This window comes from Lissotriton vulgaris, chromosome 3_1 (assembly GCF_964263255.1).
Source record: "Lissotriton vulgaris chromosome 3_1, aLisVul1.2, whole genome shotgun sequence".
Lineage (NCBI taxonomy): Eukaryota > Metazoa > Chordata > Amphibia > Caudata > Salamandridae > Lissotriton > Lissotriton vulgaris.
In genome coordinates this window covers 245,018,524-245,090,612 of record NC_141689.1, presented here as the reverse complement: position 1 = coordinate 245,090,612, position 72,089 = coordinate 245,018,524, and positions in this window count along the sequence as shown.

Sequence of the window (72,089 nt, the reverse complement as noted above, 5' to 3'; positions counted from 1 at the left end):
CATGGGGATAATGCCCAGCCTTAAATAGGCCAGCATGAATTCCCCATGTGCCTCAATTCTTTTTAGTTTCTTTTTTAATTCTAGTAGCTTTTTTGTATCGTCATTGTGTAGGTTGGAACTGGAGGTAGTAGCGCCAAAGGAAGATGATGTTCCGACAAGTGTCTCAAATTCTTCGTCTGTGAAGCCAAAAGTTTTTTGTAGGGCCATTATCGTATAGGATCACAAATAGGAAGTATATAGATAGGTATTGATATCAGAAGCTTGCATGGAAATGACAAAGGGGATTTGATACAGTCGTGTATATATACGGAACAGCCCTGCACAGACAAGCTGTGGGAAAAACTTATGTGTATTCAACAAGGACCCCCTGAGTAAATGAATTAAAAAATTCCTAGGTCAGGGAGATAGTACAATTGAAAAATAACAACCTAGGCAATTTTAAATGTGAGAAACCCTAATGGTCGGCATTAATGAAGGTATGACTACAGCTGGCTAAAAAAACACATGATTTTATTTATCAATTGTCACAGTAAAAAGGAAATTCATTCATATAACATACAATTTGAGTAAAAAATTCCACAGAAAACAATTACATAAACATCAATGCACAAGAGTAAAACACAAAGAGAGAGGGTAAGTGGCATTAAAATAGGGTCTCTACGCGCGTTTCGGCGGCCAGCGCCTTCTTCCTGGATTTGCCACGTAATATCTATAAAGTAAAAGATGCATTTAGGGTATAAAATTATATCGTTTCACAATTGCATTAATAAAAAACAATTTTAACAATAGAAGTAGAGATCTAAAAAAATTTTTTAGCAGCTGTAGTACAACAAAAACAATTGTATTTTCTTTTATTTGCTTTTTGTCACTTCCTTGTAGTATTCTGTCCAAAGAGTAGAAGGTTATTAAATGATGAAGAGAGGGCGGGAGGGGAGGTTATTCGCAATGGGGGCGAAATGCCATAAATGGGCATGTATTCGAAATTCTCAAAGGCAAAATATTTATGAGAAAAGGTTCTTTTGGCTTCCAGTTGTTTGTACAGGGGACGCTCTATTCTATTTTATTATATAAATAGGCGTCTAGTAGCTATATGGCTGATAAACAATCATCGTGATTCATATAATCTTTTGCTGTAGATAATACAGAATATGTCTAGCAAGTGGGTAGAGAATGCCATGGAAAGGCATATATGCCAGGGTCTTTTGTGGCTAGATATATTTTAGCAACGCTCTGTTCATTTCAGGATAACTATATGAGGGTGATGGCCTCTTCTAAGGTTCAGGGATCTGCGTAAATGATGCGTTAACAATAGCAATTAATCAAAATAATCTGTTTGTGATTAATACATTATCAGTTTGTGGGGTTTTCACCGTGTTACTGTTACTGTGAGTGTTGGTACAAATACTTTACACATTGCCTTTGAAAAGCCTTGACTCTCATGCCAAGCTAACAAGGGGGCGAGCAGGGGTTATCTCAGAGGGTTTTCCTCCTTACCCTGACCAGAAACAAGGGTCCCTATTTGCCAACTAGAGACCCCCAGTTCTAACATTGTTGGTCAGCGGTGGGAGTTGAACTTGTATTTACCAGACCCACAGTGATTAGTGTAAATCACTAGTGAGTGCAGACTACTATGCCACAGCATACTATTGTTTTTTTTGGTTGGTTCTATTTTTGATTAACTCTTCAAAGCATCATGTCCCTGAATGGGAAGGCACCAAGTGTGGAGGCAGAATTAGAGTTTTGCATTGAGGACTTGTATTCCTACAAAGTTACAGAGCTTAGACAATTCTGCAACAAGTTTGAGTGCCCCATAAAGAGCAGCTTCAGGAAGGAAGAGCTGCAGAGCACCTTGAAGGCCCACTGGGAGGCCCAAGAAGGAAATGATGCAAGTGGAGGGAATGGTTTTCAACGCCAATATCTGCCTGTGGGCAGACCATGCTCAAGGCCTGGTAGCAACCATTCCAGAAGGGGTTTCACTCCAGAAGAATTAGAAGAAAATCAAAAAGTGAGAGACCATGACATTGAACTCATGAGAATAAAAATGAAGCAATTGGAGGTAGAAAAAGAAAGGGCGGTGGAGGAGAGCAAAAATGCCCGTGCCCTGGAGGAGAAGAAATTGCTTTTGGCTCATGAAGTGAGCATGAGAGAACTGGATATCAAAGCTAAGCAGGTGGATTCCAGTTCAAATGGTGGCAGCGCACAGCCAGTGCAGGGGGGTAAAGTATTTATTCCCAAGGATCCGGTACAGATTTACACTAGGAGTGAGGATATCTATGCCTGGTTTACTTCTTATGAAATTGCATTAAGAATGAATGGTTGAATGGTTTGCCTGAACAGCATTGGGGGGCGGGCTGTGGAAACATTTTGAGACTTCTGGGAGGAGTGCTCTAGAGCCCTTAGAGTTAGCAGGTACCATGACCTATCCCAATATGAAGGAGGCCCTATGTCTCAGGTATGGACTTACTCCAGAGCAGTACAGAATGCAGTTTAGGAACTCTAAGAAGAGAGAGTCTGAGACTTGGATGGAATGTGTGAATTTGTACTCACGTGCACTGGAAGGTTGGATGAAGGGCAGCAAAGTAACTGATTATAAGGGGTTGTTGCATTTAATTAGTTGGGAGCACTTGAGTAGTGTTTGTGGTCCAGAGCTGCGTCAGCATCTTTTAGACTGCAAGCTGACAGACCCCATTGAGCTTGCTAAGGAGTCGGACCGCTGGACCAGTACCAGGGTCCAGAGAGGAATTACGGGTACCACAGCCAAAGGTGGGCAGGGTCCCCAGCAAAAGTGTGGGGGGGACAAGCGTAACCAAAAGGAGTTCTCTCAAGGGCCCCAAAATAGTTCCCAGGGAAAGGAATCCCAACCCCCATACCTAGACAGCCATGGCCCTCTAGGGGTAGGCAGGACAACAGAGACAACAGGGACAACAGGGCTCTCCCTACCTGCTATCACTGCAAGGAGGTGGGCCACTTTGCTCCTAGATGTCCCAAGAAACCTCCAGTACCCACTGGTGCTTCAGCCCCAGGGTTAACAAGTGTAGCTTTGGGAGTGGATTTGATTTCTAGTGGGGAGGAGGGACTAGCAGTTATGACCCTTGTCTCTTTAGGAGACCAAGAGATGGTCCAGGGAACCTTACTGCCCCCTAACACTAAGAAATACGGGCATAAGGTGATCATCAATGGGAGAGAGATAGAGGCTCTGAGAGACACGGGAGCTAGTGTGACATGCGTGAGGTGTCAGTGGGTGTCTGAAGAGCAGGTCATTCCCAATGTACTCCGCCCTGTAGTGGCAGCTGACAGCTCAGTGCGGCTCTGCAAAGTGGTACGTGTTCCCTTTGAATGGGGAGGGGTCTCTGGTCTCTTGGAAGTTGTTGTCAGTGATGCCATGCCTGTAGACTGTCCGCTAGGTAATGACCTGGAGAGTTCTCCATGGAAGGATGTGGAGCACCAAACTCATCTGGAGATGTTGGATTTGCCTGCGTGGATCTGTGTGACCAGGCGTGCAATGGCAGCCAGTAAAGGTGATTCAGCAGAACTGTAGCCTGAAACAGTGGCCCAGAGACCTGCCAGGAGAGGAAGAGGCAGGGGCACGGGAAACCAGCCCCAGCCATTCCCACGGTCCAGGATGGAGCAGAACCTGAGGGGAATGCCCTGGAATCTACAGGGGAACAGGTGGCCGAACTGGGCGACCTGCCTGAGCTGACCCATTGGCAGCAAGAAGATGGGCCCTCCAGGAAGGGGTTCTGCAAGGCACAGAAAGAGTGCCCTTCCCTCATTGGTGTGCGGAAACAGGCTGCAGACCAGGCAGCAGGTGGAGCGTCCAAACATCATCTCATTTACTGGTAACATAAGTTATTGTATAGTGAGTCTAAGTTTGCTGAGCCCGGTGCAGCCCGTGTGCAGGTGGTACCCGAGCGCTTCAGGAACTTCCTAATGGGTCTGGCTCATGACGTGCCTCTCACAGGACATCTGGGGCAAGACAAGACCTTCCAAAGGCTTGTCACTCACTTCTACTGGCCCCAGATGAAGAAGCACGTCGGGGCCTTTTGTAGAACTTGCCAAACAGGCCAGGCCAGTGGCAAGAGAGGAGGGAAGTGCAAGGCACCCCTCGAACCCTTTCCTGTGGTGAGCACCCCTTTCGAGCGGGTGGGCATCGTCACCGGGAGGCCCCTGGACCCCAAGACAGCCTTAGGCAACAGGTTCATCCTGGTCTTGGTAGACCATGCCACCCGATACCCAGAAGTAGTCCCTCTCAGGACAATCACAGCACCCGTGGTGGGCCAGGCATTGAGGGGGTTCTTTTCCAGTGTGGGGGTCCCCAGAGAGGTGGTCTCCGACCGGAGTACCAACTTCACCTCCCGGTACATGAAGTCTCTGTGGGAGGAGTGTGGGGTAATTTATAAGTTCACCACTCCTTACCACCCTCAATAAAATGGTTTGGTTGAAAGGTTCAATGCACCCTGAAAGATATGATTATGGACCTAGCGGAGCACATGAGACAGAAGTGGGATGTCTTTCTACCATGCCTGTTGTTTGCCTACAGGGAAGTGCCTCAGAAGTCCTTAGGGTTCAGTCCCTTTGAACTCCTATATGGCCACCCTGTTAGAGGACCTCTCACACTGGTGAAGGAGGGGTGGGAGAAATCCCGTGGGAAGACAGCCCAGGATGTGTTAAGCTATGCGCTGGCCTTCCACAACCAGACACAGCGCTTCAGGAAGCTCGCTCAGGAGGACCTGGAAGCTAGACAGGAAGAAATAAAAAGATGGTACGACCAGAATACTACTCTGGTCGAATTTCAACCTGGGCAGAAAGTGAGGGTGATGGCGCCGGTGGAGCCTTGTGCGCTCCAAGACAAGTGGACTGGGCCATATGAGGTGCTGGAGCGCAAGAGCGAAGTAACCTACCTGGTTAACTTGAAGACTCCCAGGCAGCCCCTGAGAGTCTTGCATGTGAACCGCTTCAAACCCCACTTTGAGAGGTCTGAAGTGACAATGCTCATGGCAACGGATGCTGGAAGGGAGAAGGATAGTGATCCTCTCCCTGACCTCCTGGCAGCCAAGGAGCACGACGGGTCAGTGGATGGTGTGGTCCTCTCGCCCACCCTGACCCCAGAACAGCAGAGGGACTGTCGCCAGGTGTTGGGTCAGTTTGCCTCCCTGTTCTCCCTGACCCCAGGTGTCACCAACTGGTGCGTCCATGATGTGGACACTTGAGATAGTCTGCCTGTGAAACAGAAGTTTTACAGGGTAGCTGACAATGTCAGGGCCGATTCAGAAAAGGGGGTGGTGATGAACAGAGTGTCTGAATTAAGCAGACCACTCTTACCCAGTCCAAAGATCAGGGCTTGATCCATCACCGTTATTTATCTCACTACACCATCCCAGCTCAGAACCTGGCTATATGCAAATCAGTATGTCCCTGGCCCAGTGCATCATGGGAACAGGGCAGACTAAACTACCAAGCCAATTCTTCACCAGAAAGGAGACAAGCTACCGGGGACCGGTTTCTGGCATTTCAGCCTTCTTCGGCCCGGCTTGCTTCAATCCTGATGGTGCAGTGAGAAAGGGACTCATGTCTGAGTATACCCTGCCACACCTATAGTGGCCAAAAACGATTCAGAAAAGGGGGTGGTGATAACAGAATGTCTGAATTAAGCAGACCACTCTTACCCAGTCCAAAGATCAGGGCTTGATCCATCACCGTTATTTATCTCACTGCACCATCCCAGCTCAGAACCTGGCTATATGCAAATCAGTCTGTCCCTGGGCCAGTGCATCATGGGAACAGGGCAGGCTAAACTACCAAGCCAATTCTTCACCAGAAAGGAGACAAGCTACCGGGGACCGGTTTCTGACATTTCAGCCTTCTTCGGCCCGGCTTGCTTGAATCCTGATGGTGCAGTGAGAAAGGGACTCATGTCTGAGTATACCCTGCCACACCTATAGTGGACAAAAACGATTCAGAAAAGGGGGTGGTGATGAACAGAGTGTCTGAATTAAGCAGACCACTCTTACCCAGTCCAAAGCTCAGGGCTTGATCCATCACCGTTATTTATCTCACTGCACCATCCCAGCTCAGAACCTGGCTATATGCAAATCAGTCTGTCCCTGGCCCAGTGCATCATGGGAACAGGGCAGACTAAACTACCAAGCCAATTCTTCACCAGAAAGGAGACAAGCTACCGGGGACCGGTTTCTGGCATTTCAGCCTTCTTCGGCCCGGCTTGCTTGCATCCTGATGGTGCAGTGAGAAAGGGACTCATGTCTGAGTATACCCTGCCACACCTATAGTGGCCAAAAACGATTCAGAAAAGGGGGTGGTGATGAACAGAGTGTCTGAATTAAGCAGACCACTCTTACCCAGTCCAAAGATCAGGGCTTGATCCATCACCGTTATTTATCTCACTGCACCATCCCAGCTCAGAACCTGGCTATATGCAAATCAGTCTGTCCCTGGCCCAGTGCATCATGGGAACAGGGCAGACTAAACTACCAAGCCAATTCTTCACCAGAAAGGAGACAAGCTACAGGGGACCGGTTTCTGGCATTTCAGCCTTCTTCGGCCCGGCTTGCTTGAATCCTGATGGTGCAGTGAGAAAGGGACTCATGTCTGAGTATACCCTGCCACACCTATAGTGGCCAAAAACGATTCAGAAAAGGGGGTGGTGATGAACAGAGTGTCTGAATTAAGCAGACCACTCTTACCCAGTCCAAAGATCAGGGCTTGATCCATCACCGTTATTTATCTCACTGCACCATCCCAGCTCGGAACCTGGCTATATGCAAATCAGTCTGTCCCTGGCCCAGTGCATCATGGGAACAGGGCAGACTAAACTACCAAGCCAATTCTTCACCAGAAAGGAGACAAGCTACCGGGGACCGTTTTCTGGCATTTCAGCCTTCTTCGGCCCGGCTTGCTTGAATCCTGATGGTGCAGTGAGAAAGGGACTCATGTCTGAGTATTCCCTGCCACACCTATAGTGGCCAAAAACGATTCAGAAAAGGGGGTGGTGATGAACAGAGTGTCTGAATTAAGCAGACCACTCTTACCCAGTCCAAAGATCAGGGCTTGATCCATCACCGTTATTTATCTCACTGCACCATCCCAGCTCAGAACCTGGCTATATGCAAATCAGTCTGTCCCTGGGCCAGTGCATCATGGGAACAGGGCAGACTAAACTACCAAGCCAATTCTTCACCAGAAAGGAGACAAGCTACCGGGGACCGGTTTCTGGCATTTCAGCCTTCTTCGGCCCGGCTTGCTTGAATCCTGATGGTGCAGTGAGAAAGGGACTCATGTCTGAGTATACCCTGCCACACCTATAGTGGCCAAAAACGATTCAGAAAAGGGGGTGGTGATGAACAGAGTGTCTGAATTAAGCAGACCACTCTTACCCAGTCCAAAGATCAGGGCTTGATCCATCACCGTTATTTATCTCACTGCACCATCCCAGCTCAGAACCTGGCTATATGCAAATCAGTCTGTTCCTGGCCCAGTGCATCATGGGAACAGGGCAGACTAAACTACCAAGCCAATTCTTCACCAGAAAGGAGACAAGCTACCGGGGACCGGTTTCTGGCATTTCAGCCTTCTTCGGCCCAGCTTGCTTGAATCCTGATGGTGCAGTGAGAAAGGGACTCATGTCTGAGTATACCCTGCCACACCTATAGTGGCCAAAAACGATTCAGAAAAGGGGGTGGTGATGAACAGAGTGTCTGAATTAAGCAGACCACTCTTACCCAGTCCAAAGATCAGGGCTTGATCCATCACCGTTATTTATCTCACTGCACCATCCCAGCTCAGAACCTGGCTATATGCAAATCAGTCTGTCCCTGGGCCAGTGCAGCATGGGAACAGGGCAGACTAAACTACCAAGCCAATTCTTCACCAGAAAGGAGACAAGCTACCGGGGACCGGTTTCTGGCATTTCAGCCTTCTTCGGCCCGGCTTGCTTGAATCCTGATGGTGCAGTGAGGAAGGGACTCATGTCTGAGTATACCCTGCCACACCTATAGTGGCCAAAAACGATTCAGAAAAGGGGGTGGTGATGAACAGAGTGTCTGAATTAAGCAGACCACTCTTACCCAGTCCAAAGATCAGGGCTTGATCCATCACCGTTATTTATCTCACTGCACCATCCCAGCTCAGAACCTGGCTATATGCAAATCAGTCTGTCCCTGGCCCAGTGCATCATGGGAACAGGGCAGACTAAACTACCAAGCCAATTCTTCACCAGAAAGGAGACAAGCTACCGGGGACCGGTTTCTGGCATTTCAGCCTTCTTCGGCCCGGCTTGCTTGAATCCTGATGGTGCAGTGAGAAAGGGACTCATGTCTGAGGATACCCTGCCACACCTATAGTGGCCAAAAACGATTCAGAAAAGGGGGTGGTGATGAACAGAGTGTCTGAATTAAGCAGACCACTCTTACCCAGTCCAAAGATCAGTGCTTGATCCATCACCGTTATTTATCTCACTGCACCATCCCAGCTCAGAACCTGGCTATATGCAAATCAGTCTGTCCCTGGCCCAGTGCATCATGGGAACAGGGCAGACTAAACTACCAAGCCAATTCTTCACCAGAAAGGAGACAAGCTACCGGGGACCGGTTTCTGGCATTTCAGCCTTCTTCGGCCCGGCTTGCTTGTATCCTGATGGTGCAGTGAGAAAGGGACTCATGTCTGAGTATACCCTGCCACACCTATAGTGGCCAAAAACGATTCAGAAAAGGGGGTGGTGATGAACAGAGTGTCTGAATTAAGTAGACCACTCTTACCCAGTCCAAAGATCAGGGCTTGATCCATCACCGTTATTTATCTCACTGCACCATCCCAGCTCAGAACCTGGCTATATGCAAATCAGTCTGTCCCTGGCCCAGTGCATCATGGGAACAGGGCAGACTAAACTACCAAGCCAATTCTTCACCAGAAAGGAGACAAGCTACCGGGGACCGGTTTCTGGCATTTCAGCCTTCTTCGGCCCGGCTTGCTTGAATCCTGATGGTGCAGTGAGAAAGGGACTCATGTCTGAGTATACCCTGCCACACCTATAGTGGCCAAAAACAATTCAGAAAAGGGGGTGGTGATGAACAGAGTGTCTGAATTAAGCAGACCACTCTTACCCAGTCCAAAGATCAGGGCTTGATCCATCACCGTTATTTATCTCACTGCACCATCCCAGCTCAGAACCTGGCTATATGCAAATCAATCTGTCCCTGGCCCAGTGCATCATGGGAACAGGGCAGACTAAACTACCAAGCCAATTCTTCACCAGAAAGGAGACAAGCTACCGGGGACCGGTTTCTGGCATTTCAGCCTTCTTCGGCCCGGCTTGCTTGAATTCTGATGGTGCAGTGAGAAAGGGACTCATGTCTGAGTATACCCTGCCACACCTATAGTGGCCAAAAACGATTCAGAAAAGGGGGTGGTGATGAACAGAGTGTCTGAATTAAGCAGACCACTCTTACCCAGTCCAAAGATCAGGGCTTGATCCATCACCGTTATTTATCTCACTGCACCATCCCAGCTCAGAACCTGGCTATATGCAAATCAGTCTGTTCCTGGCCCAGTGCATCATGGGAACAGGGCAGACTAAACTACCAAGCCAATTCTTCACCAGAAAGGAGACAAGCTACCGGGGACCGGTTTCTGGCATTTCAGCCTTCTTCGGCCCGGCTTGCTTGAATCCTGATGGTGCAGTGAGAAAGGGACTCATGTCTGAGTATACCCTGCCACACCTATAGTGGCCAAAAACGATTCAGAAAAGGGGGTGGTGATGAACAGAGTGTCTGAATTAAGCAGACCACTCTTACCCAGTCCAAAGATCAGGGCTTGATCCATCACCGTTATTTATCTCACTGCACCATCCCAGCTCAGAACCTGGCTATATGCAAATCAATCTGTCCCTGGCCCAGTGCATCATGGGAACAGGGCAGACTAAACTACCAAGCCAATTCTTCACCAGAAAGGAGACAAGCTACCGGGGACCGGTTTCTGGCATTTCAGCCTTCTTCGGCCCGGCTTGCTTGAATCCTGATGGTGCAGTGAGAAAGGGACTCATGTCTGAGTATACCCTACCACACCTATAGTGGCCAAAAACGATTCAGAAAAGGGGGTGGTGATGAACAGAGTGTCTGAATTAAGCAGACCACTCTTACCCAGTCCAAAGATCAGGGCTTGATCCATCACCGTTATTTATCTCACTGCACCATCCCAGCTCAGAACCTGGCTATATGCAAATCAGTCTGTCCTTGGCCCAGTGCATCATGGGAACAGGGCAGACTAAACTACCAAGCCAATTCTTCACCAGAAAGGAGACAAGCTACCGGGGACCGGTTTCTGGCATTTCAGCCTTCTTCGGCCCGGCTTGCTTGAATCCTGATGGTGCAGTGAGAAAGGGACTCATGTCTGAGTATACCCTGCCACACCTATAGTGGCCAAAAACGATTCAGAAAAGGGGGTAGTGATGAACAGAGTGTCTGAATTAAGCAGACCACTCTTACTCAGTCCAAAGATCAGGGCTTGATCCATCACCGTTATTTATCTCACTGCACCATCCCAGCTCAGAACCTGGCTATATGCAAATCAGTCTGTCCCTGGCCCAGTGCATCATGGGAACAGGGCAGACTAAACTACCAAGCCAATTCTTCACCAGAAAGGAGACAAGCTACCGGGGACAGGTTTCTGGTTTCAGCCTTCTTCGGCCCGGCTTGCTTGAATCCTGATGGTGCAGTGAGAAAGGGACTCATGTCTGAGTATACCCTGCCACACCTATAGTGGCCAAAAACGATTCAGAAAAGGGGGTGGTGATGAACAGAGTGTCTGAATTAAGCAGACCACTCTTACCCAGTCCAAAGATCAGGGCTTGATCCATCACCGTTATTTATCTCACTGCACCATCCCAGCTCAGAACCTGGCTATATGCAAATCAGTCTGTCCCTGGCCCAGTGCATCATGGGAACAGGGCAGACTAAACTACCAAGCCAATTCTTCACCAGAAATGAGACAAGCTACCGGGGACCGGTTTCTGGCATTTCAGCCTTCTTCGGCCCGGCTTGCTTGAATCCTGATGGTGCAGTGAGAAAGGGACTCATGTCTGAGTATACCCTGCCACACCTATAGTGGCCAAAAACGATTCAGAAAAGGGGGTGGTGATGAACAGAGTGTCTGAATTAAGCAGACCACTCTTACCCAGTCCAAAGATCAGGGCTTGATCCATCACCGTTATTTATCTCACTGCACCATCCCAGCTCAGAACCTGGCTATATGCAAATCAGTCTGTCCCTGGCCCAGTGCATCATGGGAACAGGGCAGACTAAACTACCAAGCCAATTCTTCACCAGAAACGAGACAAGCTACCGGGGACCGGTTTCTGGTTTCAGCCTTCTTCGGCCCGGCTTGCTTGAATCCTGATGGTGCAGTGAGAAAGGGACTCATGTCTGAGTATACCCTGCCACACCTATAGTGGCCAAAAACAATTCAGAAAAGGGGGTGGTGATGAACAGAGTGTCTGAATTAAGCAGACCACTCTTACCCAGTCCAAAGATCAGGGCTTGATCCATCACCGTTATTTATCTCACTGCACCATCCCAGCTCAGAACCTGGCTATATGCAAATCAGTCTGTCCCTGGCCCAGTGCACCATGGGAACAGGGCAGACTAAACTACCAAGCCAATTCTTCACCAGAAAGGAGACAAGCTACCGGGGACCGGTTTCTGGCATTTCAGCCTTCTTCGGCCCGGCTTGCTTGAATCCTGATGGTGCAGTGAGAAAGGGACTCATGTCTGAGTATACCCTGCCACACCTATTGTGGCCAAAAACGATTCAGAAAAGGGGGTGGTGATGAACAGAGTGTCTGAATTAAGCAGACCACTCTTACCCAGTCCAAAGATCAGGGCTTGATCCATCACCGTTATTTATCTCACTGCACCATCCCAGCTCAGAACCTGGCTATATGCAAATCAGTCTGTCCCTGGCCCAGTGCATCATGGGAACAGGGCAGACTAAGCATCAAGGAAGAAGTTTCCAAGATGTTGGTGTTAGGGGTAATTGAGCTCTCCAGCATTCCCTCTGCTAGCCCAGTGGTCTTAGTGCCAAAAGCTGCTACGCCGGTACCACTCCAGAATTCCTGTTTTGTGTGGACTACTGTGGGCTCAATGCGGTCACCAAGACTGATGCACACCCCATCCCCAGAGCTGATGAGCTGGTGGATCGGTTGGGAGCTGCCCAGTACCTCATTACGTTTGATTTAACTTCTGGGTAATGGCAGATAACCTTAACTGAAGGGGCCAAAGAGAGGTCTGCATTCTCAACGCCAGAGGGGCACTTCCAGTTCCGAGTCATGCCCTTTGGGTTGAAGAATGCCCCTGCCACATTCCAGAGACTGGTTAACCAGGTACTGACCGGGCTGGAGGAATTCAGCGTTGCATAACTGGATGGCATTGCTGTGTTCAGCTCCACGTGGGAAGAACACTTGCAACACCTCTGTGAAGTGTTGAAGGCTCAGCAAGTGCCAGATTGGGAAGGGATCTGTGGTGTACTTGGGACACCAGGGAGGGCGCGGCCAGGTGGTGCCCCTACAGGCGAAGATTGATACCATTCTGGCTTGGGAGCCCCCCAAGAGCCAGACAGAGGTGAGAGCCTTTTTAGGTTTCACCGATATTACAGACGGTTTGTCAAGGGATATGGCACCGTCGTTGCCCCCTTGACAGAGCTGACTTCCAAGAAGCAGCCCAGGAAAGTGAATTGGACCAAAGCCTGCCAAACTGCTTCTGATGCCCTGAAGACTGCCATGTGCACAGCACCAATGCTCAAGGCAACTTACTTCTCCAGTGAGTTAATAGTGCAGACAGATGCTTCAGAGCATGGTGTGGGAGCACTACTCTCACAGATCAATGACAAGGGCTGGGACCAACCTGTAGCTTTCATTAGTAGGAGGCTACTCCCCAGGGAACAGAGGTGGAGTGCAATTGAAAGGGAAGCTTTTGCTGTGGTTTGGGCTCTGAAGAAGCTGAGGCCCTACCTGTTTGGAACTCATTTCTGTGTTCAGAAAGACCACAGGCCCCTCAGATGGTTAATGCAGATGAGAGGTGAGAACCCAAAACTGTTGAGGTGGTCCATCTCCCTACAGGGAATGGACTTTACGCTGGAACACCGCCCTGGCACAGAACACGCCAATGCTGATGGTCTGTCCAGGTTTCTCCGCCTTAGTGAAGAGAACTCCCAAGAGGGTGGGTAGTTCTCTCCACTTTCAGCTGGAGGGGACACGTGTTAGACCTGGCATCCTTGGCGTGGTTTGCCCCTATCTTTTTGTCTCTACCTCCTGTATTTTTGATGCTGTGCTGGCTTTCGTTTTCACTGGTTTAGATGCTTTTGGCACTTTGCCACTGCTGTTCAGTGTCAAAGTGCAAGTGTTCCCTGTGTAAATTGTTACCTTGCCCCATAAGCTATCATGGGGAATACTGGCTACAGTGGCTACCAGCATATCTTCCCATAGGAGCAAGATAGGACATAAAAGTCTGGTATCCCTGAACTCAGAATTTAATAACACATCTTTTTGGAAAGGTTGTTTTTAAATCCTGTTTTTGAGAACAGCACTTTTAGAAAGTTGCTGTTCTCTTGTCTGACCTTTCTGAGTGCCTTTGCCTGTTTCGGAATTAACTGTCTGGTTTGAGAGTGACAGTGGCTGGGAGCACCCAGGAGGCTGGCTGAGTCAGCCCTAGGCTGAATGACTGCATCTGCATCTTGAGTGGTGGGAGGGGATAGCACCTGGGCCTGAATAGGGCTGTGCCTGCCTCCCACAATGCTGGCTCCACCTCCTGCTGGGCGGCTGATTACCCTGCCCCTCTCCCTGAAAGGAAATGAGAGGCCAGGAAAACAAAGTGCTCAAGGAACACCCATAACTGGTTCAGACCGGGCTCAGAGCCCTCCTGCACAAAGGAATCAAAGACTTTTAGGGGTATAAGTACAGGACCCCTGACTACAGAAAATTAGATCATCCTGGAATCAAGAAGCAACCTCTGCCAAGGAGAAAGCTGAAACTGAAGAAGGAAGACTGTCCTGCTGTTGCTCTGCTGGACTGACCTGCTGTTGCTTTGCTGCCAAGGAGAGGGGAAGGACTTTGCTTTGTGCTGTGTCCCCTTGCTTGAAGGAATCTCCAAGGGCCTGAGAAGAGCTGGCTCCCTGTTAAGAAGTCCCAGGAACAAAAGGACTTCATCCCAGCTTCCCTGAACTCTGCTGAGAGAGTTCTGTCCTTCCTAGAGTGCTTGGGCCAGTTGTGGTGCCTCTGGAAGTTGTACCTGTGTTGGGAAGCTGGAAACCAAGCTTTTATGGGACTTTTCTGCAAGTGCTCTCGCATCCTCGGCATAGACGAGAAAATTCCCGCCGCTACGAAGACCGTGATTGTCGCAGCGCCTGTCGTCGCTGCCTGAACACGTTGCATCCTTCATTTGTGGGAAGATTTCCATCATTGCGAGAATCGTCGCAGAGCCATTGCATCCAGGAACTGCAAGTGAAAGATCGCTGTTGAGCCGCGCATCGTCGCCCCGGAGATCGTCGCAGTCCTTCAAGATCGTCACATCGTGCCTTTGCGAGCATTTTCCTACGGAACCTCCGCACCGGAATCCATACAAGGTATCGCCTCCCTCCCCATACAGACCGGATTTGTTGTAACACGCCCGCTAAGTCCAGCAGGGTAGTCGCATCGCCTCCCCAAGGTTTCAGGAGTGACGCATCGCTTGTTTTCCACCGCACCAGCTTCTGTTTTGGAACTTTGTTGCATTTAAAGGTACTGTTGGCTAAACTTGACTCAACTGTGAACTTTTCACGCAACTGTGGATTATTTTATCGCAACCTTAAGAACTCTTTTGTAACCATAATCTTGTGTATGTTGGATTTTTGTCATTTTGGTCTTGTGTAGTTTAAATTAAATACCTGTATTTTTTTTCTAAACTGTTGTGGAGTCAGTTTGTGGTGTTTTCACTGTGTTACTGTGAGTGTTGGTACAAATACTCTACACAATGCCTTTGATAAGTCTTGACTGCTCGTGCCAAGCTACCAAGGGGGGTGAGCAGGGGTTATCTCAGAGGGCTTCCTCCTTACCCTGACAAGAAGCAAGGGTCCCTATTTGGACAGTGGTATTTGGACCTACCTCTGCCAACTAGAGACCCCCGGTTCTAACATCGCCTTAATCCACTTTAAAAAGTATGTGTGCTGTTTCCAGCATGTGTGGGGTAAGGGCATGTTCTATTTAAAGAGCAATACATAAAGATTAAGGACTAAATACAAGCTCATTTCTTAGTGAAGGTAAAAAAATGAGATGCAAAAAATGAAAAAAATATTTAATGGTATTGGTAAAATTAACCATAATCTTGTTTCAGCCATCTAAGTAAAAGTAGTTCTGAAAACATTCAGCTGTAGCGCATGATCTTATTCACACGAGTCGCTAATAAATGTTAAAAAGTAAGGTCTATACATTTCTCTGTCAGCCTGAATATCCATCTGTCCTTCCACTGATCCATCCACCCACCCATCCAGCCATCCATCCATCCAGCCACTCACAAACTCTTCCATAAAACCACTCACTTGTTCATGTATCCATCCATCTATACACCCATTCGCGCACCCTTCCACAGAACCACCCATTTGTCAGTCCGTCCATAACCCACCCATCCATCCACTCATGCACCGTTCCATAAAACCACCCACTTGTTCATGTATCTATCCCTCCATGCGGCCATTCATCCATCCATCTATATACTCACTCTCGCACCCTTCAACAAAACCACCTCTCGTCCGTCCATCCATCCATCCATCCATCCATCCATCCACTCACGCACCCTTCCATAAAACCATCCACTCGTTCATGTATCTGTTCGTCCGTCCATCCATCCATCCGTCCGTCCATCCATCCATCCATCCATCCATCACCACCCACTCATCCATTGATCTGTCACCCATCCATTCATGCGTGCATTCTTTTACCCATCAATCCATCCATCAATCCATCCATCCGTCCGTCCATCCACCAACACACACCCTCAAATGAAAGGAGTGTGGAGTTTCTATTCAGCATGCCGACTGCAGCCATAGCTGGACAGAGTGACCGAGACCAGAGTGATCCCAGCCAGCTGTGAACAGGCGTGGGCCACATCACTTCCTCAGAGAGTGACGTATTCCCTGCCCCTTAAGGGTTAGGGTGACAGTGGATTTAAAAGGCACAAAGAGCCACAACAATTTAAAGCTGTAAAAAGATTCGGCGATGTTTATTTTAATGGACATTTGACAGCAACATCTCGCAGCTATAAAAAGATTCAGTGAATCACTTTTTCCAAATCAAGGTCTGCAGAAAAATGTATTCAAAATGAAGACTGTTCTCTGCATCCTGCCGACTGCCGGCGAAGAGCCCAGCGATGCTAACCAAAGGGGTTCACGAGGACGGCTACAGCGGCGTATCAGATGCAATCAAAACTCATGACGAAATGAGCTGGTGTGAATTGTGCTGAGTGAGGTAAAAGCACCTACAACAAGAATATTTAACTAGTCTATTCAGCTTCTTTACGGTAATTATTGTATTGTATAAATTGACTTACTTTTCTCAGGTAGTTGGAGGGCTATTCTGTTGAATAGTGATGTTTGGGAACAAAGTGTTGATAGAATATTAAGTTTGAAAGATTTACGTGCATGGCGCTGGTAACATTCATGGCAAACATTTTCATATTTACGTTAGAAAGCTTTGGGTCAGCTTCCTTCAGTTATTGACTTCTTTTGTGTGGAACCTCCAGCCAAGGACTTGGATCATCCCACTGGAGTAGTTTGGTGTCACCAGTTTCCTATTGGCTGTGCAGGTGTGTATTTCAATCCTGCACTGGCCTACATGATATATTATTTTACATTCTGCACTGTGGAGCCAGCACTGACAAATCCTTGAGAAAATGTGGAGGCTACAGAAAGAACCGCAGACTTTTTTCCAGTAGGGTCCATTTTCGGATGCATTTGTCTGCGGTCACTCCCCAGTGCACAAACAAGCCCTGGCAAAACCAGTAGCACGCAGTACAAACTTTCAAAAAAGCTTTGCCAAGGCTTGTGTGCAAGTTGCATTTTATGTTACTTCTTAATTAAACCTTTCAAAGTTTTTGTTTCCACTGACTCCTCTGTTGCAGTCCACCAATGCCTACTTTATTTTTACAAACAATTAACTTGTGTTTCTGAACAATCTTCTAGAGTTTTTCTTGTCTTAGGTTTGACTTGAAGTCATTGCATGGGGTTCATGTATTTCTAGCACTTTTAAAGAGCAGAGCAGGCCTTCTTTCCTTCACTGGCTGATTTAGTTCACATGGGCCACATATTGTCTAAGATGACAAATAGACATGTCAAAGGTCCAATCGGTCACGATGTATGGTCAAGAAGTAACCAATCATACATGGATACATGTTAATAGCCAAAATGTAGTACAGCCCATGAAGAAGGTATAGATACCTCCAAGAAATACAGACAAAGGCAACGCAAGTACCCTTGAGTACGTCACAAAGAAACCCTTCAATCATACCTTAAAATTGTGCACACTCCTTCACACACAGTCAAATTCAGGATGATTGTGAGCAATACACAAAAGGAACGGGGTCGCACATGAGGCCCCACCATTAAAGACTACAAGAGAAGAGTTAGCAATGGCATCCATGCGAAATACAAGAGGCCACAAGTGACAAACCAAACAGGCCAGCGCCAGGGTCGGATTGGGATCACAATTCGGCCCGGGCACTGACGAAAAAAGTGGCCCACATTCAAGAGGCGTGGCCCATATTTAAGGGGCGTGGCCCACATTCAAGGGGCGTGCCCTTTCATGAAACACCATTTGCACAGACAAGGAATGAAAGTGGGAGGATACTGTTCTTGCACAGGACACAGGGCCATGGTGACAATGGCCTACCTGCTGAGCAACTAAAAAACAATAGCAAGGCCCCTTTCTGTCACAAAATTATTCCAGCCCTCCAGCACAGGAGCACCTGAAAAGCAGCAAAGCCCCTGCTATTACTAACCTACTTAGCCCTCCCCAGACCTTCAGCTCAGGAGCACATGAACAGAGGTAAGGCCCCTGCAATTAGTAAATTAATCAACCCCCCAGGCCTTGGGAAAATGTCCTGGCAGGAGTGCACAAAACACAGCTTTCTGGGTCATCCAAGGTAGCCAGGTAGCCTGGGGGGAGGCTGAGGTGAAGCTGGTGCATGGGAAGTGCCTTCCCAGTGTGTTCTGGCAGTTTGAGTATTTACCATTTACTGTAGTATTACCCTTGTACCTGTCTATGGTACCCTTTTGTAACTTGCACACGTCACTTTTCTCTTGTATCACACTGTTTGCTACCTCTCACTTTTGTTTACTTTAGATACTTGCACAAGTGCCACCATTGCCTACGTAACGTTTGTTCTTGTGCTGGAGTGTCTGCCATTAATTGCAGTATTATACCTCTTGTTAGAACCGGCTGTCTCTAGTTGGCAGAGGTATACACTTCTGACAAATAGGGACACTCCTTTTCTAGTCAGGGCAAGGTGGAGTTCTGGAGTTTTTGGTTCCGTCCAGAGGTGTCAGGGAACAACACCCAAAGACCCCGGAGTTCCACCTGTCTTGGTGCACAAATAAACAGAAACACGGGCTTCTCGATGGTGGCGTCAAAGACCAAAGGTTTATTACTGCAGGGACACAGAAGTCACAGAAACTACGCATGGGCAGAATCTAGGAGCCTGTTCGATTTCTACAAAGAGGGTTGCTCCTTATATACTAAATTTTAAGCTGGGGGCAAATTCTTTACATGCAATACATTCTCAAAACCTTTGTGTCTAAAACAATAAATATTTGGCGTTACACAGGAACCGTCGATAATATCTGATGCCAAACATCCACGAAGAGGGGTTCCCACTAGTTCATCACAATCCCTTGTCAATATTGCATTCAAGAGTCGGACCGCCTCATCGTAAATTTCGTTGCCTCCCCCTAATAAAGATTCAGAAAGAAAAGAACGGAGCCAGGTGTGGAAGATAGAAAAGTGGGATAAGGGATGTTTGTGGGTTGTAAATGGGCAAGGCTACCGGCTTCGGCCACCTAATCATGATCGGGACAATGGACACGAGAACCAGTTCAGTAGGGCTGGCCTCGGGCAGAGGAGGCAGCCTTTGTCGAGTCATGCAGCTACAGCGTGTTCTGGTTTTAAGGTGCATGTGTCATGAAAGAGGTGAAACTCCGGCTAAGGCTACGTGTCCTTAATTGAAATGAAGTGATCAGAGGTTATTGCGTATGTGAGGGCAAGAAACACAAAATGGCCGCCATGATCTAAGATGGATGCCATGGGTAAATCAGAAATGTGTTTGTTACAGGAGTACTCTTGCTCGTAGCATAGCGAAAACACCAGGATATGCTAAATGGATCATTTGCGGTTCGCTGATACCAATATTATGTATTTCCGACAATATTGAAAAACACGGGTTCAAATCGTCACGGAACCTCAGACCCTCCTTTTGCCCTACATAGGCAATTACTCAGTCTATGTCAGAATCTAGTTCTATGCTTATCAGGTCAGTGACATGTTGTTGTATCATCATCCTTTCTCGTGCCTTTTCTCCAAACGCAGGTGGTTTTTCTAAGACAAGTTGCAGCACAAAGACTACACAGAGCAGGACCACACTGCATAATCAGGCAGCATGAGAATAGGAATACTAAGATGACACCAATGACCATCAGAACCTTCCATCCCCACGCGGATATCAGAGTCCAAAACCACTCCATGAAGGACCAGTTTCCCTTGTCTACATGAATAGAGTCTGAAATCTTGTGTAGCTTCGAGATCGCCTCATAGACTGTTGGAGCATTATTAGGGATAAAGACACAGCAGCTCGATTGGATCATTCTGCATACCCCACCTCGATCTGCAAGTATTACGTCTAGAACCATACGGTTCTGCAACGTCATGAGTCTATCCGCCTGAAGCTCAGCTGTCAAATTGCTAAGGGCACCAGCAGTTTCGGTGATAGTAGATTCAACTACCCGTGTTAGCTGACGTATGTTTCTACTATTGGTCATAGGCCCCCAGAACGGAAGGAAGCCTTTGAAGAAGTCTCCAGCTTCCTGACCAGCGGTATCTTCCTTGCTGAAAACACCTCTTGCTACTCTGGTCTTGTGGTAGTCAGATGAAGCAGTGTATGTTGGAGGTAATAATCGAGCAATATAACATGAACCTGAAAAGTCAGCAGGTAACCATGTATACGCTCTGTCTAGACAGATGAAGTAAGTACCCCTAGCAGTAAGAAAGGCAGGGGAAGAGTTAGCCGGAAACACGTAAGTCTCTACGCACTCACTCCTCCCTAGCCGAGCTCTCGGATTTCTCCCATTACCTTGCAAACAGACCTGACCTCGGTGAGGTACGACCCAGATTGGAGTTTAGCTTTTACGCTTGCTTTCTCCCAAACTAAGGCGATACTCTGAAGAGTTCCAACTCAAATATACCCGCAATTCGTCTCTAGGGTAAGATGGAGTATTATTGACGTCCTTGATCATGTCAATAATTCCCTGGACTAAAGCTTTGTTGGCAGAGTTATATTTAGTGGAACGTGGTGGGCGTGGAGGATAGGTTTCAAGGGCATAAGCAAAGATGGTTTGAAGGGCCTGAAATGATCCATTATAGCTGAAAGGCAAAACCAGATAGGGAATACCTTTATCCATAGTGTGGGGTATCAAGCCACACACCCAGCAGTCTGTAGTGTTAACTACCAGTTGGTGTTGGTGCAAGAGCTGTACAAAAGTGTTATTAATGAATTCTGAGCGTCAAGCTTGCTCATGTTCAGGAAACGAGTGAAAAGAGTGTATAGAAGAAACAGTAGAAGTAGCAGGATCAAGGGGAGGTACTGTAGTTACTAGCACAAAGATCAAATTTATACTAAAGACGATTCCACCCACCAACGTTATCAAAACAATTAGAAATGTAATAGCACATTGTATCAGGAAACATTTACTATGGAGAATTCTGTAAAGTCTGTTTCTGCGAACATAAATCACATTTTCTCGTTGCAGCACAGGAAGCTCCATCTTCTACAATCCGCTCGCGACCACTGATGATGTGTACGTAGATGAAAATGCCTCTATCAGCCCTGGGAGTTCCCAGAACCAACAGAAAGATCGACCTTGTGTCAGACCTCCGCAAATTCAACTAGGCACACAGCCACGACCCTACGGCTACCCAGACGGCAAGGCAATTTTAAAAACAATAAAACAATAGCAAACTTCCTGGCTGAAGGCAAAAGTTCAACATTTCAAAATATCACAATAGGCAGTTGCCTGCTTTATTTGTCCATATTACGAGGTCGTAAATTGTATCTTTGCTTTGCAGGTACTGTTTGATCGGCAAATAGCATATCACGAGTAGTTGTTGCAGTGTTCAAGTTCGCAGATGACAGAGTTTTTTCTGATGCAGAGGACGAATGTTCAGAGTTCAGAGGAGTCTTTTCAGGAGGAGAGTCAGAGTTCAGAGTGTCGGTAATCAATTCGGCATCGCTGAAAGGGTTGAACTTTGGCGTTTGTTCAAATTCGGAGGCACCAATTCCCTTCTTCACCCAGTCGTCGTAAGGAAGTGGCAAAGGCACACGTTTGACATGAGATGCATGAATCCAGTGCTTGCGACCAGCTACACGAACTGCGGTTCTTGTCGCAAGCAGCACCTGGAAGGGGCCAACAAACTTCGGTTGAAGGTTCTTCGTCCTCGTAAAATTTCTGACCACCACGTGGTCGCCGGGTTTCAGCTGATGCCCTGGACTCTCCGGAGGCTTTGGCAATGCATCGAAAACCTGTTGGTGAATAAGACTCAATTTAGCAGTCAAGTCGTAAAGGTAATCAATCAACATAGGATATTCTAGAGAACAAAACTCCTTTGGCCTAGGCACACCCCACACATTTGCCGGGCGGCCAAAGACAATCTCATAGGGACTAAGCCCTACTCTAGAATGTACAGTTGCTCTCGTTGATAACAAAGCCAAGGGAAGTGAGTCTGGCCAGGATAAACCTGTGGATGCCTGTATTTTAGCTAGTTTTAGTTTGAGTGTGCCATTGTAACCCTCAACTAAACCAGCAGACTGGGGATGGTTTGCACTGTGAAACTTCTGTTTGATGCCCAGACCGGCACACACACTCTGCATAACTTTCCCTATGAACTCACTTCCGTTATCTGACCATACAATCCGTGGCATTCCGAACCTAGGGAAATATTCTTTGAGAAGAATTTTGGCAGTTGATGGGGCAGTATTGTCCTTTAATGGATATGCTTCAATCCATCTGGAAAAAGCACAGACTACCACCAGGACGTATTTCAAATTATTACACCGATCCATGTGAATGAAGTCTAACTGAATCACTTCAAAGGGGCAGGAAGGAGGAGCAAAGTGACCAGCAGGAGTTGGAGTTCCCTTGCCAGGATTATGCATCAGGCATACCATACAATTTTTCACCACTCTCTCTGCACATTTACTGATCCCATCATTCTTCCAGACTGGAGCCAACATCTTACAGATTCCTTTAGAACTTATATGCGCTACTCCATGCGCCATTGTCACCACTGCAAGCACATACGCATCAGGCAACATCCAACGCTGCTGTTCTGACAAATCAATCCAACGCCCACTCGAATCCAACTTGCCCGTACTTTCTCTCCATGCCCGTTTTTCCTCCTCAGTTGCCTCTTTCTGAATCTCTTTCACACTTTCCACTGTATCCTCACACATTCCAGATTCAGAAACCCATCTTGCAGACGTAGCAACATACATTCTACTCATCATGTCTCTAGCTGTCTGTTTAGCAGTTTCATCAGCAAAAGCATTCCCACGACCAACATCATCCGTGATTGCTTTATGAGCACTGCACTTCACAATCGCAACTTCAGTCGGCAAGGTTAGAGATTCCAACAGATCGTTAACTAGTTGACCATGTTGAATCTTAGTCCCATGGGACGTAATGAAACCTCTTTCTTTCCACAAACGGCCAAAACTATGGGCCACGCCAAATGCGTACTGACTATCTGTGAACACATTCACTCTCTTTCCCTTAGCTAAAACACACGCTCTTGTTAGAGCTATTAATTCTGCAGCTTGGGCAGAATTCTGATTCACTCTTGCAGTCTCCACAATCGTTCTTAGAGTCGTTACCGCATAGGCAGCAGTCACATCACCATTCTCCAATTTAAAACATGACCCATCCACATACAACGTGCCATCTGGATCTAACAATGGGGTGTCTTTTAAATCAATTCGGCCTTTTGTCTCTTCTTCCGTTCTAAAACAGCAATCATGAGGCTCGGAATCACTCGACTCTTGATTTGCCGGCAACAACGTTGCTGGATTCAATACATTACATCTTTTGATCTGAATATGACTCGCTAGCAATGTCAGCTCATAACCAGATAGTCTCGCACTGGTAAGGTGTTGTGTCTTGGTTCGATTCATGAGTGTATCAACAGCATGAGGAACCATAACCACCAGCATGTTGTTCATCACCAAACCAGCAGATTGTCGAATGGAAACCGCAGCTGCCGCTGTGGCTCTCAAACAACTAGGTAACGCTCTAGCTACCGGATCCAATGTTGATGAGAAATACGCACAGGGGCGTTGTTTATCACCAAATTTCTGTGTCAGAACACTCAACGCGCAACCTTCTCTCTCGTGAACATAGAGCGTGAATGGCTTGCTGTAATCGGGTGTACCCAATACAGGAGCTGAACACAATGCTTTTCGCAACTCAGAAAAGCTCTCCTGACATTCATCAGACCATGGCACCGGACTCAGAACATTTTTCCCAGTCAAGGCTACCAATGGTTTCGCTAAAAGAGAAAAATTTGGGATCCACTGCCTACAGTTTGGGAGTCTCCTGAGGCGGAAGCCGGGAGTGAATCTTATCTTTTTAAAACATTTGTTGTGTGATACTCTGCCTCACTTCACTCTCCTGTGCACTTCAAACAGCGCTCCTAGCGCTGCAACGATCGCCATCCATCGCCATTACTGAGGGCGAGGCGCCACGGCGGACTCGCCCACCTCAGCTGGCCACGCCCCCTCCCCTGTCACTATAAAGTGCGCGCGGCTGGAAAGCGCGTCACTTTAATTTGGGAGTCTCCTGAGGCGGAAGCCGGGAGTGAATCTTATCTTTTTAAAACATTTGTTGTGTGATACTCTGCCTCACTTCACTCTCCTGTGCACTTCAAACAGCGCTCCTAGCGCTGCAACGATCGCCATCCATCGCCATTACTGAGGGCGAGGCGCCACGGCGGACACGCCCACCTCAGCTGGCCACGCCCCCTCCCCTGTCACTATAAAGTGCGCGCGGCTGGAAAGCGCGTCACTTTAATTTGGGAGTCTCCTGAGGCGGAAGCCGGGAGTGAATCTTATCTTTTTAAAACATTTGTTGTGTGATACTCTGCCTCACTTCACTCTCCTGTGCACTTCAAACAGCGCTCCTAGCGCTGCAACGATCGCCATCCATCGCCATTACTGAGGGCGAGGCGCCACGGCGGACACGCCCACCTCAGCTGGACACACCCCCATGTTCCCTCTTGCACGGACATAAAAGATGTGCCTCGCCAGGAAGCGCAGCGGACGGGCGCAGCGGGCGCGCCGTCAGCGCGCCGAAGGCGCGCCAAAGGCAAGCCCGTCTGGGCCCGTCCGGGCCTGGACCGGGCCCAGGGCCAGTCCCCCTGCCTCTCCCACCAGCCCCTCCCGCATCTGCTGGACTTCTGCCCAACTACATCTGCTGAATTCGCATCTTTGCCCGACCGGCTCCCGCTGCAGCCCGATTCATCTGGAAACCGCTCACTATCTCTGCCCACAATGCAGCTTTACGCTTCCACCCTGCCAACCCCGTATCCCCCCTTGCTCACTATCGCATTCTTCTTCCTCCAATCAGCTCACTTTACGTGCAGGTTTGATTAATTGTCGATCTCTGCCCCGTCACGCAAACGATATCTGGATGTCCATCTCATCTGAGGAATGGGATATTCTGTTCCTTACTGAGTCTTGGATTACAGACTCTTCCTCACCAGATATTTATCTGGCCATCCCCCCAGGCTATGACATCAAATGCCTGAATCGAACCGGAGGCAAGCCTGGTGGCGGTCTTGCCGTCATTCTCAAATCCTCCTTCCAACTTACTTTCACTAGACTTAGTGAAATAGGCACCATCGAAGCCATGTACTTTTCCATCTCTGATAATGCGTCTACAATTCTAGCTGGCTCACTCGTTTACTGTCCCCCCCCTGTCTCCACGCCCTCCCTTAACGCCCTTGTCCACTTATTAGCCGATCTCTCTATTAAACATCAAAAATTCCTCGTTCTGGGCGATTTTAACCTCCACATCGACAACCCGCTTTGTGCTAAAGCTACTAACCTAGTTGACACCATGGAAAGCCTTAATCTTAAGCAACTGGTTGTAGGTCCCACGCATGTGGCAGGCCACACCCTGGACCTCATCTTTGCAAACTTTCCGCTCATCACTGCCCTCCAGCCTCTCCCTCTAACCTGGACCGATCACTTCCTCGTACCATTTTCGCTTACTCTAGGACGCAAATCTGCCCAACCGGTTCATAGGAAGGAATTAGGACGAAAGTGGCATAAGGTTACCTGCGCTTCCCTGGACCCCATATTTCACTACCAATCAGAGCACCTCTCCCCGAACATTGACGAAAATGTCGTTAGGCTAAATTCTACTCTCCTTAAGGCAATTGACTCCATCTCCCCCCAGATAACCATCTCTTCCACCAGGTCACGGCCCTCGGCTCCCTGGTTCTCCACCTCCCTTCGGGAGGAGAAAAGCAAGTGTAAGGCTCTGGAACGCAAATGGAGGCTCCACTACGACGCTGATGCCAAACAACTCTACAGAATGGCCCTTAAACAATTTCTTAAACTGAAAAAAGGCGCTATGAAAGACCACTTCGCCACCCAAATTAACAGAGCAAAAAACTCTTCAAAAACGCTCTTTAACGTTGTTAAAGACTTTATTAACCCCCCGGCTAGAGCCCCCCAGAATACCGCTAGTCAGGCCCTCTGTGAGGGACTCTCAGATTTTTTTCTAGAAAAAATAAACAAACTATGTGTCTCCTTCCCCACTGAGACAACCACCTCACCTCCTGCTCTCAACCCCCCGGAGACTCCATCTCTCCTTGCATTTAACAAACTTAGCACGGACGAGGCCATTAGATTGCTCATCGCCTGCAAATCTGGCGCCCCCTCCGATCCTGTTCCCGCCAAAATCATGGGAGAACTGGCACCCTCACTGGCCTGCCCTTTCCTCTCCGTCTGGAATGCCTCCCTTCACCATGGCTTCTTCCCCACCACCTGGAAGGAGGCACTGGTGATCCCTATTTTGAAAAAAACAGACGCGGACCCCTCGATCTTTTCCAACTACCGCCCCATCTCCCTCCTTCCTAAACCTGCCAAAGTCCTGGAAAAAGCAGTTCAGCTCCAACTTACTGATTACCTAGAAAGCCACTCTCTGCTTCACGGATCCCAATCTGGTTTCCGAGCAGGATTTAGCACCGAGACGGCCCTGCTGGAGGTGTCGGAGACCATTCGGGAGTGCGTGGACAGGGGCGAGGAGGCCATGCTGGTTCTCCTCGACCTGTCCGCAGCTTTCGATACGGTCTCTCACCCCATCCTCCTGGACCGTCTCAGGCAGATAGGCATCGGTGGTACTGCTCTCGGCTGGATAGAGTCCTTTCTCTCATCTAGAAGTCAGAAAGTACTACTGCGCCCCTACAAATCACAGAAAAAACCTCTGTCTTGTGGGGTGCCACAGGGCTCCGCCCTCAGCCCTCTATTCTTCAATGTCTATCTGGCCCCCCTGGCTGACGTTGTGGAGTCCTACGGAGTCAGGGTGGTATCCTACGCCGACGACACTCAGTTGGTGTTTTCCTTTCGGGACCACTCAGACTCCGCATTCCTCAACTTTCGTCAATGTCTGAATAACATCAGCAGCTGGATGACTACGAACCATTTAAAACTGAATGCAGATAAAACAGAGGTTCTGTTTTTTAATCAGAAAACCTCTATTCCCTCGCCTTGGTGGTGGCCGACAGCTCTCAACCCCGCCCCAACCCCGGTTCGCTCGGCGCGGAATCTGGGTTTCCAATTTGATGACTCCCTGTCATGTAAAACCCAGATTAATAAGGTTACCTCTGCCTGCTTCATGAAATTACGGATGATAAAAAAGATCCTCCCGTACCTTCCCACGGACTCCCGCCGCACAGTCACCCAGGCCCTTATCACGTCCCACCTGGACTATGCGAATAGCCTCTATGCAGGAGCCCCGCAGTACCTGGTCGGCAGGCTGCAGATTGTCCAGAATGCTGCGGCCAGGCTGATCGGTAACATCCCCTACCGTCAATCTGTTTCTGCATATCGAAGGCAACTCCACTGGCTCCCTGTGGCCAGCCGCATTCAGTTTAAGGTCCTCACCCTCACCTATCGAGCCGTCAACAACTTTGGTCCTACTTACCTGAAAAATCGGGTCTCGATATCCTGCTCCACCAGATCATTGAGATCCAATGACCTCCGCTTCCTCATCTCGCCCCGCTTCAGACTTTCCAGAACCGGTGGCAGAGGTTTCGGTGTCATTGCTGCCAGACTTTGGAACTCCCTTCCTCTTGAGCTGAGGTTTTGCCCCTCTGAAACTATCTTCCGAGCCAAGCTCAAAACCTGGCTCTTCTCCGGACTCTAACTTCCCTGCACCTTCCTTTTTTTTCCCGCCTCCACTCAGTAACTCCTGGATTTCAGCGCCGGGACACCCCTTCGGGGGTAGCTGCGCGCTTTACAAACTCCATAAAATAAAATAAATAAATAAACAGTAAGAGGTAATACCTAGAAAGGCACGCACTTCTCTCTGTGTGCGGGGAACACTCATCTGTATAATTGCTTTTATTCTCTCTGGGGTCAACTTCCTTCCCTCCTTTGACAAGAGATGACCTAGGTAGGTCACTTCTTGGCAGCAGTATTGCATTTTCGAAGGTGATACCTTGTGGTTCAAATTGGACAAATGATGCAATAACGAAATCGTAACTGCTTTGCAAGTTTCCTTATCATCGGCAGCCACTAGAAGATCGTCTACATACTGCACTAGTGCAGAGCCTGGAGGAAGGACAAAGGAATCCAACTGACTTTTTAACGCTTGACTATAAATAGATGGGCTCTCACAATAGCCTTGTGGAGCGCGTTTAAATCTGAAGCTTCGACCTCCTAGACAGAAGCCGAAAATATCTCTGCTTTCTTCGGCTATCGGAATGCTGAAAAAGGCATTCTTCAAGTCGATGACTGAAAACCATGTGGCTGTAGCAGGAATCAATGTTAACAAGGCAGTGATGTCTGGAACTACAGGAAACTGCGGGACCATAATCTTATTAACTTCCCTGAGGTCGATGACAAACCTATATACTGGAGGTTTCGTAGGATCAGTTCTTTTCAAAATCGGTAATACAGGACTGTTACAGACATTTCCTCTAGTTTCTTCAACCACACCTTTCTTCTTTCAAAGTGACTACATATGGTGGTATCTCTAAGAGGCCTACATCGTTAGGACCAGTCGCCCAAAGAGTATCAGGGAGCGAACGCAGCTCTGGCGGGAGTGCATCCATTGACAAGTACATCGGAGAGGTGATTCTTTTGCCCAATGTAAGCTGTACTCCTTCCGGAGAACAGTACAATGTCGCATATAGGCGTTTTAACAAGTCTAAACCAAGCAGATTTTCATTACAACCCGTCGTCAAAATCAAGGGTGCTTTCAATTGACACGGTCCAACAGAGATAGACAAAGGACCAGATATGGGGTTGTAAACAGGGGCGCCTGAAAAACCTACAGAAACATTCGTTAAGCCGGACAAAGGTGCGCCAGGGAGTTTCGCATGAATGATAGAACTTTTTGCGGAACCAGTATCCAACAGAAACGGTTCGACTACACCTGATGTTGCTACTGCGACATAAGGCCCACTCTGATCCACTGGAACTGATACTACTCCCTCTCTCTGTCCATGGCTGTCCTAGTACCCATTTTGCTGAAATCCCTCATCCACTTCACAATAGTCTTCAACAAGATATTGTTGAGATCTATTTTGCTGGGCAGACTGTCCATTACGTTGATCAAAGTGATTGGAAGGGCGATCATTCGTCTGTGGAGGCATAGCACCTCGCCCTCTACCTCTAGAATTTTGCACAAAACCACCACGACCTCTCTGAGCTGCTGCTGCATTATTTTGCGCTAAAACTGGACACTCATTCTTATAGTGACCCTCTTTCTTACAGTAAGCACACTGATTCCATTGATATTGTGGCCTCGGTGAGCTATAATCTGTCCTCTGATATGAACCTTGCTGCGTATTAGTCTGATTCGTGCGAGGCGGATACGCCTGCTGCAAAAGAACTTTAGTCTTTAAGTCTTTCGTTTTCTTCTCTGATTTCTCTTTCTCCTCTTTATCCCTATTTTCATAATACTGTGCAGTTGCAAGTATTTGCGCAGTTGTAGAGACAGCCCACACACTCTCTGAATCCTTTAATTTATTGCATAACTCAGGTAACAAATTATGCACGAATTTATCGACAAACAGTCTCTGTCCTCCTTCTGTACTCATATCCTGACCGCTATGATCTACAAAAGTCTCTTCGAACCTCGTGAAAAAGTCGGAGACACTTTCGTCTTTCTTCTGCCTGCATGCGGACAACTTGTCCCAGTTAACGCGCAATGCTGGCATCAGAGTCTTCATCAAGTCGATTATTCTACCTGGAAGATCAGCAATTAGAGGTTCGGGTTTGGAACCACCTATTTGCTGACCATCTGCGGCAATGATAGCTGCCCAATCACCACCTAGGGCAACTGGATGATTCTCTTTACGAATTTTAGCCCAAATTGGTTGCGGAACTACATTGCCAAATAACATATCAATGTCCGCTAAGTTCATTATACAAGCCTCAACTGTTTGCGTTAATTCCTTATAGTATCCAGCAGGATTTTTACGCGGGTCTGGCAAAGCCTGTTTCACTGCTAGCACTTCGGCTCGTTTCCATGGAATGTGTATCCACACTCTTTGGAATTGCGCCGGAGCAGCTACAATACCATTGGCATTATCAGCTTCCACAGCTTCGCGCCAAATTGGAGGAACCTCCCTCATTGGATATTGGCGACTTAGCTTCATCTTACCTTTCTCTAAATCTCTTGGTGAACGAAGAGATGGATCATTTCTAAAACTTAAGATTAGTTCCATCGCTTCTTTTATATCTTGACCTACTATCATTCCTGCAGCAAACTCTTTCTGAACCTTAATTAAGTCTTCTAAATTCGATTCTACATCATCTTCTTCTATTTCCTCACGTAAAAGCGAGCACATCTCATCAAAGACATACCGTTGCGTTGGCTCCTTCCATTGCATAAATGTATCTAGCACATCTCTCGTACTATATCTCCTACTTTTCGAAATCCATCTAAGAGCCGTGGAATCCAAGATTCCCCGTTCCTCAGTACTTGGGAGCTGACTGCGTCTTTGAACAGAGTCAGAAGTAGGAGTCTTAATTAAAGTCTTATAGAAAGGAGACAGAATATTAGAGACGGAATCAGTGATTCTTCGACGAACAGAGAGCGGGGTCAACATACTGGCAGATGCAGAGAACACAGTAGAAGTAGGAACAGATAGCGGGACAGTAGGAGTATCGAGGAAGATAGTTTGTGGAACAGTAGGTGTAAGCGAGACAGGTATAGGTAGAGAAGTCGGCAACCCGGGAAGAGGAGGTGCCGTAGGAACATTCACATTGACCACAGGAGGTACAGGAACTTGATTCTGAGGGGCAGGAGCAGGAATACCAGGTTGTCCAGCAACCGGCAACTGAACATTCGGTACAGGTGGAGCCACAATACCCTGTGCATACGGTGGAGGTGACTGTAACAAGTAAGACAACAGAGGATCATTTTCGGGATCCTCTAGTATCTTAGTTGTACTCGATGGCAAGGCAGGATAGCACTTGTCGATCTTCAAATTATGCTCTCTAATGGCCACCTCTACCGCCTTCTCAGATTCGTTGACTTGCAGCTGCTTAACCGCTTGCTCTAGAGTCAACTCTTCTTGCTCTTTCTGTTCCTTCTTCAATCTCTTAATCTCTCTCTGTTTGGATTCTTTTCGCCAGTAACGGAAAGAATCAAACATTGCCGGCCGGGCTTTCTTCCTAAACAATTTCGCTTCTAAATTATCAAGGATTTCGGGTTCAAAACTACCGTGTAGTGGCCAACTAAGGACACCATCTTTCTCAGTGTATCGGACCCACACCTCATTATAAGATATAGGACCCACACCATGTTTACAGTACAAGTCATATAAGGGAGTCCCAATCGGAGGAACCAGACATGAGTCCTCCAATCGTGAATCACTGTTGCAACCAAAGCACGACAACATACAATTTCTCCGACTACCATTTTGCAATCCGGAACACAGAACGAACAAACACAAACAAAAATGTGCACTTGAACCAAGAATTTAGGCCTACCAAAAGCGAACCAATGTATCGATACCCAAACTAAACCAAATAGATTATCGTAACCAGAACAACCAGTGATAATCTTACGAAACCAAACCAAACCAAGGACCAAAAAGGATTTTAACAACCCTCACAAAGTAACCAACGAGCAACCACTAAATACTTAACTGAGGCACTGAAGACGTCACCAAGGAGAAACCCGTCGCGTTTCGCTGTACTAAGGACTGCACCTCGGGTCCAAGACAGGGCGACGGTCAAGGCAACGGCCCACTGCAGCCGTCCTGAACGGGAACCCTCGTGGAAGAGAACGTCGGGCCACTTTTGCGATATGCCGGGATCGATGAAGTGGGGCGCCTCCCTCAGGAATCTTCACACAAAGCTTCTCGAACTCTTCAGGCTTTTGGACCGGTACCGAATGACGTCGCCCCACGTTGGGCGCCAATTGGAGTTCTGGACTTTTTGGTTCCGTCCAGAGGTGTCAGGGAACAACACCCAAAGACCCCGGAGTTCCACCTGTCTTGGTGCACAAATAAACAGAAACACGGGCTTCTCCATGGTGGCGTCAAAGACCAAAGGTTTATTACTGCAGGGACACAGAAGTCACAGAAACTACGCATGGGCAGAATCTAGGAGCCTGTTCGATTTCTACAAAGAGGGTTGCTCCTTATATACTAAATTTTAAGCTGGGGGCAAATTCTTTACATGCAATACATTCTCAAAACCTTTGTGTCTAAAACAATAAATATTTGGCGTTACACAGGAACCGTCGATAATATCTGATGCCAAACATCCACGAAGAGGGGTTCCCACTAGTTCATCACAATCCCTTGTCAATATTGCATTCAAGAGTCGGACCGCCTCATCGTAAATTTCGTTGCCTCCCCCTAATAAAGATTCAGAAAGAAAAGAACGGAGCCAGGTGTGGAAGATAGAAAAGTGGGATAAGGGATGTTTGTGGGTTGTAAATGGGCAAGGCTACCGGCTTCGGCCACCTAATCATGATCGGGACAATGGACACGAGAACCAGTTCAGTAGGGCTGGCCTCGGGCAGAGGAGGCAGCCTTTGTCGAGTCATGCAGCTACAGCGTGTTCTGGTTTTAAGGTGCATGTGTCATGAAAGAGGTGAAACTCCGGCTGAGGCTACGTGTCCTTAATTGAAATGAAGTGATCAGAGGTTATTGCGTATGTGAGGGCAAGAAACACAAAATGGCCGCCATGATCTAAGATGGATGCCATGGGTAAATCAGAAATGTGTTTGTTACAGGAGTACTCTTGCTCGTAGCATAGCGAAAACACCAGGATATGCTAAATGGATCATTTGCGGTTCGCTGATACCAATATTATGTATTTCCGACAATATTGAAAAACACGGGTTCAAATCGTCACGGAACCTCAAAGGGGATCACACCCTTCGATAACCCCTGCTCACCCCCTTGGTAGCTTGGCAGAGCAGAACAGGCTTATCTCAGAGGCTGTGTGTTAAGCAATTATGACCACATACAGTAATAAAGTGAATACACTACAAATGGACACGACACAGTAGTATTATAAAAATAAGTATTTTTTATATAAGACTTAGCACAAGACCAAATAACGGCAAAACTGTACACAATCGGAATAAATACGTTCGGGAAGGAAAAAGGATAGTTCAAAGGTAGTTTCTTCTTTAGCACAAAAAAGTCTTTTAGTAACAAGCAAATCTTCTTCTTGGAAACACAGCTCTTAGCAACAGGGTAACCCACACGGGAGTTACACAACGTCGAGGCAAAGTTAATCCACAGGTTCGGCGGCGACCGCGAGGAGCGCTACGTCGGGCCTGGAGTCACACGGACCCCCAACAACACAGTACCGTAGGAAAATGAAGCACACGATGATCAGCGGCGTCGAGCAATCCGGCGTCGCGTCTTCGGTGTCGATCAGGCCTCAGCAGGCGTCGTCGATGATGCAGTTGCACAGAGTGAGCAGCGCTCACGGCGTCGAAGGGCACACGGTTGATGCGATCAGCAGCGGGGCAGACACGAGGTCCTCTGGAGTTAGAGCCGTACTCCTACTCACTGGCGTTGCTGCTGGCGTCGGTTGGGCCCAGCGTCCGGTCGTCGTGATTGCTGTTCCTTTCAGAGGTGCTGGATTCACACTTCCAGCAAATAGCACTTTTAGCAGATGAAGTCCTTTAGCCCTGTGACTTCAACAGGAGACTGGCACTCTTCCAGTCCTTGGAGATTTTCTTAGCAAGCGTGAGAGTACACACACAGTTCCTCTCTCCTGGTTCCTTGGCAAAAATAAAGAAGCACTGCAGGATTCCCCCAACAACAGCACACGGGCAGAAGGGGTAGGCAATCCTTTAGATCAGCGGCTTCTTGTCCTTGGTTACAGGGTTCCTTGTCAGAAGTGATCTGATTTCCTAGTTCAGGGGTCCTTCTCTTATACCCCTTTTCGTCTTTGATCCCTTTGTCTATGCCGGGGGTTTCCCAACATCCTGGGTCTGCGGTGGGTGGAGCTAGGTAGTCACACCTGGTCTATTCATTGAGCCGGGCAGAGTCCTCAGACACCCCGCAGGAGGTGGAGCCAGCATTGATACTGGCAGGAGCAGAGCTATCGCCCTCCTGGCAGGAGGTGGGGCTAGGATCGTCCATGGCAGGCACAGAGCCATCAGTCGCTTGGCAGGAGGTGGGGCCAGCATTGTATCAGGCAAGGCAGGCTATCAACAGCTACTCTCCCCCTACTCTCAACGTGAATGTCCCACTCATCCCACACTGACTCATCCAGACTTCTGGAGCCACCCAGCTCCTGTCACACACACGCAAGACCAGCAGAAACCAGATATGGTTAGGCAAGAAAATAGACACTTTCTAAAAGTGCTATTTTCGAACCCAGAGTCCAAAAACCATCCACACCAACGGATGCGTAATTAAACCCCGAGTTCAGGGATACCAAACTCGACATTGCACCGTGCTCTCCGAGCCAGCTAGGATCATAGCGTTAATAATCCCGGCGGCCCATTCTATCCAACGGAGAGCAGGCTACCTCGCAATAGTGAAGCACTAAGATGGCGGCACTTCACTATCAGGACATGCCAACTTGGTCAGGCTTGTCCTACCTTACACTTACAATGCACCCTGCCCACGGGCCTACCATAGGGGTGACTAACATGAAGTTTAAGGGAAGGTTGAAGGGGCTGGCAAGTAGGTATACCTGCGCAGCCAGCGTGACAGTACAAGACTGCACGTGGGTCTCGCAATGACCGACCCGTAGACATTCTTTTACGAAGCCGCTCCTGTGGGTGGCACAACACGTGCTGCAGGCCCACGAGCGGCATTTGTATTTACAAGCCCCGGCACTCCTGGTGCACTAGACTAGGGACTGACAGTAAACCAAATAAGCTAAACATGGATACAATAGATACATCATTTTAACATCGGGAGCACTTGCGCTATGGCACTGATCAGCAGTGACACGGCGCCCAAAGCATATACCAGCAAAACATCGTAAAACAGTAGAGGCAAACAGAAAAATGGAGGAGAGACTCAAGCCAATGATGTCAGGTCTAACACGTGTCCCCTCCAGCTGAAATGTGGGGAGAACTACCCTTAACCTAGGGAGTCCTCATCACTAAGGCGGAAAAATCTGGACAGACCATCAGCATTGGCGTGATCTGTGCCAGGGCGGTGTTCCACCGTAAAGTCCATCCCCTGTAGAGCAATGGACCACCTCAACAGTTTTGGATTCTCACCCCTCATTTGCATCAACCATCTGAGGGGCCTGTGGTCTGTCTGAACCCGGAAGTGAGTCCCAAACAGGTAGGGTCTTAGCTTCTTCAGCGCCCAGACCACAGCAAATGCTTCTCTCTCTATCGCACTCCACCTCGTTTCCCTGGGAAGTAACCTCCTACTGATGAAGGCTACAGGCAAGTCTCGGCCCTCTTCATTCACCTGAGCTAGAACAGCCCCCACGCCATGCTCTGAAGCGTCCGTCTGAACAATGAATTCTTTCGAAAAGTCGGGTGCCTGGAGTATAGGTGCTGTGCACATTGCAGTTTTCAGGGTGTCGAAGGCCGTTTGACAGGCATCAGTCCAGATCACGTTTCGTGGCTGCTTCCTGGAAGTCAGCGAAGTCAAGGGGTGCACAATGTTACCGTAATCCTTGACAAACCTCCTGTAGTAACCCGTGAGTCCTAAGAAGGCTCTCACCTGAGTTTGGGTTTTGGGCGGCGCCCAAGCCAGGATGGTATCAATCTTGGGTTGCAGGGGGGCAACCTTGCCGCTCCCTACTTGGTGCCCCAAGTACACCACAGAACCCTGCCCAATCTGGCACTTACTGGCTTTGATTGTGAGGCCTGCTCCGCGCAGGGCCAACAACACTTCCTGGAGGTGGCGCAAGTGTTCCTCCCAGCTGGCGCTGAACACTGCGATGTCGTCCAGGTAGGCGGCGCTGAATTCCTCCAGTCCAGCCAAGACCTGGTTGACCAACCTCTGGAAGGTGGCAGGGGCATTCTTCATCCCAAAGGGCATCACCCGGAACTGGTATAGCCCATCTGGTGTGGAGAATGCTGACCTCTCCTTTGCCCCATCAGTCAAGGCGATCTGCCAGTACTCAGACGTTAAATCGAACGTACTAAGGTACCGGGCAGCCCCCAACCGATCGATGAGCTCATCAGCTCTGGGGATGGGGTGCGCGTCAGTCTTCGTGACCGAATTGAGCCCTCGGTAGTCCACGCAGAACCGGAGTTCTGGTGAAGCACCAGGCGCTGCAGCCTTCGGGACCAAGACCACTGGGCTGGCCCAAGGACTGCTAGAGGACTCAATCACCCCTAACGCGAACATTTTGGAGACCTCCTCCTTAATGCACGCTCGGACCTTGTCAGTCACCCTGTAAGCCTTGTGCTTCACAGGAGGGCTGTCTCCGGTGTCAACGTCATGGACACACCAATGCGTGACACCCGGAACCAAGGAAAACAGATCCGGGAATTGCCCCAACAGTTGGTGACAATCCTGTCTCTGTTCAAGGGTCAGTGTGTCAGAGAGGACCACACCATCCACTGACCCGTCTTGCTCTTTAGCATACAGGAGGTCAGGAAGAGGCTCACTCTCCTCCTCCGTTCCATCATCTGTAGCTAGGAGCATGCCCACTTCGGACCTTTCTAAGTGGGGCTTCAAACGGTTGACATGCAGGACCCGCAAGGGGTTCCTGGGAGATTTCAAGTCCACCAGGTAGGTGACATCGCTCTTTTTCTCCACAACCTTAAACGGTCCAGTCCACCTGTCCTTGAGCGCACAAGGTTCCACAGGGGACATGACCCACACTTCCTGACCAGGCTGAAGCTCTACCAGAGTGGCATTCCGGTCGTACCAACGCTTCATCTCCTCCTGGCTGGCCTCCAGATTTGCCTGAGCAAGTTCTCTGAAGCGCCGAGTCTGGTTCCGAAAGGCCAGCATGTAACTGTATACATCCTGGGGAGGTTTCCTGGGAGATTGCTCCCAGCCTTCCTTGACCAGGCTCAAAGGTCCTCTTACCGGGTGACCGTACAAGAGCTCAAAGGGGCTGAACCCTAGAGCCTTCTGCGGTACCTCACGGTAAGCAAACAACAGGCATGGCAAGAGGACGTCCCATTTCCGCCTCATTGGTTCTTCAAGACCCATAATCATGCCTTTCAGGGTCCGGTTGAATCTCTCAACCAGCCCATTTCCTTGAGGGTGGTAAGGAGTGGTGAACTTGTAGGTTACCCCACACTCCTTCCACAGAGACTTCATATAGTTCGAAATGAAGTTGGTGCCTCGGTCGGTCACCACCTCTCTGGGGAACCCCATCCGGGAGAAAACACCCATCAGTGCCCGTCCCACCACGGGGGCCGTCACTGTCCTGAGAGGGATGGCTTCCGGGTACCTTGTGGCATGGTCCACCAAGACCAGGATGAACCTGTTGCCCAGGGCTGTCTTGTGGTCCAGGGGCCCAACAATGTCAATACCCACCCGGTCAAAGGGGGTGCTGACCACTGGAAAAGGTTGGAGGGGAGCCTTCTGCTTCCTTCCGCTTTTCCCACTTGCCTGGCAAGTGCGACAAGTCTTGCAATGGATGTCTACATCCCTACGCATCTGAGGCCAATAGAAATGGGTGACAAGCCTGTCATAGGTCTTGTCCTGCCCCAGATGTCCAGCTAACGGTACATCATGAGCCAAACCCAGTAGGAAGGCTCTGAAGCACTGGGGTACCACCAGCACACGGGCTGACCCAGGCTCAGCAGCCTTAGGCTCGCTATACAGGAGGTCGTTCTCCCAGGACACAAAATGTGACCCTGACTGATCACCTGAGGATTGGGCTGAGGCCTGCTGCCTCATGCCCACAAGAGAAGGGCACACCTTCTGTTCCGCACAGAATTCCTCCCTGGAGGGACCACCATCCTGCTGCCAGTGGGTCAGCTCGGGCAGATCTCCCAGTTCGGCAATTTGTTCCCCTGTGGGCTCCAGGGCATCCCCCTCAGGGTCTACCTCCTTCTGGACCACGGGAACGACGGGGGCCGGTTTCCCGCGCCTCCTGCCTCTTCTCTTCACAGCTGGGTCCTGGGCCGTACTTTCAGGCTCCGGGACCCCATCAACACCCTTACTCGCTGTCATGGATCGAGTGGTTGCACACACCCACTCTGGCACACCCAACATTTTCAAGTGCGCCGCTCTCTCCACCTTAGCCCAAGGGGAGTCTTCCAAATCATTGCCCAGGAGACAGTCGACAGGCATGGCGGGCCTCACAGCAACCTGAAGAGTACCTGAAACTCCCCCCCATTCAAAGGAAACCTGAGCCACCTCACACTCTTTCTGGGAGTTATCGGCAGCTATCACGGGGTAGAATGCGTGGGGAACCACCTGCTCTCTGGACACCAAGTGACACTTGACAGCTGTCACACTCGCTCCGGTGTCTCTGAGAGCTTCCACTCTATGGCCATTAATGGTCACCCACTGCCTATATTTACTAGTGTTACTAGGCAGAGGGGGTGGAGGGACCATTTGCATGTCTCCTAGCGAGACCAGGGACATTTCTGCGGGACCCCTCCCACCATGGACAACCATCTCCTCCCCTCCCAAGGCTACACTTGCCAACTGACGAGGGGGCGCACGCGGCGGTGCATTCGAATCCTTCTTGGGACACTGGGGGTCATAAAACCGGTGTCCCACCTGCCCACAACCGTAGCAGGTTAGGGGGCCCCTATGAACAGGTTTACCCGTCGGGGCCCCTGGCTTCTTCTCAGGGGGAGGCTGGGAACCTTTCCCTTGGTTCCCTTGGGGATTACTTTGGGGCCCTTTCTGAGACTCCTTCTGTTTTCCCTTGTCCCCCCCACTCTTCTGCTGGGGACCCTGCCCACCTTTGGCTGAGTCTCCCACTGGACCCTTGTGGACCCTGGTACTGACCCAGCGGTCCGCCTCCTCAGCAAGTTTTCTAGGGTTAGATATCTTGCTATCAATCAGGTGCTGGCGCAGCTCTGGAAAAAAGTTATTAGACAAGTGCTCCCACGCAAACAGATCATAGAGAGCTTCATAACTTTCCACTTTGCTGCCCTTTACCCAACCATCCATGGCTCTGCAAAAATAAGACACATATTCAACCCACGTCGTACCAGGCAACTTCTTGCATTCTCTAAAAGCTTGTCTGTACTGCTCGGGGGTTAAACCATATCGCAACATTAAAGCATCTTTCATATGAGCATACGACATCCTATCCGCAACAGGCATGTCTAACAGGGTATCTCTTCCCTCATTCACAAAGCGACCCCACAACCCCGCTCCCCAATTCTTCTCAGGGACCTGGTGGGCCAACAATGCTAACTCATATGTTTTAAACCACTGACCAATATCTTCATTCTTATTGTAATCTTTGATCACATCTTTCGGGAAGTAAAACTTACTTTCTGCAGGCTCGGATGGAACGCTGCCACCAGAGGGATTCAACTCTAACTTTTTAGCTTGGATATCCAGTTCCCTCAACCTGGCTTCACGCTCCAAAGCTAACTTCTCTCGTTCAAACTCCAACTTTTTGATCTCTAAATCAGCTTCCCTTCTACCTCTTGCATTTTCTAACTCCAACTGCCCATTTATTTTTAGCCTTGCCATCTCCATGTTGTAAGCTCGCTCTTTCGCCCTTTCTTCTCTTTCTTCAGGGGAAAGACCTTTGGAGGAAACACTGCTTCCGGGAGAGGGCACATGTCCATTCACTGGCACCTCCTCTTCCCCTTCCTCTGTGGGTACCACCACCACATCAGAGGGATTTCTGGATTCCCACCAGGCCTGTAATGCTTTGTAAAAATCATCTTTTCTCGAGAGGCCGGTGGTAGGAACTTCAAATTGGTTGCAAAAGTGTTTCAGCTCATCTTTCTTGTATCTTTTTAGCTTACTCCTCTCGAACTCTTCAACAACAACGATAGCAGGGACAGTGACTCCGTTGTCACTCATGGTTACAACTGGCAGTGTTCAGAAAATCAAGTTTCAGAAAAGCGGAGAACAAAAATAGGATCCTTCCGAATCAGATTGTGACTGCGCTATGGTCTGCTTTCACTACGTAGCGCACACTAATCACTGTACATGGGTCATAAATGCAAGGTCCAAATCCTCACCGCTGCATCCAATGTTAGAACCGGCTGTCTCTAGTTGGCAGAGGTATACACTTCTGACAAATAGGGACACTCCTTTTCTAGTCAGGGCAAGGGGATCACACCCTTCGATAACCCCTGCTCACCCCCTTGGTAGCTTGGCAGGGCAGAACAGGCTTATCTCAGAGGCTGTGTGTTAAGCAATTATGACCACATACAGTAATAAAGTGAATACACTACAAATGGACACGACACAGTAGTATTATAAAAATAAGTATTTTTTATATAAGACTTAGCACAAGACCAAATAACGGCAAAACTGTACACAATCGGAATAAATACGTTCGGGAAGGAAAAAGGATAGTTCAAAGGTAGTTTCTTCTTTAGCACAAAAAAGTCTTTTAGTAACAAGCAAATCTTCTTCTTGGAAACACAGTTCTTAGCAACAGGGTAACCCACACGGGAGTTACACAACGTGGAGGCAAAGTTAATCCACAGGTTTGGCGGCGACCGCGAGGAGCGCTACGTCGGGCCTGGAGTCACACGGACCCCCAACAACACAGTACCTTAGGAAAATGAAGCACACGATGATCAGCGGCGTCGAGCAATCCGGCGTCGCGTCTTCGGTGTCGATCAGGCCTCAGCAGGCGTCGTCGGTGATGCAGTTGCACAGAGTGAGCAGCGCTCACGGCGTCGAAGGGCACACGGTTGATGCGATCAGCAGCGGGGCAGACACGAGGTCCTCTGGAGTTAGAGCCGTACTCCTACTCACTGGCGTGGCTGCTGGCGTCGGTTGGGCCCAGCGTCCGGTCGTCGTGATTGCTGTTCCTTTCAGAGGTGCTGGATTCACACTTCCAGCAAATAGCACTTTTAGCAGATGAAGTCCTTTAGCCCTGTGACTTCAACAGGAGACTGGCACTCTTCCAGTCCTTGGAGATTTTCTTAGCAAGCGTGAGAGTACACACACAGTTCCTCTCTCCTGGTTCCTTGGCAAAAATAAAGAAGCACTGCAGGATTCCCCCAACAACAGCACACGGGCAGAAGGGGTAGGCAGTCCTTTAGATCAGCGGCTTCTTGTCCTTGGTTACAGGGTGCCTTGTCAGAAGTGATCTGATTTCCTAGTTCAGGGGTCCTTCTCTTATACCCCTTTTCGTCTTTGATCCCTTTGTCTATGCCGGGGGTTTCCCAACATCCTGGGTCTGCGGTGGGTGGAGCTAGGTAGTCACACCTGGTCTATTCATTGAGCCGGGCAGAGTCCTCAGACGCCCCGCAGGAGGTGGAGCCAGCATTGATACTGGCAGGAGCAGAGCTATCGCCCTCCTGGCAGGAGGTGGGGCTAGGATCGTCCATGGCAGGCACAGAGCCATCAGTCGCTTGGCAGGAGGTGGGGCCAGCATTGTATCAGGCAAGGCAGGCTATCAACAGCTACTCTCCCCCTACTCTCAACGTGAATGTCCCACTCATCCCACACTGACTCATCCAGACTTCTGGAGCCACCCAGCTCCTGTCACACACACGCAAGACCAGCAGAAACCAGATATGGTTAGGCAAGAAAATAGACACTTTCTAAAAGTGCTATTTTCGAACCCAGAGTCCAAAAACCATCCACACCAACGGATGCGTAATGAAACCCCGAGTTCAGGGATACCAAACTCGACATTGCACCTTGCTCTCCGAGCCAGCTAGGATCATAGCGTTAATAATCCCGGCGGCCCATTCTATCCAACGGAGAGCAGGCTACCTCGCAATAGTGAAGCACTAAGATGGCGGCACTTCACTATCAGGACATGCCAACTTGGTCAGGCTTGTCCTACCTTACACTTACAATGCACCCTGCCCACGGGCCTACCATAGGGGTGACTAACATGAAGTTTAAGGGAAGGTTGAAGGGGCTGGCAAGTAGGTATACCTGCGCAGCCAGCGTGATAGTACAAGACTGCACGTGGGTCTCGCAATGACCGACCCGTAGACATTCTTTTACGAAGCCGCTCCTGTGGGTGGCACAACACGTGCTGCAGGCCCACGAGCGGCATTTGTATTTACAAGCCCCGGCACTCCTGGTGCACTAGACTAGGGACTGACAGTAAACCAAATAAGCCAAACATGGATACAATAGATACATCATTTTAACATCGGGAGCACTTGCACTATGGCACTGATCAGCAGTGACACGGCGCCCAAAGCATATACCAGCAAAACATCGTAAAACAGTAGAGGCAAACAGAAAAATGGAGGAGAGACTCAAGCCAATGATGTCAGGTCTAACACCTCTATTTGTATTTTGTACGCTTTTGTAACCTGCACACATATCACTTTTTCCTCCTGTAATGTATCGTTTGCTCCTCTTGTATTTTGGTTGCTCACTATTGTCACTTTTGATTCATGTAACTTAACGTTTGCTTTTGTAATTTGTCCAATTATAATTTTCTCCTCATGTATTATTGCTGTTCCTAGTGTGAAGCGCTCTGACACCTTCGGGTAAAGTCCGCGCTATATAAAATCGCATAAATAAATAAATAAAACAAAAAAATTCCAAACATCACCAGGCCCCCACAGCAAGACCCATTCTTCCTCGCCCACTATGCCCTGAATGTGAAGGGCTGTGGGCGAGGTGTTAAGACTAACACCGTTTCTGGGCTGCATGGGCGCCAGGGGGCCGAGGTGCAAATGGCTCAAAGGCCTGAGAAACACCTGGCCCCCAGGGAGGCTGATTATTGCAAACAATCACCCCTGCCCAGCCTCAGCTTGATTGCTTGGCAGGGTAGGGGTGAAGGAGAGGCCACAGCTGACAATCGCTGTCTGGCCGCACAGCGAGGCTGCTTTCATTTTCTGTGTCTCTGTCTCCGTGCACTCTGTGGGCCGTTTCTTTTTCTCCCTTTTCCTAGTCCACTCTCAGCAATGCCTCGACTGATGAACCCTGAAAGATAACTGAAGCCTTGTTACACCCTGCCCGCCTGAGGTGACATCAGATTACTGCAGGAGATCAGAAGCAACACATGGGGGCACCTGAAAGAACCCCCATACAAAGGGTGGATAGGATGATACAAAGTGTGAGCAAATCAGTCTCACAAAAGCTCATGAGAGGTGAGGGAAGCACACACAAAAAACAGAAACAACTAAGAAGAAAATATATTTCCCCCAATGGCAAGTGAATGCTCCACAGTGAATGCTGCTACAGGGGGCAGCTGCAACAGTTTTTGCCATTGGGGTTCTGTTTTTTCTCTGTTGTATGCTTGCTGTCATGAGTGTTTCATTAATGGAGGATTGTGTTGGTCCCTGTAAGGCACAATGCTTAATTTGCGTCAATGGTTGCAGATGGTGGGTACCAGCACTCATTTTTGGGTACCAGGATTTATTTTTCTTGATCAGACTCTGACCCAAAAGGAAGGGAGAGAGAAAGGCAGAAAAGGGAAAAGGGAGCAAGAAGCTGGAGATAGAAAAACAGCGACAAAGGGAGAAGTTATTGATGAAAAATGCCTGCAAGTGTGAGATAAAGCGACAAGTGTGGGTTGGTATCCCGTATCCTGTCTGCCGTATTACAAGCGCTTCACGTTATAATGCACTTGGAATACAACAGATGGGATAACTGTCACATCTGCGACAGAGTATCCCATCTCCCAGACTCTGAATAAGGCCCTGGGCAATCTTTGTGTTTGGTGACCTTAGCATCTGTCAGCAATGGTGTAAGAATTCTTAGAAAACCTTTGGGCGCCTGTGCTTTTTACAAATAAAGCAATATTCAGACATGTGTGTGACTTAGGTCTAAACTGGATATGCAGTGAATCCCCTGCACCCTTATTGGCTCTCACCTTGTGCACAAGGGCCACCTTCTACTATACGTTTGCAAGCAAGGTGTTTCCAGGGGTCAGTTCATAAATTGCTTCCTGTAGGTGTAGGATGTCAGAAACTCTAGGCTGGACTAAATCACTGAATATAAAAGGAGGTGTTTTGTTCCATGAATGATAGCGCACCTGACACAGTGGTCAAGTCAAGGTGTCGCCCTTAATCCCCAACAAAAACAGTGTAGAATGACAGAGAGCCATTTTCAACTTTTTTGTGTGCATAATTAGTAGCCTAGCTCATCAAAGCTGGAGGCAAATTCATGAAGGGCATTTGCCAGTCTTTATGCCAGGAAACCCCACATTGCATGGCAGGACCGCATGCAAGCTACAACCCTCTATTCCAGCAAACAGCACAGCAGATTAGAAATGACCATAAACACATTGCCCAACATATATTTCTCTAAATAATAACGTAATGTAATGTAAGGTGCATTTCTGAAGCGCTGCTTGACGCCCGTGAAGGTATCCAGGTGCTGAACATTTTGGATTTCTTATCCATGTGGCCGAAACATTTCACTTAACAGACACAATTGACATTCTTGCTGATTAACTTTCCCTGACCTGTAAAACATTCTGGGCCTGCCGTTGCCAAAAGTGTTCAACGAGCAAGAGGAGTATGTTTATTCCATCTTTCTGCAACAATCATGCCATGCGCTCACAGTAGGTGACGTCTTAGATGTATCCCACATGGATTTCAACTTCATTCCTAACCATGATACATTGATATATGGGTAAAATCCGCCCTGATGTGCATTCACATCCCTTTTCATGTCCATGTATCTCCGTCCAAATGTGTAACATATGTGGCGACCCAGGAGGCATGACATACCAACTCACACCTGCACGTCTATGACACTTGGAGACATCTGAACATATCCACCCACCTCCCAGGGAAAGACAATGTTCTTTTCTCGCTTGTATGATGGTACAACAAAGGGGAATACATTGCATGCCTTTACCACACATTTTTTACCACGCATATGCGTTTACAACACATGCCACTACTACGCATTATTTATTATATATAAAAACAATGTAATTGTGTGGGGAGACCCCTCACCCCTCCAACTTACCTTACATGAGTGGTAAAAGCATGCTTTGTAAGGACATGCGCGTGGTAGAAATATGCATGCTAATAAATGCGTGGTAAAGGCAAACGAGGTAAACACCTTGTTGTGAAGGCTGGTTCCCCTTTTCTCCAGTGTAACACTACGCACAAAAGAGTAGAAGGATACTGCTGTGTTCAGTGGTGAAGGAAATGGACACATTGTGAAGAGACATCTGTATGTGCATGCTAAGGCTCCATGGGAGTTATTTACCAAGGTTTCACCCAGCGTTTGCATGGTGCAAAGCATTGCATAAATGTAAGTACTATTTTAAGAGGCATTGGGCGTAACACAACTTTGTACAGTGTCACAGAGGTGCCCGCGCATTCCTCGGAAACTCTAGGACGAAATGTGGATGGTACGAGGAGGGTGTGTGAATCTTTGGTGCATGTACTCATCACGAGCGAGAGGTTGCCAAAGAGAGCATAGAGATGCCTCTAATCATCCCTTCTGAGCCATCAGGGTTGATCATGGAAACACCAATACATAACACATTTTACCACAGGAGCACTTGCAATGATCATGACATCAAAATAGGCACTAGGACCAGAAAGTCACAAATGGACCTCACTGTCTAATCCAGGAGGTCTGGAGCTGGTTGTTAGTCATCTGCACAGCCTGGTCGAGTTGGTAGGGACTTTTGTTGGATTTTTGGGACACTATTCTGGTACTCAGACCCAATACTGGTGGGGCTCTCTGATCAAACTGCGTTGGACATGGGATAATGAAGGAGCACTGTTAGACTTGGCATCTTTTGACGTGTTTCCCCTGAGTTTTTGCTTTCTGACCTCCCGGTTTTGACTCTGTTTTTGCTGGCATAGTGTTTCTGTGCACTTTTCTCACTGCTGACCAGTGGTAAAGTGGGAGTGCTCCTGTGGTAAAATGTGTTATGGATTGGTGCTTCCATGATTGCAAAAAGAACAGTTGATGGACAGAATGCAGAACAATGTCATACATTCACCCCATTACAGAGATCTGAGCCTAAATCCATCGTTATTTTGCTCACCACACCACCCCAGTTCAGACATGGCCATATGCAAATCAGCATTGACCCTGTGCCTCATTGGAATAGTCAAGCCTGAACGGCCAAGCCATGTCTTCCCTGGACCGGAATCAAGCATCCTAGAACCAGTTTCTGGCTATCAGCCGTCTTCTGCAAGGTTAGCTTGACTCCAGTGGCGTGGAGAGTACAGGACTCATGTCTGAGCATACCCGTCCCATTTGGGGTGACAAATGCAAAAACAACAAGTGATGGACAGAATGCAGAACAATGTCATAGATTCACCCCAGTACAGAGATCTGGGCCTAAATCCATCGTTTTTTGCTCACCACATCACCCCAGTTCAGACATGGCCATATGCAAATCAGCCTTGACCCTGTGCCTCATGGGAACAGTCCAGCCCGAACTGCTAGGCCATGTCTTCAATAAACCGGAATCAAGCATCCTAGGACTGGTTTCTGGCTATCAGCCGTCTTCAGCCAGGATAGCTTGACTCTAGTGGTGTGGAGAGCACAGGACTCACGCCTGAGCATACCCGACCCACTCGGGGTGACAAATGCACAAACAACAGTTGATGGACAGAATGCAGAACAATGTCCTACATCCACCCCAGTACAGAGATCTGGTCCTAAATCCATCGTTTTCTTGCTCACCACACCACCCCAGTTCAGACATGGCCATACACAAATCAGCCTTGACCCTGTGCCTCATGGGAACAGTTCAGCCCGAACTGCTAGGCCATGTCTTCCCTAAACCGGAATCAAGCATCCTAGAACTAGTTTCTGGCTATCAGCCGTCTTCAGCCAGGATAGCTTGACTCTAGTGGTGTGGAGAGCACAGGACTCACGTCTGAGCATACCCGACCCACTCGGGGTGACAAATGCAAAAACAACAGTTGATGGACAGAATGCAGAACAATGTCCTACATTCACCCCAGTACAGAGATCTGGGCCTAAATCCATCGTTTTCTTGCTCACCACACCACCCCAGTTCAGACATGGCCATACACAAATCAGCCTTGACCCTGTGCCTCATGGGAACAGTCCAGCACAAACTGCCAAGCCATGTCTTCCCTGGACCGAAATCCAGCATCCTAGGACCGGTTTCTGGCTATCAGCCATTTTCAGCCAGGATAGCTTGACTCCAGTGGCGTGGAGAGCACGGGACTCATGTCTGAGCATATCCGCCCCACTCGGGGTGACAAATGCAACAAGCATTTGCAATTCAATAGGTCTTGCATTTGCAAGAGTTTAAGCTGTTGGCATTGTAAATGTCAATGCTTTTTATTTAGATTTTCTAAAAACACATAGATAAAAGGCATTGTCATTTACAGTGGCAGTAGATTGAATTCTCGCGAACGTGAGACCGATTGCATTGCAAATGCTTGTAAAAGCGCTCCATGCGGAGCTTGCACTTTAATGGCAGCCGCGCCAATTTACGAGCCACAGAGAAAGTGATGTGTTGCAAACACACCAGGACACTGTGCTCTCGATAGCGGACTCTGCGGTTTGCAAAAGAAGGTGGTGGAAAGAGATACATAAGAAGCTGAAAGCTATACAGGATAGAGGGAATCAAGGATAAGGAAGTGATATGGGGGAGAGATCTGTGCATGCAAGGGAATGGAGAGAAAGAGCGACTGGCCCACGGAAAGGTATGTTATACCAAACAATTGAGTAAAGAAGCAAAATGTATTGACTCTGGAGGGTGGGGGGCAAACGACAAGACGTCCTCTGTCTATCCGCTGCAGGGGCTGACAGACAACCTGGGGGGTGCCACTGCCTGCAGCTCGCGCTCTGACAAACTTTAATGACAGTTTGAAACTCTGAGTAAAGTTGGGAGCGGTCCAGTGGCACGTGGGCTCCAGGGGCGCATCTGGCTTGGAAAGGGTTAACCTCCCTCCGTGGCAACTTTAGTCTAAATTCCCTTGAATTGGCGGCAGTGACTGATAAGAGGAAGCGGCGACTGAAGATTAGATCATGTGGCAGGCACGCGCAGCAGTGACAGAGGGCGGTGGGGGCAGTGAGCTGACTCCGCCGACAGAGCCGTGTCTGTCACTCTCTGCCCATTGCGTGCCACCCTTCTGCCACACAGGCCCTGCTTGTCTTCTGCCCCACACCAGTCCCTCCCCCGCCACCCTTTACCCATCTCCGGCCACCACACTCATCCCTTTCCACCATGAGTCCACCTCCTGCCATGACCAGTCCGACTCCTCCTTTCAGCAGTTTGCTGCAAATCAGCGGCAGCGTTGGCAGTGGGGATGATTATGCAATAGACATTTACCACCAGCACGGCGTAGAGCGTACAACGGAGGGTGTACACATAAGCAGGAAAGATGCACGCCTCCCCTTCTCTGGCCCCGCCCATCAGACCCGCCTTTTCCGGTTAGGTTTCTCCCCCGGGCCCGAAAATGGATTTTCAGGAGCAGTGTTGACGCGGGGTTCCCATGCCTGAGGGAGAGCCCCGCGTGTACCACGTGATGTGGCGGAGTGACGGAGCCTGAAGCAGCGCAGCGCCAAAAGAGCCTGGTGAGTGGGGTGGGGTATGTGTGTGTGTGTGTGTGTGGCTGTGTGTGTGTGTGGCTGTGCCTGCGTGTGTGTGCATGCGTGTGTGTGCATGCGTGTGTGTGTGTGCGTGCGTGTGTGTGCCTGAGTGTGTGTGCGTGCGTGTGTTTGTGCGTGCACGCGTGTGTGTCTGTGTGTATGTGTTATCCACTTCCTGGCAATGTAGGACAGTAGATGTGCACGGCGTGTGGGTGAACGTGTGCGCTCCCATGGGGGATTCTCCTGCGTATGCCCATCCCCTGTCTCACATTCCCAGGAAGTGAGTAACAAAAGAAGCTTCGCTGGACGCAGTGCTTCGCACTGCTTACACCAGCTTGACCTAAACAACAATTGATGGACAGAATGCAGAACAATGTCATACATTCACCCCAGTACAGAGATCTGGGCTTAAGCCCATCGTTTTTTTTGCTCACCACACCACCCCAGTTCAGACATGGCCATATACAAATCAGCCTTGACCTTGTGCCTCATGGAAACAGTCCAGCCCAAACTGCCAAGCCATGTCTTCCCTGGACCGGAATCAAGCATCCTAGGATCGGTTTCTGGCTATCAGCCATCTTCAGCCAAGATAGCTTGACTCCAGTGGTGTGGAGAGCACGGGACTCACGTCTGAGCATACCCGTCCCACTCGGGGTGACAAATGCAAAAACAACAGATGAAGGACAGAATGCAGAACAATGTCATACATTCACCCCAGTACAGAGATCTGGGCCTAAATACATCGTTTTTGCTCACCACACCACCCCAGTTCAGACATGGCCTTATACAAATCAGCCTTGACCCTGTGCCTCATGGGAACAGTCCAGACCGAACTGCCTTCCATGATCAGCCTTTTTGATTTATGTATCAGTCTCTAGTAAAGTGCACTGTGTGTGCCAGGGGCCTGTAAATCAAACGCTGTTGGTGGGCTGCAGCACTGGATTGTGCCACCCACACAAACATCGTCTAAAAGGTAACTCTTGCCCTCCATTGCAGAACCTGTATGCCGCCTGGTACTGTCATGCCGACTTGGCAATTGCACCCACTTGCCAGGCCCTAACCTTCCCTTTTCTTACACGTCAGTCACCCCTCAAGTAGGCCCTAGGTACCCCTGTGGGCAGGGTGCAGTGTATGTGAAAGGTAGGACATGCACTGGTGTGTGTGGCATGTCCTGATAGTGAATAACTGCCAATTGGTCACTATTGCAAGGCTGCCTGTTCCCCATAGGACAAAATGGGGAGTTTGTTTATAACATCTTATAAACCTAACTGGCCCTGGGAACTAGGTAGGGAAATACATTTTAGTATGCCTGAACTTAGAATCTAAAGATGCAGCTTTTAGTGAAGGTGGTTTTTACATTCTAGCCTTGAAAATACCACTTTTAGAAAGTAGGTATTTTCTTGCCTAACCATCCAGTGTGCCTCTGCTGGGTTTGTGGATGGACTCTCTGGGTTTTGGATGACAGGGGCTGGGGAGCAGGAGTGGCTCTGGATAGTCTAGGTGGGGCATGAAAGGGCTGAATAGACCTGGGCTGTATTCAGAGTAGTGGGGGGGGAGATTTCCTTGCACCTGAATGTGCCTGGTCTGCCTTTGACAATGCCGTCTCCACCATCTGCCACGGAAGCCAAACCAGGGAGAGCATAACTGGTTCTCGATGGGCATAGACACTCTCTGCCTTAGAGAACAAATGATTTTGTGGTATAAATATTGGGGTCCAAACCCCTGAACTGTAGAACTCTTTTGGACCAAGAAGACTGCCAAGAAGAAGACCTGGAGAAGCTGTGAGGAGGAACTACAACTTTCTGTGCACGATGCTGTGTTGGCCTGCCATGGCTGCTTCTTTCTTGGGCAGTAAAAAGACTGGACTGAACTTTTGTACAATCTACTTTTGTGAGTTTCTCCAAAGGCTTGATGTTGAGCTTGCTCCCTGTTCAAGAAGTCTCAGGAACAGCAAAGACTTCAATCTCTTCTGTCTTCAGCACTCTACCGAGCCGCTGCTCGCACCGCGACCTATGGCACCGCACCCTGCACCACCTCACTTCACAACGCCACCTTAGTGTCCCCGCCACAGCTCCATGCCGAAATCAACGCCGCTGCTTGCATCGTGGTTCAAGGGCACAGCTCATAAAGTTACACGACACACCGCTTTCATCCCACACTGCAGCCTTGGCTTACTGCTGCCGGTGACATTGACTTCAGTTCGTCAGCCGATGACAGCACTTCAGCGACAACGACACTGCTGCTTGCACCAAGACCTGCCAGCACCGCGATGAGCGGCGTATTCACTTCGCACTGCGGCCCTGGTCTCACCAACGACGGCATCTGACGGCACCACCAAGCTACTGCTCGCAATGCGACCTGAGGGCACTGCGCACCGCACCGCTGCACTTCGCACCACAGCACATGACACCTGCCGACGCCAGTGCTCCTGACTTCAACAGAGAGGAGTTTGATCTGCAATGCGTGTGACTTCGATGGCCCGCCGACTCCTGCTCCGACCTCCGGAACCGATACCTGCAGACGCCGTGCGTTCGGAAGCTCAAAAAGAGGTTACCGACAGCCTGCGTCTCTAAAGGTACTGTTTGCGGGTCTTCCCGACACCGTAGTTAACCGGCAACGCTGCGGTCAGTCAGAACTATTTGGATTTGTTTGTTCACAATGCCGTGATAACCCGGGGACGGAGCTATCGACATGCAGGAACTATTTTTCAAGCATATTTTGTTAACAGAACATTTCTAAGTACTGTATTGTGGATTTTCATTGTTTTTTGATTTGTCTGAAGTATATAAAAATATTGGATATTTTTCTAAACTGGTGTGGTGTCCTTTTGTAGTGCTTACACTGTATTACTGTTGGTTATGTGCAAATGATTTACACACTCCCTCTAAAATAAGCCTGTCTGCTCGTGCCAAGCTGCCAAGTAGGTGAGCAGGGGTTATTTTAGGAGTGTAACTCCCTTAGCCTGACTAGGAAGAAGAGTCACTACTTCGACAAAGGTGCAAGCGCTTGCCAACTAGACACCCCCATTTTTAACAAGCACATACTCAGAAAAAAAGTCACTTAATGATAGCTTGGAGTAAGCGCACTTTCTGGGGTTTCATCACTTGCAATTTATAGCCCTCCACAGTCTCTGGTGAGGGATCGTTGATGAGCTTCCATGTGATCTCTGCAATTCCTTAGGTCTTCGTGGTCTTAATATGGGCTCCCCATGGACCGCACATTCAGGCAGCAGCTGGCAGACAGCAGCCTGCCCATGGTCAAAGTTTTAGGCATGTTTCTATGTAGGGGAAGGAGAGAACATGAAGCTGGTCATTCAATGAGTACCCCAAGTTAATTCAAGAGTTGTAAGGAGTCTCCAAGTGCTGCTTATTACCTGAGTTCATGTGAGTTGAGAACAGCTCCCTGCTAATCAGATTGAATGCAACGTTCAGCCTTTTACGCGAGAACTAGATGAGTTGACATTACCACTGCCGGCTTCCTACCACAATAGACTGTCAGTTGCTGGCTTGGAGTGGACGTTTATTATGTATCAAAAAACAAAGTCAGATTAAAAAAACAACTCCATATATGGAGTTTTCTTTTACAGTTAATGGGCAGGATTGAGGTCTTCTCCTAACACTTTCTTGTGGAAGTGACCTTGTCCACTACATAGGTATGACCATCATGAAAATTAAGACAAGTATCTGGGACCAGGATGTGTGAGACCATTACTTTCTCACTTCACATCCACTGTTTTAATATACCTACCCAAGGTATCCGCAGTTAAATTTCTCTAATAGTATTGTGCAAAGTTCTAAAACTACTCACAAATTCATAATCACATGAAAAGAATCCAGCTCTGCTGTAATTAGGCATCACAGCACACCAGGGATGTGCTAGGCATCTTGGGTTGGAACCAAATGATGAAGCATGACACCAAATAATTTGGTGGGTCAGGGTTCTTTTTAAAAAAACTAATGATTTTTCCTAGTGACATGAGTGAATGGCATTTGTGAGACCAGAATTAAATGGTAGCAAGCTTGTTCTTGTTTGTGATTGATATTCGTAAAGAGAAGGTGAATGAGCTCTTGTGCAACTTCTTTTTAACTATTCTCATGTAGGTAATGTTAACATAATTAAATTGAATATATTTTAACCTTGTGTTCCTAAAGATCTTTTTTTTTTGTTTAATTTGTATTTTATTAAAGAAAAAGAACTTATACACAAGGCAATAAGACAATACATTCGGACATGTGTTCAAGGAGGAGGGAAACTGCAGTACAATATAATACAAACATCATCGATGCAAAGGCGGGGCCAGTGAGGAAACAAGATCAGTGATCATAAAAGCTACACAAGACTTGGAATGCCGGGGCAGGGGGAAAGGGGGACCTCTGGGGTCTCCACGATTGGAGGCGTGCATACATTTCCACGGTAGGAGTTCCACTGGCTATAATTTTATTCCATTTTCTGGGTCTACCCCGTGCCACATACACCGTCTTCTCCCTGAACATACACCAGTCCATGTTCTCCTTCCATGCCAAAACCGTGGGCGGCCGCTAGGAGCCCCACAACTGCGCGATGTCTCTTTTAGCAATCATATTCCCAAGGGTCGTCCACTGCATCTGTGCCACGTCATAGTCATTCGGTTCCCAGACATTCAACAGGCAGCGCCTTGCTTCGGGCAATAATGCTACCCCCGTGACTCTTTCCATCATCGCATGTACACGATTCCAGAACTCCACCACCCCGGACCCTAAAGATCTTTTAAGGGTATGCCAGCACCCTGCGCCATCCTTGGTCTGTAAGGTCATGCCCCATCTGCGTAACAAAGGTTTACAAACCATCTCATTCAGTGGCCTACAAAACCGTGTCACCAAATGTCGCACAGTGCCCATGGACAGCAGCAACTGCAGCACTGTCGGTTCCTCTCTGCCTCCGACCGAGAAGTCTCTGAGGGTTCACATCAATGCCTCATAAGTGAGAAACTGGCCATAGGCTAGGCCATACTGGGTCACCAATTGCTACAGCGGGAGCAGGGCTTCGGTCCAGGCTGTGGGAGACCCATCAATGGTAAGGCAGGTGCATAAATAGGTGTTTCCCCAACCTTAATAAACAGCGACACCAACATTTCAAGGCTACTGCAAGAACTGCACCAGTGGTAACTGCCACTGTTTTACCGCATTTGCGGTCACAAATCAATCATACATACCAATGTGACTTGCTAATAGGAAGGGACACCCTTTCCTAAGAGCAACTCAAAAACTCTATTTTGTGAGTCTGTAAGCGGTTACCAACTCGCAAAATAGGGTTTTTACATACCACAATCCTTTTTAGCGGTTGCAAACAGGCTGATTTCCAATTTGTGACCACTAAAAAGGGTAGTACATCTAGCACCAAGTAAATTCTGGCAGAACATCGGATGGCTGCTGGACACCTGGTGACATGGGTAATAAGCAGGTCTTGGTTTTATTGACCTAGAGGCCAGAGAGCGTCTGAAACTCATCCAGAAGGCACATCACAGTTCTGGCACCTGTTGGGCCATTAGCAAACTAGAGCAGGAGGTCGTCCGTGTAAAGAGATGTAGGGTTCCTTGCCCTCCACCACTGTTCCAGTGCCCAGACCTTCTTAATTAAAGAGCTCAATGGCCAATGCAAACAAAAGGGGGATAAGGGGCAACCTTGTCTAGTGCCTCTATATAGAGTGTATTGTTGGGGGATGGTAGTGCCCGTTCTGACCCACAGGATCGGAGTAGAGTAAAGCAGTTTAATCCAATTGATCCAATTCTCCTCCAGTCCCATCCAGCACATGACCTCAAACAGGAAGCCCCAGCGCACCTTGTCAAAGTCCTTTTCAATGTCCACCGACATGAGTGTAGCCCCCGGTAGAGACTGTACTTCTGGATGGTAAAGGACATGGTATAAACACCTAAGATTAGGGGAAGTGGGGCGGGCGGAATTAAACTGTTTTGGTTTATGTGGATCAGTGCATGTACAAGGGGGAGTAGTTTGAGGGTCTGAACCTTGCTAAGGATTTTGAAGTCCAGGTTGAGCAAGGACAGGGGACAAAGTGAGTTCCCTGAACCTTGGTCTTGGGAAGCAGGATCACAACTGGGTCCCGTGTGGATTCAAGTAGTGCGCCCAATCTTAGGGAATAGGCATAGAGTGCCTCACTCTTTGGAGTTCGAGTCCTCACAAAAGTGCAATAGAACTCTGCCGGTAGGCCATCTAGGTCTGGGGTTTTACTCGTAGCCATTTCCTTGATAGCAAAAAGAATCTCCTGGACTGTCATTCCAGGAAGGCAGTCTGAATCCCTGGCAGGGGCGGCACTGGCACATATAAAGCATTTCATAATATTCCTTATATGAAGTATTATTGGCCTCTAAAGAATAGAGCATTGCCCCATGCCCCATTGGATTTGCGTGATGGGGTCCCTCGGGACTCAACTCAACTGAGCCAAACCAGGAGCCTACCGGGCCATTCCTCCTCATTGTGTGCCCTAGAAAGTCAGGTTTTGTAGTCGTGACAGTGTAAGCATTCCAGGATAGTATTATAGTGTTCAAGGGCCTCCCAAAGTTTAGGCATTGCATCCTCATCTGTGCCCAGGTCATTATCTAATTTAAGCAACGTCTGATTTAGGGACTGAAAGGGCAATGACTACGGGCTACCATGTTAAATGCTTCCCATTCAATCAGGCCAGACGACGCCAAACCGTGATTAAGTTTGAAGTACCCCAGAGAGTTTTTAATGCAGGCATCTTCCAGGGATGAAGAGTTGAGCGACTTCGTAGGGATCTCCAGGCGCTCCTCCACCAGTCGAAAGCCAAGGAACAGTGAACTGTGGTCCGAGAGGATACACAATATATATTCGGTGTACGTCACATACTGGTCGAGCCTCTGAGAGTATTCAACAGTATCTAATCTAGTATAGAGTTGGTAAATATGAGAATATTTTAAAAATACTGCCTTACCCTGTGCCGGGTTCTCCAGGTAACCGACAGCACCCAGAGCTGAAGCCAGTCCCTGAGGCCCTCTGCCGTTTTGTGTGCCAGTGCACAGGGCAAGGGAGATGGTATGATCTAGCATAATATCAGCTAAACAATTAAAGTCGCCATCCAGTAGTAGGTCATCTGCCTCTAAAGGTGCCTGAGAAGTCAAAAGGGACTGGAAGAATGCCACCTGGTCTTGGTTTGCAACATATATACTCCCCGAGGTCATATCTTTGCCCAGTAATGTACTTTTAACAAGGATATAGTATCCCACTTTGTCAATGAAGGAGTGACATGTTCGAAGGGCGTCCCTACCCTAATCCATATTAACTCCCCCCTGAGCATAGTTGGATTAGGAGGAAGCATACAACTGGGCCCGCCACAGATGCCGTAGGCATTCAATCTCCACCCCAATGACATGAGTCTCTCAAAGCATAGCCACCTGTACATCCTGTCTTCCCAAGTAACTGTTTATGTTCTGACACTTGGATGCTGAACCCAACCCCGAATGTTCCACGACAAAAAGGTTAGTGTGTGTTGTTTATCAGGCATCAGATATGTTAGTAGTTGTGTCTCTTGTAGGCAAACAACGCTTCCCCCGTGTCCAGACCGTCCATAGCAACATGCATCGCAACCCTTGAGACAAACAATAACAACCTCAATCTTGAACTCCCCTTCCCAAGAGCAGCCAAGCAACGGACGGTCACCCAAATTGAAAAAGTGAAAACATTGTAAGTAGAACGCCTTCTCCTGTCTACTGGCAGAGGCCAATCGTTGAGGAGCAGGCTAAGGTGTGCTGGCTCATCCAGATCTGTGCTGGCCCAGTACTCACTTACCATTCAGTAACATGCCCCAGCCCACACCTGGGCTCTAGAGTGCCTTCATTCCAGTGCATCACAGTAAACAGCAAACACTTATGCAGACTGTCTCCCCAACACAGGATCCTTTATAAACCTCCAGACGTCAGAGCAGGGGCTCCATCCCCCAACCACAATAACCAATGTGTCAAAGTTTTAGTGTCATTGACTTTCATATCACGTCCTCTACAGATTGTAGGATCACTACAGGCGGGCCAGTCCCATCCACCAACAAAATCTCTGATTTTGAGACTACTGATCGGCCACCTGAAGGGGTACCTATCTCAGGATCTGACATTTTCGGTACCGCAACCTCAACCGTGGCCTGGAGAGCGGCCACCTGCTCCTGTTCAGTCTGCCATGGTGACGGTTTCTTTAGGGACCTTCCATGTGGGGCCCCGTGAGCGCTTCCTGGATCTGCGCCTGGGTTCACCTGTTTTGGGCCGGCTCGGTAGGCCTCTAACCAGTTCCACGCCATGCCTGGGTCTTCACAGAAATGCGTACCATCTAGGGAACATTAGCGAGTACTGTTAGTCTTCATCACTGATGGCCTTCTTCACTTCTAGGAAAGAAGCACATTTGGCTCGCAAGGCAGCTGTGACCTCTAGAAACACCAACACTTTACTATTTAACATAAAAAGACCACCAACTTACGCCTTTTGAAGTATTATATCTCTGTCCTTGTAGTGGAGTAATCAAGCCACCATGGGGAGGGGTGAGCGACCAGATGCCAACGGTCAAGCAGGTACTCTGTGGGCTTGTTACAGAGCTAAGAAGGGAGTGAGATGATTCGAGGCATCTTCCGTCTGGAGCCAACAGTTCAAGTTTAGCCACCCTTTCTCCTCCCTCTTACCTTCAGGGAGTCCCACTACATGGATGTTCTTTCGGTGATTATGGCCCTCTGCATCTTCTGCTTTGTGTTCCAGTATACGTACTCTCTCGCAAAGTCTGTCATTTGCTGGTTTAGTGTCAAGCGTTCCAGCTGTAGGTCGCCCACCGTGGTCTCCACGTCTTTAACCTGGTCTGTTAATTTGTGGTGCTTAGCTTGTAAGAGGCTGAGGCCCACTGACAAGGGACTAATGCCCTAATGGAGGGTGTTCTTAGTGTCTGCTATGATGGCAAGAATTGTATCTAGTTGGAGGTGTAAAGGATTCGCCATGGGCTCAGGCCCTTTAGTCGCCACCATTGAGGGTTGGGAAGGCTCTCGCGTTCCAGGTTGTGTGCCCACCGGCCTAGTCCTCGGCTTCCCCATATGATCAAAAACCCTCCCAGCTTAAGGCACATTTAGGCTGGACTTGGAAGTTTGGTGAAGCTCACCACTCCCCAGTACCCTGGGCAGAACAATGATCATGCAGCTCCGCGGTCACTGCAAGCGAGCATTCAACCAAGTGAGGCACAGTCACTTGACAAGCACTGTTTGGGGCGCAGTCCGTTATCAACAGGCCTCCCGTCCGGGGCCTTTGTGTGCATGAGGTTCCTTTAATGGACCTCTACAGCATACTAAGCGCCAGAGAGTGCTGTATACCAGCTCAGTGGGTAAATCAAACCCCCAGGTGGGCCAGCTTCCAGACTACAGCCATGCACAGATCAGGGTGCTGTTCATTTGGAATGTGGATGAAAGCGGTCGCACCCACTCAGGGAGGGCATTACTCCAGCAGGCATAATGCTTCACCTGCAATCCCTACGCGGGGTCCCCAATAGCTGCTCCTCGCCTAAGACCAGTGTACATTAGTGAGGCAGGGGGCTTTCCACTTCTATCAGGACCCAAGGGCCATGGCAGCATAGTTATGGGTAATATTCAGACTAGGGGTCTGGGGAGTGGCCCACCAGCTGTGTACTGCTCCACTCTATCACATAATTCACACATTGATACACCTGGTGTCTCCAAGAAAAGAGCTACCAGCTAGATCATAGCCAAGAGCTGATTATTATGTTAATGAACCTGTGTGTAATCAACCTGTTCAAAAGATAGAAATCCTTCTTTAGGATGAGGACCCTCACTCACCGAGGGTGACATGCCTCATCTATGGGTCCCCTTCTCACACCCGGACGGCGAAGTCCATAGTGTGGGCTACAACTCCCCTAATTGGGAGGATGAGAGGTGTTTTGATGAGCGATGGAAATAGATAAGTGGGGGACAGAGTGCAAGTGAATATACAGTGTGGTGACCAATCAAACTATCTCCAAAAGGGACAAAATCACTTTATTCTGTAGGTCTACTGGGATGGATTAAAAAGGAGGACTGGGGTTGTAAACCATATAAACCCCTCTCAATGGTCAACATGTTTCTGCCCATAAGTGGTCCCCAAAAGGGGTTCCAGGGCATTGATCAGGACCAAAGATATTAGTCACTATGTAAGCAGTGTTATAAATACAAAATATACTTGCCAGCCAAAGATCAAGGTGATCACCAACGATAATCTGTGTGATGGGTCCACCGTTTTTCTATTCAGAGAGTAGTTTGTAGCCGCCCTCAAGCCACTGGGTACATCCAGAAGTGCCCCACTAAAGGTATGGTGCGGCTCAAATGCAGGTCTCCGAGCCCCTCCCTGGGTTTCCACAGTCTCTCCATTTAATGAGGTCCCCCCGGCTCCGGTGTCCTTATCAGGAGAAGTGCAACACATCCAGGCACATACGTTCTTCCACACACTCCTGTGTGGGTTGATCTGGCCAGTCATTATCTCTGGCTTCGCTCAGACTGCCCCTGCCCAGACTCCCAGGCAGTCATCCACATCTGTGGGGAGGCAGTTGGCTGACTTCCAATCACTCCCCGGCCGCTACCACCTGCAGCGGGCCCGACAGAAGCCCAAGTCACCACGTGAGGAGCACTCCTGCCATGACTGTAGCCACCACACTCCAGCCTGGGATAAAGCCACACAACTCTGAATAGGAGCTCCCCAGGGGCCGACATCCATTTGTATCTCACCACTACTCTTGGAATCCTCCCTGCACTTTCATCGTGGCCAACAGGTCTGAAGGCTAACCTCATCTGGTCCCTCTGTCAACCCCACCCAAGAGGCCTAGGGGGTCAAGGTATTCCAACCCTGCCCCCTTTTCTTTTTTTCAATCATTTGTGTTTGGGACTCGACTGAAGCCAAGTCCCAAGATGTCTGCCAACACTTCCTGGTTTGAAGGGTTGCCAGCCAATCAGATCTAAGCACGGTGACTATCAGATCCCCGGAGGAGCCACATCTCTTTATATACAAATTTAGGTTTCTTTCAAAACTCAGCAAATACTGAAGGGATTTACAATATCTAGCTTTCTGCCAAATATGGTGTAATTACAATCAGCGGATCAGGGTGTAGCTGTGTCTAAAGTCCCTATGGAATTAACTTGGGGAAAATGCTTTTTGGGGCCCCTCTTTTTCTCGGCCCCCGCTTCATGAATCACCACAAACTTTTCAAGACAGCAGCTTTAGTAAGCATCTTATTCGTTTTGAAAATTTCGCAAGGATTTGTTAAACGACACCAAAGTTATTGACAAAACAAAAAACGCTCTTCCTATTGAAACTAGGTCCTAACTATAACTACCTACTGGAAACCGCCAGTAGGTAATATATATAATTATATAAAGACATGCATACAGATCTTCATGATCTCCGGCTGTATGTTGCCCCGCCAGTTTTATCTGTGTGCCCTGCCTAGATATCACGGCTACAGAAGCCACTGGTTATCTGCAGTAATATTTTCGCTTCCCTGTGAACATATGGTGAATCCCGAGAAAATATTTTTGCACATTTGGTCCAAAGCCTAAAACGTTTGAGACCACTGCCCTAGCAGATGGAACATATGGAAACTGAAGCTGGCTGTGAAATGGTGAGGAGGTAGCGGAAGGATAATTAAACCAATAAAGCAAACATGTCAGGCCTGTAACAAACTGAGGCTTGACATGTTCTGATCAGAGAGGGTGTGGGAGAGGTTCTGATGACTTGTGAGCCTCTGAGTTTACTTTAACTTACTTGGGTCGTCGACACTGCTTTTAGTTCACTCCCTTGAATAAGAATGTTATTTTTTCATCATGTTTAGACACGTTTAACTGAAATGGGGGACCATTTTTCTATTTTTTTAAAAACAGTTTTAATGAAGCTATCACTTTTGCCTGAGTGACTGTTATTTTCTTTTTTAATTAGGAACATTGATTTTCAGTGCTCCAATACCGATGCAAGCTATTTTTTCTCGAAATAACAAGTCCCTTTCATTAATAAAAAGCCTATTTCTACCTCAAATAATTTTGCCAGTGGAAGTCCTAAAGTGGGAGAGATTCTATAGTTGTAGTTTTCGAGCGAGTGAATGCAGGAGAATGATGGAACTCTTAGAGGCGAGAAAAAAAATATAAGCTTGTCTTGTGCATACATTGATACCAGTAAACTTTGTGTACAATGCTACAAAACCTTTGTACATACTGTGTTACCAGGTTCAAAGCACCTTCACTTCAGGGTGACTAGATTTCCTAAACCAAAAATAGGAATAGGCTATAAGATCTTATTTAGACCCCCTACAGGCGATAACCCACACTATTTAGAGATGACTGACATCCCCGTATACAGAAAGGTACCATCATCCTAGCACTTACTTTCAGGGTACAAAAGGTTTTGTGGACAGTGGTTGTCGATTAAGACCACTGCTAACAAAGCTTTTCACATTTTTCCATTTTTCAAAAACAAACTCCCAAAATGGCAGCATGTTATTGAACAACAAAAACTAGTGACCCCCCCAACATTGGAGTTTTCTCCTAGGGTCTTGGGGTCATTATTATCTTTTCTGCCCCTCACAGCTAGGGGGCATATTATCAATGGCCAGCGATAAGTGCTTAGCGATAATTTGTTATTGCAGGCCACATCTGGAATTTATCACCCTGGTAGCGCGGTATTAACAACGCGTGTCTCCAGGGTGATAAAAATTTTAGAGATTGCGAGGTTATCGCCGTTTTGCAGGGAACATCGCTGGTTTTCCAGCGATGTTCCCTGCAAAACGGCGATAACCTTGCTGATACGACCTACAGGGTCGTATCAGCATAATCCACCCCAATGTTAGGGATAGGTAAGTCTGCATTTTAGCAGACGTTAGTTTTTGGAGAAAACAGCAGTTTTCTCCAAAACTAACGTGTGAAAAAATGCTGGGGCAGCCTTAAAAATATTGTGATGCGAACATCAGCGATATTTGCGAAGTAGTCCATCCGGGGTACGCCCAATGACACCCACTTTGCATCTCATTAGAAATGCAAAGGGAGACGTTGGGAAAAAGGGTGCTAACAAGTGATTATGCATAGTTTTATCTTCACTTTTTTGGCTTTTTAAGCCAAAAAAGCGGAGATAGAGCCCTTGTAAATATGCCGCTAGGTGTTTTCATGGCAGAGTGATGGCTTTAATGTAATGGCCCTACTCCATCGGGCAGTTGGAGGTGGCTTCACATTGATAGAGCTAAGAGGGGCTCCGCAGAGGGAAAGCTGACGATCCAACTATCTCTAGACTGTAAGTAGGAGATGGTACTCTGTTGCGTTTGATGGAAACTCTGAATTGCCTGCATAGACTTGTATGGAGGACTATATTTTGGTAGCCACTAATAAGTACAGAACTACAATAATAACATGTAGTCACACAAAATAACTGGCATAAGCTGGCGCTCGTGAGGCATTGTTATATACCTTTCAGTTTTAAACTTAATTGAGATATAACCAAAGCAATAGTAACATATACTAGACTCATTCCAAAGATTATTGCACAGAAAAATGTAAAGTACATTCTGTGATCTATTTTATATTTTTGCATTCCACAAAGGCAATAGCTGCCTGAGTGAAGGTACGGTGAAGTTTGTGCACCCTGGCCATTGAGAGATGCTGAGGCAGTGATGCCTTTTGACCTGACCTAATGTGTGCAGAGTCTATCAAGCTGCCACCTTCTGATGAGCCCCAAGGTGGGCGAAGCCGGTCTGAGGTTGCTTGTGGTCCCTTCTTGAGGTGGTCTCACCTGGTGGTTCAGGACGCACTGTTCCCATGAGGGGCAGGGTCAGTACTGATTTGCATAAGGTGGGCCTTTGTTTAGAGTGACATGCTGGGTGCAAAACGATGGACTGGAAGGCGACCCGAGTGATTGCCAATGGCTGAGATTAATTAATGTTAAAATGACACCACAAACAGCAAATGCGAATAAAGTCAAGGCGGTAAGTCAGAATAAACCATAGTCTTATAGTTGTGAATATCACCAGGGTTACAGGTTTGGCCAATCTTAAGGTCACAGGTTTGATTAACTGCAGGGTAACTAATTTGAATAACCTCATGGTGGCAGGTTTGAATATTACAAGTAACAGATTCACATAGGTTCAGGATTGCAGGACTAAATAACATTGGGGTCTCAAATGTAGAGCTCTTGAGGTCACAGAAGCGGACAACATGAACGTCACAAGTTCAAATGACTCCCTGTTCTTGGCTCTGAAGATCCTCAGTGTTGTAAAGTGAATGACCCTGTGTGCTCAGGTTAACGTCACAGTTCGCAGTTTGAGATAATTTCAAGTACGCTTATTTGAACCCACTCAGGGTTGCAGACACTAAGTATCCCTAAAGTGCAGATACTCAGGGCTGCAACTGAGAGTAACCCTCCGGGCCATGTTCAAGTGACTTCAGAGCTGCAAGTGATCATAATCTCATGGTGTCACGTGTAGATAGCCCTTCACCCGCATGCAGCCCCGGCCAGCAGTGGGAGTACCTGCAGGGCGGTGACGTGGGGAGGGGGAGGGACAGGGTGGGGGGGGTAGTAATGTATGGATTACGGAGTTTTACAGGTAAGTAAACATTTAAATAAATAAAACTAATTTCGTTGGGCGCACTGCATCGCATTTGGGGATGCACTGCACGCAACGAAATTCGTTTTATTTATTTAAATGTTTACTTACCTGGGAAGCTCCGTAATCCATACATTACTACCCCCCGCCCTGCCCCCCCCCCCCCTCCCCACGTCACCGCCCTGCAGGTACTCCCACTGCCGGCAGCGGTTGCCCGCATGTGTGATTCCCAACAACATTGAGTCAATGTCCAATTGAAACCGAATAAATATACCGTCAAAATATGAGTTTGCGTTTGTAATGAATGTGCATATATATTTCCCTCTGCAGGTGCATACGTTAATATTTTTCATGATAAACCATTTCCATTAGGATGGACACAACCCCCTTCAGCTCAGGAAACAGCTGAAGATTCACCTCTTTGAAGAACGTTACATCATGATGCAATGACAGTCTACAAACCAGCTACACCTTCTATCACATGCTGACTGTATCTTTGCATTAACACTGTACAACACTCTGCTGCCTTTTGGTTAGGTTAGTGCTCTACAAATACCACACACATACAAGCATCATAGTGGAGGTCGTATGACATGTAAAAAATATATTTTTTAAATGCTGCAAGTGAACCATCTGTTGGTGTATCAGCAGAACCCATCTTCAAAGAAAATATATAAAAAAGCAGTTTGTCAAAGTAAATTATATAAAATGTCTTGCTATGGTTAATATGCCTGCATTATTATTTGGGTTTTAACCCGATGTGGGATTTAATCAACATGTTGTCGCTGCTGACAAATCAATTCAACTCTGTGCGCATCAAATTATAACTTATGATCACTTTCTCCTCTTCAAGCATTATTTGTCATTTTAAAACTTTATAATTAGCACATCTTTTATTTTCATGCTTTGGTATCTCTGTGGCACACAAGTTTTTCGTACTTTGTTGTAACCAGTGGTGGCTGGCATCTGGGGAGGTGGCCGGGGGCTCTTGATATAATTTATTAAAAAAATAAGATAAACTTACCTGAACTCGGCAACGCCCTAGATTCGTACCTCTTCTTCCATATAGGAACCTGATACAACAACTCCCTAAGCCTATGCTAGGGCTGCTCCCACCAGCATGAGAGCAGCCCTAGGATTGGTGGGAGCGGCCACACCCAGCGCTCCACAGAACTGCAAAGGCTTTGGCTTGCTCTAACCTGGCTGTCTTAAGACAGCTGGGTTAGAGCTGTCTGAAGTGAGCCTGTGTGGCTGGCCGTCGCCTGTACGGCCGGCCAAAAAGACATGCGCACTTTAAACAGTGCCATACAAGCCTACCCCCCTCCCTGCCGATGGCATACATGTCACGCATCAGCGGCCCTGCCCCCTTCCTGAAGATTTGCTTGGGACGGGGATGAAAAATAAAATGGTAATTAATTACCATTTTATTTTTCAACTCAGAGGATTTTTAAGTGGGGCGATTCTCATCCGTTCAAAACATCTCTTGGGTTGCATTCTGCAGTTTCTAAAGTTGGGGTATCTAACATAAGCCCCGAAGGGAAGGATCCATGCCAGACTTCAGGACTTTCACATTCAATACATTTGCATGTAATAATTGTAATTAGAAGATGCTTAGATAGTCAGTGGTAATCCTAGATATATGACATATAACTAAATAACTCTGAACGGTATAATGAATTTTTGCACTGCTGCAAATGCCAATAAGAACCATTTTGCTACTTTTTTCTTTTCCAAATATGTATGTGGAGAAAAGCTTCAAAAAAGTATTTTTATCTATATAAAATGTTTGATAATTTGGGCATTGAACCTTTTGCTACAATATTATGGGAGCACAATATTTGACATTCAATACTCTTTGGGGGATATTCTCAAGAACGTGTGATAACCATTGCAAAAGTAACTTAACGCAACTCTCAACATCGCAGCCTATCGTGGGAAAATTACGCTGTGTTAACAAAGTATTCACAACACGGCGGTACCATGCGACAGTCTCCAGATAACACGTCAAATGACCACGTAAAAATCAACGGCATGCTGCAAAAATGCAAAACTTGAACGCACAAAAAGCTGCAATGAGGCCAATTGTGATACAAAAATCAGCGAAAACCAGCAACAGGCCTGCAATTCACACACATAAGGCGGGAAAAATCATCATAAAAGTAGAAAAAAACAGACAAACAAATGCCAAACAACAACAAAGCACAATTGGTGTTGCCAGAGCAAGTGCGGAGGAGAACCAGAGCCCCACAAGACCCCCGGAGGACCTCCCTGGGACCTCAGCGTCAGGGAAGGCCAAGAAGAGTAAGAAGAAGCGGTTCAGTCCGCAGGAAAACAGGATCCTGATTACGGAGGGGATAGAACACCATCAACAGCTGTTCGTCACCTCCACTGTGTCCTTGGAAATCAAAAATGGACAATGGCAGTCAATCGTGTACAAGGTGAATGCAGTGGGAGTGCTGAAGAGGACAATGGAAGAGGTCAAGAGGTGCTGGAATGATGTCAAGCACAAAACCAAGCTGAAACTCGAAAACCACCGGAAGGCAGCAAGGCACGCTGGAGGTGGGAGTCCATCGCCAAAAGGAGGACCAGGACGAGATGGAGGAAATGGTGTCCACAGTCATCAGTGGGGAGATGGTGGCAAAAGTTGGGGGACCGGACACTGCTGAACATGACCGGACACAACAGCACCAGGGTGAGTAACGACCAGGGACTAGGGGTACGGGGGAGATGGGCACAATGGCACACATGCACAATTGAGCTGAGCACATCTGCGGACAAACCATGCCCCAGCCCCCAACTCCGACCAAGAGACCTATGTACCCAGGTTTGCAACATCTCAGTAGCTGGCTGAACAAGTACATGTGGGCCTGGACTGCATGGCAGACAAACTAGATGCCATACGTGGGTGTCTAGGTCCCATCAGAGACCACTCATAGGGCCCCATTAGGATGGCGGGCGGATTGCCCCCGCCAGGCTGGCGGTAGCCTCCGCCAGCCTGGCGGGGGAAATCCGCCCGCCATCCTTCCCTGTATTCCCCCCGCCATATTAGAATGGCGGGGGGACCACGGTGGAGCAAAACACCGCCCGCCACTTTTCCACCCCGGTCGCCTTGCGGCCGGGGCGGAAAACGAGTAACATGCAGGTGGCTTCTGTCAGACACCGCGCGCATTATTACAATGGGCATTTTACAATGCCTTTCCGTGGCGGCATTGCCGCCACGTAAAGGCATGCGGTGTTCACTCTGGGGGCCCCCTGCGGGCCCCCAGAGTGAAGGCCAAAGGGGGGTGGCACACGGGGGGTACCTTTGGTACCCCCCTGCATTTACATAATCAAAGCGGTAGGCACCGCGCGGTGTCTGCCGCTTTGATTATGTAAATGCTGCACAGCATTTTTAGTATTGTGGCGGGCGGAGCACAGAGCTCCGCCCGCCACAATACTAAAAATACAGGATGTGCCCGCCACAGTGGCGGGCACATCCTAATGCTGCGTGCGGGACCCCCGCCCTTAGGGCGGGCGGTCCCGATTTCCGATAGGATGGCGGGCCCGCCCGCCCGCCATCCTAATGGGGCCCTTAGTTTCTAACGGACACCCACAGATCGCTCCATGCTCTCCAACTGACCATGGCTGACATCGCTGTAGCCCTGACTCAGAGACTGGAACAACTGTCCAGTCAGAGTGGCTCTAGCGAAGTCACACAGGAGTTGAGAAACATGCGGAAAGATCGGCTGCCATGGCTGCACACCAGCGCGTGGTAGCTGGGTTCCTCAATGACATCAAAACCATCCTCATGGCATTGCTGCCACAAGGCCTGGCGCTGATACATGTTGTTGCTACCACTACATCCACCTCTCTGCCCCTGAAGTGTCAGTGCCACCCAGTGCGGCAGGCATTCCACCTCCAGCCCCTGAGGTATCACTGCCACAAAGTGCTGGAGACAGAACACCGCCACCCACATGTGAGGCACATGAAACAGCAGAGGACGAAGATGCAGATGAATCTGCCTTCGTGGTACCAAGGACGCAGTAGCATGCATCTCCGCCATAGGGCCTGTTTCTGCTTGGTCCTGCCCTCTGCATCATCACCTTCCAGTGTCCCCCGATGCACTCTACGACACTCACCTTGGACCTCAACATGGACTGCCATATTCTGTTTGATCACCAATGACACAGCAATCAGACTGCGGACTGAACTCTTCCCCTTCCTTTGGGCTTGTCATTCCCTGAAGGACCCTGGCTGGTCCTCCACAGGCCAATATCGTCATGTGGGTTGTGCACGGCCCTGTACCGCTCCAGATGCAACACTCTACTGAATGTGCATTAAACATTCATAATCAAATAGATGTGACATGTCCATGGTCTTTCAAGTGTGGAAGTATGGATAAATGTAGGCTCAGTGAATTCCTCTTACGTCCATGTGGCTCATGTCGTTGGACTTGGGTCACAGGGTGACACATTTCCGAATGCGGTCCGGGTGGCGCATACACAACAACAGGGACACACGCATTAGTTACTTCCTTGTCCAGCCCCGTATGGAACCACGCCCAGAGCCCGGGGGTCATTGTTCACACCCTTACACTGAACTGGTATACGCTAGGCCAGCCCACTCCGCTTATACTCACAGGGGAGGACAGCAACGCTACATGTCCCAGGTCTAACCTGTAGTGATCTACTGAACACAGGTCTAGTTGTCAGCATGCCACAGCCATTCCCTCACAGCTGGTATACACCCACACCACACCCATCCAGCACACGCGTCACAGGTGTGACACTGTCAATAAAAAGGGCTGGGCGCCTGTGCTAGACGCCATTTCCAACCTCTCTCTGTGTGTATCCGTGTGGTGTTGATGCAGGCATGAGTACCCAGGTCCCTACAACATAACATTCCCCCGGCCCGGAGGTGACATAATGGCGTCCGCACCACGATACCCAATCATACAGGGTCCATGACTTGTGGGGCACAGACTTGGTGGCACCTGCCTCACTGCGGCCGGCACAAGCACACTGCCATGAGACAGTGACTTTCGGTGCACTGAGGCAGGGGCACCTTAAGTGCTGAGTGGGTGTGCAACCTGCGATGATGCCCCGTCCCGGTGGTCTGGACTGCTCAGGATTTGGGTGCCGTGCTGGACTGCCTTGTAGGTCAGAGCCAGCGGGCAGCACGGGTCAACCGCCATGTGGCGTCGCCTCCTGGATCACACAGTTAGGCACCTCAAGGGCTCAGCGGGTGTGCATCCTGCGATGATGCTGGGTGCACTGGTATGTCCTCTGCCATGGCGAAATCAAGACCCAGATTCAAATGTGAGACCTGGTGGCCTGCAAAGCGTGGCTGCATGATGTGTAGGGTGCCATGTCCGTGGGCCTGGGGTTATGGGCATGTATCAGGACGTGGTGGGCCCTCATTGCAACACACCGGTGACGGAAGGTGAGCAGTGAGGCCTGGGTTCGCAGGGGCGGGCAAGCACCGCAGAGCGGTGGGAGGGTCTGGGGTGCATCTGCATGGGTGTGCAGGGGCGTACAGGTGATGATATTGTGTGCAATTGTATGTACTTTGCCATTCATGTATCTGGACTCTGTTTCCGATGATGGATCTGTTTCAGATGTGGGGCCTGGTGAACTGCACTACATACCGGCTCCTGGTTAGAGACACACCTGTGTCAGCAGGTGAGCGGCGAGGCCTGGGTGCGTACTGTCAGCAATCTCTCTCCCTGTCCATCTCTTCTATTTTCTGTGTCTCTTCTCCCTCTCTGTCCATCTTTCTCTCTCTCCCCTCTCTGTCCGTCTTTCTCTCTCTCTCCCTCTCTGTCCGTCTTTCTCTCTCTCCCCTCTCTGTTCGTCTTTCTCTCTCTCCCTCTCTTTCTCTCTCTCTCTGTATCTCTCTCCTTCGCTCACTCTCTGTTTTTTGATGAGCGCAAGTCACACCTTCTCATCTGGATTTTTGTCTTGCAGGCCGTGACCTACAGATTGACCTGAGAAGAGCCGCCATGTGTCTTCATTTCTGTTCTGTGTTTATTTGAATAAATATTCGATTGTTGATTCGAAGGTGAATGTGTGATACTCATTTTCGTTACGACACATGCTTGTGATAGACTGTGATTGTGCGACCTCAGGCTGATTATATGGTACATGTTTAGTGTAGTTGATGTGGCATGTCTTTGCCTGGGGCAGTGCCTGGGGAGGGTGGGGGGTCCTGGGGGTGGTGGCGGTGGGTGTTGTGGCCCTGTTGGGGCTCCCAGCTGCCTGATCGTTGACTCCATTGCATATTTTGCCCTTCTGGTGTTGGTCTGGGTTGGGCTCCATTTTGTGGTGCATGCTGTCATCCAACTTTACACCAAGTCAGAGCAGGTGTTAGATTCCTGCTGCTAACGCGCCCTATCGCCTGTTTTGGGTTCTTATCGCTGATCTGGCTGGTCGTTGAGAATGTTGCGGAGTGGTGTTGTTGCAGCGTTTGGTACGGGAACGCCTACTCTGCATCTCATTAGCGATAGTTGTGGGGGTCATCTCTGGTGATGTTTTTTGCAGCTGCTATCGCAGATAAACTGATGATATGGGCTGTTAACACCAGCTTGTGAACTGGGCGATTAATTTATCGCCACTTTGGCTGCGATAAAGTGGCGTTAACTCGACAATAAGTCCTTGACAATATGCCCCTTTTTTGTTAGAATAAATCAGTTTTTGTGTGTATTAGAGATTTTAACAAATCAATCAAGGTCCATTACAGTCCTTTCTTGCAAACACCAGCAACTGATTTTGCTGATTCCGTAATAAACTTTGGAAGAAACTGAGTGTGCCTCAAAATTAGTCCCGTTTTTTACATTTGAAAAGGTATTTTTGTCTACATTATGCAAACATGGACAAAGAAACTTGAAATCACTTTGTGACATGTTTTCCCGGGTGTAAACACTGTATTCTACATTCCCTATTACAAAAGTTACCCAAAAAGTTGGCCATGGACATGCCCTGTTTTGTTGGTTGTGCAAAATTGTAAAGTTTTGGTATTTGCTTCCTATTTTTTTTAACCATATTTATTGTAGTTTTTTCAAGATATGCATTACATTCACAGCCAAGCTTCTTGTGTACGATATCCATTCGGAGGTATTTGCTACCTGTGATCTACAAATTCCATACTAACTTTCTGTGTCTTAAGAATAGGTCGGCCAGGTCAAAAAGCTGATATATTTTTAACTAAAGCAATGCAAAAGTCTGGCAAACCCTGGATGTAATTCATCAAACTGAATGCCACTGTGCTATTCTAAAAAGCGTGCCCATCTGTGCTCTCTCAGGGGAAATAACTAGCTTGATTTATGGTATAAGGAGTACATCTGATACTGCTATTGTGAAGCAAAGTCTTTAAATAGCACCAAATAGTATTTTGGGCTGATGGTCATCACTAAGAATAGAGCCAGGAAGAGCCCGTCTGTCTCTTTTGTGTTTTTTTAGGGCTAGGGCAGGGTTGACTCTTCAGGACAATTGAACTCACGTGGGTCAGTTTCAAACATTTTAACGCTTCTTCATAATAAGGACTTTTTAAAGCGCTTTGCACTGTACTTCTCCCATTTCTAAACGCCCTAAACAACATCTCTCGCAATTATCTAATGTCTGGTACTCACTAATCTGACCTGCAGAAGGGGGGAAGGATGGGGTGGCCTATTCAAGATTTGAACCTTGACAAGCAAATAAGACCTGCTTCAGTCAGGAAATGTTTAAATCACTGTGTCTGCACTGCAGCACTCGTTATACTTTATAAATCAGGACAGCATATTCACCGAATTGAAAGTTAATCAACGAACTTCAAATTTTTACAGTAAATCACAGATGTCACGTGTAAAATATATATCTTTTTAAAAAACGAATGTAGAAGAATGAAACAGGCATGCATGGAAAAAACTAGCCAAAGCAAGCGATAGGATAGTCATTGAAAAGTAGATGTGAGTTAATCTATAAACCTTAAATTCATTTTACATTTTTTCTTGTTGTCATGCAAATCAATGAAAAAACAAGCATTGGCAAAGTCCACAGGTCAGTGTTTAATGTGCTAATTCACACAAACAGTATTTGTGCGTGCCTTTGTTTTCCAGTGCTATCCCAGTTGAGCAAGTCAGCTTGGATTTGTGCTTGGCACCATTTTGTGATGGTCTCTCCGTGATGTAGAGCATCCTCAATGCTGTGATAGAACTTGAAACTGATTGACCATGTGGTAGCATCTCTAGCTCGCCATGCCACACACACTGGCACCATGGAGCCTGGGGGCACTGTGTTGGCCATGGATATCCCTGTGTTGCTTGGGGGGGTGGGTTTGGGGGGGGGGTAAAGTATGATGCCAAGCTTGGGTAAGTATTTGTTTGATAAACTGCGTGGATTAAAAGAAGGTGAAAAGTACCACACCTCCGGCATGTTAAGTTCCAACTCCCTTTAATGGTTTGCTTTGATATTGTCAAGGTTGCTCTAGCACCTGGGAATCCAGATCCAGCAAGAGTGATGCTAATATCCTCACTTCCTTGAAGGACCATGTAGAGGATGTGTGCTGGTCAGCAGTAGATTACGGGAAAGGGAATGGACGAGAGAGAGAGAGAGAGAAAACAAGACAGCGGATATCTTCATCTTGCTTGTCCCTCCTGTCAGTCTCAACCTGAGCTGTGTAGGCATTGTGCGAAATTTACTACATAATTCACAATCCATCATCTGCTGCATAATCTGAAGATTTGAAACACACAAAAAATATGTTTTTTAGATAAAACGTATGAAAAGTTACTAAAAACATGGTGCCACTTTGGTCTGCATACTGGAAGGCTCTTCACACAGTGTGACTGGTCATCTTTCAGTTGCTTATTGCTGTATTTGGTTATTAAATCGGTAATAATAAGGTAAGATCTTTTACCAGACAGTGTAAAAATGACAAAATAATGACGTAATGCTATC